Source organism: Strix uralensis, unplaced genomic scaffold, assembly GCF_047716275.1.
Source record: "Strix uralensis isolate ZFMK-TIS-50842 unplaced genomic scaffold, bStrUra1 scaffold_364, whole genome shotgun sequence".
NCBI classification, from domain to species: Eukaryota; Metazoa; Chordata; class Aves; order Strigiformes; family Strigidae; genus Strix; species Strix uralensis.
In genome coordinates, this window is record NW_027436958.1 from 10,001 (window position 1) to 65,722 (window position 55,722).

The 55,722-nt window shown below is 47.3% G+C and overlaps 1 long non-coding RNA gene across 1 annotated transcript; it reads right to left on the reverse strand.

Annotated features, from left to right (window-relative positions):
* Nucleotides 1–30,222: 30,222 nt before the first annotated feature.
* On the reverse strand, nt 30,223–44,093 carry LOC141938851 (uncharacterized). The gene is made up of 3 exons (XR_012627404.1): nt 44,041–44,093; nt 35,515–35,630; nt 30,223–30,536 (listed from the first exon to the last, which is right to left on the reverse strand). It is a non-coding gene; the product is annotated as an uncharacterized LOC141938851 (long non-coding RNA).
* Nucleotides 44,094–55,722: the final 11,629 nt, after the last annotated feature.

Here is a 55,722-nt window from a genome sequence, read left to right on the forward strand (position 1 = left end):
TTGTTTACATGAGACAGCACAACTACAAGAGGGTTTACATGGACACTTACCGGACGAAAACATACAAAACGCAAGGGTAAATACAGCAGTAGCCAACAAAGTAAGAGCCAGAAAATCAAGTATTAAAAGGGCATACATTCTGATTATTATCACAAGCTATAATGCCGAAGGATAACTGGTGGTCAGACTTGCCTGAGCCGGGAATCCGCCAAAATGGGTGCCCCCAGCCCAGAACGCATGTGCGGTTTAGGCCTGAAAGCGTCTATCCTAAGTTTACAAGTTAAATGATTGGTACAGCTACAGGCTTTGGTTGGCGAACAATACGAATCTGCTTTACACCATCAGATGAGACAGTAGATATAAATTGCATGTTAGAGACAACACGTTGGATTAACTGAATAAAGCAAGGAATAACACACGGCAAAAACATCAAAGCGGCAAATGCACATATGAGATAAAATAGAAGCTGCTTTACCCATGGTGCTCCGGGTAGCCAAGACCATAGATCACCGCTCCAACCATTCCATGTTTGAACGGGGACATGAGCTAGTTTCCTAATGTCTGTGGTTAGCTGAAGGACTACTTCACCTACATCGGCTATTTCCAGACAACAATTAGAAACATTTAGTTTTCCACATACTCCTCCCTCTTCAGCTAACAGGTAGTCTAAAACCATACGATGTTGAAGGATTGCAGTGCGCATCTGTTGAGATTGTTGAGTTAAAAGGTCTATAGCATTAGCAGTTTTATTAGTAATAATTTCTAGAACTGCTTGTAGTCGAATTATACGGTTCAAATTATAAATTGGCTCTCTTGCCCCTGATATCGGTTCATTGGGGTTCCAAGTGGCAGGCCCATAATGCTTAATAATTCTTTCAGGGGGCCACTCATTTTCCCCCCACTTTTGAGTTCCACCTATTTCAAACTCAACAGATCGCTTATTGCGGTCAATCTTTTTGTTCCCTAACTTGTCATATAGTCTTATTCCCAGTTGAGGGCCGTCTGCCTCAGGAAGGAGGAAAAACAGGGGTCGGATGATTCCTACATAGCAAATTCCCGACCAGTTTGCTGGCAGTTGTTTGTAGGCAGTATGTCCACATATCCAATAATGACCCTTTTTGGCTTCGGTACCTTTGGCAAAAGGTCCCTCTGCAGTCCTTGGGGTTTGAAAATAGGTTGTGTTTCTATCTCCCAGAGGGCTGAAAACCTCATTTAGATGATTGTTTATTCGGATGGTACAGTACCAAGACCCAGTGTCGTTTTTCCATTCACAAGTTTGATTGAAAAAGTTGTTTCCCGGCAATTAAGCATGGTCTGTTTCATTTTTGTTTGACCAAAACCCCTTGAATCCTTTGCTGCGTCCTTGTTCGTTGAGCCACAACCATACATAAATGCCCCTATCTTTGTTAATCAATTTGTGTGTGAGTGTCCATTGACACTTACTCTCCCCTACATCAACTCCTCCTTTCTGAGTGCGATTTAAACAAAATTTGCCCTTATTTGGGAATTGGACTGGCCAAGTTCCACTATCATCCCAGGTGGTATTTGCAATGTCGCTATAGTTACTTACAATCTGACATGGGGAGAGCGGTATAGAAACCCACGGCCAGCTTGATAATCCTAGGGGTCCTCCACAAACCCAACAGTGGCTTAGATTAAAGGTTTGACTTACAGTCTTTGCTAACGAAACAAATTCATTATCCTCAAGGGGGTCATGTGGGTTGGGTAAAGGTGGGGGAATTGGCTTCCCTTCAGCTTCATAGGTAAGTCCCCAATATAACGCAACAAAAATCAACATACACATCATAATCAGATTACACCAAAGTCTGCGCCTGCTTCACTCCCTCTGTAGCTGCGTCTGTGTCGCTTGCTTCCTCCTGAAAGTGAAACAAAAACAAATTCGCTTCTCGGGTTAGAAGGAGGGGACAATCCATCTCGTGTGAATCTTATGGATTTTCCCACAGGCATCTTTTGCCTTCCAGGTATATTTGTTAAGGGGCGCGTCCAACACCAGTGGCACTTTGCCCACTGTAGGGAGTTCGACTAGGACAGGTTGTCTTGGAAAGTGGGATGGGTTGCTAGGGTGATCAGGACCATGAGGGGCTGGTATAATTGTTGGAAGTTTTGGACAGAATGCCGTGATCTTCGGGCATCCATTTACTCCCCAGCGACTGTTGACGCTGGTCACTGCGTCCCACACGCGCTCAGCCCATCCTGGCTTATGCGGTTTGAGGAAGCGTTTTAGTAGACCATTTGTTCTTTCCACAATTCCGTTTGCTTGTGGATAGTAAGGAGTATGAAACACCCACGAAATTCCCTCCTGGGCTGCCCACTCTTGGACCACTTTGGCTGTAAAATGTGAGCCATTATCCGATTGGATTGAGTGTGGCTTGGGGAAGATTCCAAACCATTCTTTCAGTGCTTTTATTGTATTTTCTCCTGTTGCTTTGGCACATGCTTTAGCTTGCACTAGTCCGGATACTATCTCTACACCTACCGGTATATAATGCTTTCCTTCTGATTTTCGAAAGGGACCGATGTAATCAATCTGCCAGGCCTCCCATAGGCCTTTTCCCTCTCTTAAGTGCAGAGGGTCACTCTCCAGGGGATGTCTGTCCAACCGGACACGGCATTGCTCACAGGAAGATATACAAGTTTTACATTCTTCCCGGGTCACTGGCCACCCTCGGGCTTGTGCCTCACAATAGAGGTCCTTAATTCCTGAATGTTTCCGCTTTACATGTAGCCATTCCAACAGACTTTCCCAATCCTCTGCTATTTGGGAGCTTTGTAGGGGAGCCAGTCGGGCTAGCTCATCCGCCTCAGCATTCCAGCGGCTTACTGGGGTGTTATCCTGCTGGTGGGATGCTACCCATGCTACTGCAAATTTCCCTTGTCTGGCAATGGTAAGGATATCCTGCCATTTTTCCTTTTGCCACACAGGTATTCTGTTGACCTCCCATCCATTTTGTTCCCAGAAAGGAAGCCATTCAGTGCAACCTTTGAATACAGCATAAGAGTCAGTATAGATATAGACAGAAGAAGCGGATTGAGCCTCATGTTGGAAAACGCTCCACACAGCAATTAGTTCTCCTACTTGTGCGCTACCTTCTCCTTCAGTAATGATCTGTTCCTTGGTGTCTACCTGAAGTGCCACAGCTCGGTATTTCCAAATCTTCCCCTCCCGTTTTGATGAGGCATCTGTAAACCAGACGTTTTGCAATTGTCCAGAAAATGGAGGAGCTACTTGTATTACTGACAAAAGCTCGGATTTTTCCTTATCTGGGTTTACCTCATCTTGTATATTTAGCACTTTCGGGGCTCCTTCGGTTACAGAAAAGATTTCACAGTAGTGCTCTATTTGTGCATACCATTTTCGCACAGAGGCTCTCTGAGCCACCCCGTCAGGGGGTGGAGTTCCTGCCAAAACAGCTTTGATCACTTTAAATGGGCCTCTGAGAACTAAAGGTTGTTGCCGAATGGTACGTTCGGCTTCTCTCAGAGCTAGGCTAACCACAAATAAACCTTTTTCCCAAGTTGTATATCTTTTCTCAGCATCTTTAAAGCTACGAGAATAAAACCCAATGGGCCTAAATGGACCTTCTGGACCCTTTTGCCACAAATGGATGGACAATCCGGTCTTGGCGAACCCCCATTCAATCTGGACCGGGACTGTTGGGTGAATTGGACCCAGGGCCTGGTAGGCAGTCGCTTCAAACACCAACAACTGTAAAGCCTCATCGTGGACCTGAGTCCACTCCCACTGGGCTCTTCTTCTCAGTAAATCATACAAGGGCCTGGCAATAATTGAAAAATCAGGTATGTGTTTCCTCCAAAACACAAGCGACCCCAGTGCATGCTGTAAGTCTTTCTTTGACTCTGGTATCTTGATCTGATCGAGAGAGGAGAGAGTCTCCGGTGGGATGCACGTCATGCCTCCCTTCCACCAGATTCCTAAAAATTGTACCTCACTGGAGGGGGTCTGTATTTTCTCAGGTGGGATTGTCAATCCTATGTTTTCTAAATGGGCAATAATATCCTTTTGAGTTTCTTCAACTTCTTCTACTTGACTCCCTCCTATGAGTACATCATCTATGTACTGATAAATCTTTACCTCTGCTTTTCTGGGAATTGTTTCTAACTCTTGCGCTAGAGCATGGTGAGCCAGCGTGGGGGAGTGCTTGTATCCTTGAGGGAGTCGCGTAAAAGTATATTGTTGTCCCTCCCAGGTAAAGGCAAAGCGCTCCTGGTCCTCAGGTTGTAAGGGGACCATAAAAAACATATCTTTAACATCAATTGTTGCCATGACAGGGTGGGATTGTTCCTGAATGGTTGCTATCAATTCAGCAATGTTTGGTACAGCAGATGTGAGTGGACCTGTATTGGCATTCAGTCTCCTGTAATCTATTGTCAATCTCCATTTGCCGTTTGGCTTTTGGACCGGCCATGCTGGTGAATTGAAGGGAGAGTGAGTGGGGACCACAATACCTTGCTTTTTCAAATCCTCCAGAACTGGTGTGATTCCCTCCCTTGCTCCTAGAGGTAGTGGGTAGGGTTTCACATTTGTCAATTTGGAGGGTGGCAGGGTAGGTGCTGCTTGCAATAAACGCACTTCTGTGTCTGGTATTCCGGCCAACTGCCTGATCTGGGAGACACCAAATGACCATGAGTTTCCCTGGGTGTCTCGCCACTGCCTACCTTTCAAAACATCTATACATAGAAGATTCATCTGGAAAGCTCCTATGGCTACCATGGTGTTGACAGGGCTTTCTTCTCCTGGTAACCACAGCGTCACCGGAGTCATAGGTACTGACTGTGTTTTTCCCAGGGCATTTAGGACAATTAAATTTTTCGAGGGAATCGGAATTCCACATTGTTCTGCTTCGGTCCGCGTTAGCACGGTAATTTGTGCCCCAGTATCAATCAAAAAGGTTACTAGTCTTTTCCTTGGTCCTACAGCAACAGTTATGAGTAAGTCCCCTTTCGGGTTGCAGGTGAGTTGTCTAATAAACATCCATCCTCCGCCTCCCCCCTCACCTTGAGGGGGCGGAGGGTCTAGTTTCCCACCACCTTCTTTTCTCCAGTCGGTTCCTCCCCAAGGTCTATCAGGGGTGGATCGCTCACTATTGGTGGGGCACTTGGGGTTGGTCTGGAAGGGACCTTTTGTCCTGACCAGTTGTACACAAGTTGCTCTAATTTTTTCGTGGTAAGCCCATCCATCAAGTCACGGGGAACACCTTTCTGAAGCCCTAGTTGGCACAGTCCCTGTCGAGTTAGGGGTCTCTCTCTCCCAGAGTTCTGAAATCGGGGTGATCCCAGGCCTTGGCCCTTCTTCATAGATGATTGTCGACCGATAATTTTCTCTGCAGCCCGTAAAATCCTGGTTTCTATCCTTTGCGACGACCCGCTGACGGGGCCATACTTTCTCCCAAAATTAATTAGTTCTTGGGCCACCTCTCCCCATGTCCATACTTTCCTCCCTGGCTGTCGGTGGTCAGGAGTCACTATCCCCTCAAGACTGGCCCTCATTCTCTCTACATTGGAACTATTTTGAATTTTTCCTTGTAACTGAATGCCAATGGGTTTTAGGGAGTCAGGAAGTCCTCGTATCAGGGGAGTCATCCTCTCTGGGTCCACAGGCATCATCATCGGGGAGCCCTGATTAGGCTTGAGCTCCTGATCATACATCATCTGCAGACAGGCTGCCTTCTGCACACTTTCTACTAGCTGATCCACTGTACCTGTTATGGCAAGGGGATCCCCCCTCTCCAAGGGGTTCAGCCCTCCAGCCCAGTACGCGACTCTCTGAGTTAATGACCATGGGGCTCGGTGGTCACCGGTAGTTAAAAACACACCCGGACCCCAATATCCCTCTGCTTCCTTCTCTGACAATAAGATTCCATCCCCTCCTGACAAAGACACTCTCCACACATATTCCGTCTCTGATTCCTTTGCAGTCCTTGCAAAATCTTTTTTCAACTTTGCCAATTCGGTTGATGTAAATGGGACTTCTTTGGTAATTACTTGAGGACGATTATCACTATCGTCCTCATATATATATTCTGTTTTGACCAAAGGATACATATGGGGAAGACTTTCTACGGTTTCCTTTGCCTTCTGCAGATCCCCTTGTGGGTAAATTTGACGTATTCCTTTCTCTAAAAGCTTCACTTGTGCCTCCGCCAGTGTGTCTGTCTCTGCCAAAAGTTGTTCCCTCAACTCACTTTTCAGTATCATGATTTGCTCCTTTTGCTCCTCTATTACTTCTTTGGCTTCTCTCAATTGATTCTGCAGGCTTTGTATGGCCGACTGCAGGGAGTCTATGACAATGTCATCTTGGCGAGACTTCTCTTTTTTCTCTTCCATCGCAGCTACTAGACTCGCTCCTAGTACTGCACAAATTATAGATTTTCCTTTTCCCTTCTTAACTTTAGCTTCCTTTTGTAACACCCTGATTCTATCCACCAGACTCTGCACCTGGAACCAATGTTTTCTCGCCCAATCAAGTCCCTGGACCGAGGGACGAGACCGGTGCGCCTCCAAAAGATCATATAACTTATCTATTCCTTCGCCCCGCAAGAGCACCTCATCACAAACATCGACTGCCGGCAAGGTTCCCATCAATTTTCTCTTTCCAACTAAAAAGGGGATATGCGTCCTGAGAGGGTCACACTTTGACATAGAGACTTCCCCTGTCCAGTCTCAGGAGGTCTCACCTAATCCTAATCCAAATACAGCCTCTCTGTCCACAATTTCCCCTATTAAGCCTCAGGAGGTCACAACTTATTGTAACACAAAGTGGGTAAAGTCGTCCTGAGACGCTTAAATCCAACACAGTAAGAAAGTACAACACTCTCGCCTCAAGGGATCCTGTCCGTGACGCCAATTTAAAATGTCCCGATCCAATATCGGGGTGGGTTCTTAAACGATCCCAAGAGCGAGACTAAGACACAAACGAGGTCAGATGCTGTACAATCTTGTGAACTTTATTTTCTGTAACAACTGATAACAGCGATAGGACAGAGGGGAAAGGAAAGAGAAAGTCAGAATCCCTAAGCCAGAAAAACGGTAGAGGTGCAACTAGTTACCGCCACCACCAGGGATCCAGCGATGTTCCGTCGGCTCAGCCGTGATGTAGGTGGAGGAGCTTCAATCGCCGCCGGGGTCTCAGGTCCAAGTAACAGGTGCCGAAGACCAGGGTACCCTGGAGAGGAGTACGCGACCCTTTTATAGCCCCAGTTCTCGCTGTTTCCACGAAAGGTCCACCCGTTTCCACAGAACTCATTGTAATAGGTGCCACCCCGTGGTCTTGCCCAGGTGTCCATGGTGGTCGTGCTGGGGAGGGGGGTGTCAAGTCCTCCTTGTCTCGCACCTAGCTTGTTACAGCACGGCAGGCACGGCCGAGGCTGCTGTTGTTCTCGCTTCGGGCGGATGTCGTGGTTTTTTGTCGGGGCTCTGTGTCTCCTTCGTAGCGTACTCCTCTAGAACAACAGGATGTCAAGGCGGGAAGTGGTGGTCTCGGAGCAGCAATGTAGAGACAAACAATGTCTAATACAGTTCCTTACACCACCCCGTGGCTCGACATTGCTGTCTTCGTGGTGGCGTTAAAGATAACAGTACAGAAAGAGAGAGAGAGACCAGAAAAGCGCAAAAATGCAACAACTGATAACAAGATTTCCAGCAAATTTTCCTTTCCATAAACATGTCTTTAACAATATCCTTAACAGCTGTGAGCATTTTTACTAACAACTATATTAACAACAAATATAAACATTTTTTAGCTGACAGGCATATAACCGATAACGTCTTCCAACAGAAGCATCATGCTTACTACTAACCAATTTTGTAAAGCAAGCATTCTTAACTAACAGGCATATAACCAATAACATTCTATAACAGGTATATCATGCATACTATTAACCAGTTTGATAAAGCAAAAGCATCTTATATACTAACTTTAAGGTTCCAAAGAATTAACAGAAGAACGTAATGGCAGTTTACATAATTGACATTTACAGGGACAAAAAAGGAGAATAAGCATAACAATTAGGATAGCAATTAAAAAAGCAAAGATTACAACGTGAATCAAAATCAAATCCGACACATCTTCCATCTTTGCCCGCAGTTTTAACTAAAATACCACAAAAAGTTCGAGTCTCTGGCCGTCCACACCGTCCGCTGCAGTTGGGATCAGCATGCGCAGCAGGAAAAAATTCCTCTCCCTGCCCCCTTTTTCCCACTGCGCATGCGTCATTAGGGCCTAGAAACTTCTTTCTCAAACTTAAAAGTAAATACACAACACTATCTATAACAACATTAACAACCTCCTAAATAAACTTATAAAAAGATAACAATAATAATATTGACTAACAGGTTTTCAACTAAACAAAGTTAAAGCGCTGTCTCAGCCAGGACCGGGGAATGCGTCCTCGGTTCTATCCCAACCCGGACTGAGGAATGCGATCTTGGTTCCATTTCGAACTGGACCGAGGAATGAGCTCTCGGCTCTGTCTCAGACCGGACCGAGGAATGTGCCCTTGGTCCCGTCTTAGGGCGGACCGAGAAATGTGCTCTCGGTCCTTGGCGGCGGGGAGGGGAGGGAGATGGTTGTTTACATGAGACAGCACAACTACAAGAGGGTTTACATGGACACTTACCGGACGAAAACATACAAAACGCAAGGGTAAATACAGCAGTAGCCAACAAAGTAAGAGCCAGAAAATCAAGTATTAAAAGGGCATACATTCTGATTATTATCACAAGCTATAATGCCGAAGGATAACTGGTGGTCAGACTTGCCTGAGCCGGGAATCCGCCAAAATGGGTGCCCCCAGCCCAGAACGCATGTGCGGTTTAGGCCTGAAAGCGTCTATCCTAAGTTTACAAGTTAAATGATTGGTACAGCTACAGGCTTTGGTTGGCGAACAATACGAATCTGCTTTACACCATCAGATGAGACAGTAGATATAAATTGCATGTTAGAGACAACACGTTGGATTAACTGAATAAAGCAAGGAATAACACACGGCAAAAACATCAAAGCGGCAAATGCACATATGAGATAAAATAGAAGCTGCTTTACCCATGGTGCTCCGGGTAGCCAAGACCATAGATCACCGCTCCAACCATTCCATGTTTGAACGGGGACATGAGCTAGTTTCCTAATGTCTGTGGTTAGCTGAAGGACTACTTCACCTACATCGGCTATTTCCAGACAACAATTAGAAACATTTAGTTTTCCACATACTCCTCCCTCTTCAGCTAACAGGTAGTCTAAAACCATACGATGTTGAAGGATTGCAGTGCGCATCTGTTGAGATTGTTGAGTTAAAAGGTCTATAGCATTAGCAGTTTTATTAGTAATAATTTCTAGAACTGCTTGTAGTCGAATTATACGGTTCAAATTATAAATTGGCTCTCTTGCCCCTGATATCGGTTCATTGGGGTTCCAAGTGGCAGGCCCATAATGCTTAATAATTCTTTCAGGGGGCCACTCATTTTCCCCCCACTTTTGAGTTCCACCTATTTCAAACTCAACAGATCGCTTATTGCGGTCAATCTTTTTGTTCCCTAACTTGTCATATAGTCTTATTCCCAGTTGAGGGCCGTCTGCCTCAGGAAGGAGGAAAAACAGGGGTCGGATGATTCCTACATAGCAAATTCCCGACCAGTTTGCTGGCAGTTGTTTGTAGGCAGTATGTCCACATATCCAATAATGACCCTTTTTGGCTTCGGTACCTTTGGCAAAAGGTCCCTCTGCAGTCCTTGGGGTTTGAAAATAGGTTGTGTTTCTATCTCCCAGAGGGCTGAAAACCTCATTTAGATGATTGTTTATTCGGATGGTACAGTACCAAGACCCAGTGTCGTTTTTCCATTCACAAGTTTGATTGAAAAAGTTGTTTCCCGGCAATTAAGCATGGTCTGTTTCATTTTTGTTTGACCAAAACCCCTTGAATCCTTTGCTGCGTCCTTGTTCGTTGAGCCACAACCATACATAAATGCCCCTATCTTTGTTAATCAATTTGTGTGTGAGTGTCCATTGACACTTACTCTCCCCTACATCAACTCCTCCTTTCTGAGTGCGATTTAAACAAAATTTGCCCTTATTTGGGAATTGGACTGGCCAAGTTCCACTATCATCCCAGGTGGTATTTGCAATGTCGCTATAGTTACTTACAATCTGACATGGGGAGAGCGGTATAGAAACCCACGGCCAGCTTGATAATCCTAGGGGTCCTCCACAAACCCAACAGTGGCTTAGATTAAAGGTTTGACTTACAGTCTTTGCTAACGAAACAAATTCATTATCCTCAAGGGGGTCATGTGGGTTGGGTAAAGGTGGGGGAATTGGCTTCCCTTCAGCTTCATAGGTAAGTCCCCAATATAACGCAACAAAAATCAACATACACATCATAATCAGATTACACCAAAGTCTGCGCCTGCTTCACTCCCTCTGTAGCTGCGTCTGTGTCGCTTGCTTCCTCCTGAAAGTGAAACAAAAACAAATTCGCTTCTCGGGTTAGAAGGAGGGGACAATCCATCTCGTGTGAATCTTATGGATTTTCCCACAGGCATCTTTTGCCTTCCAGGTATATTTGTTAAGGGGCGCGTCCAACACCAGTGGCACTTTGCCCACTGTAGGGAGTTCGACTAGGACAGGTTGTCTTGGAAAGTGGGATGGGTTGCTAGGGTGATCAGGACCATGAGGGGCTGGTATAATTGTTGGAAGTTTTGGACAGAATGCCGTGATCTTCGGGCATCCATTTACTCCCCAGCGACTGTTGACGCTGGTCACTGCGTCCCACACGCGCTCAGCCCATCCTGGCTTATGCGGTTTGAGGAAGCGTTTTAGTAGACCATTTGTTCTTTCCACAATTCCGTTTGCTTGTGGATAGTAAGGAGTATGAAACACCCACGAAATTCCCTCCTGGGCTGCCCACTCTTGGACCACTTTGGCTGTAAAATGTGAGCCATTATCCGATTGGATTGAGTGTGGCTTGGGGAAGATTCCAAACCATTCTTTCAGTGCTTTTATTGTATTTTCTCCTGTTGCTTTGGCACATGCTTTAGCTTGCACTAGTCCGGATACTATCTCTACACCTACCGGTATATAATGCTTTCCTTCTGATTTTCGAAAGGGACCGATGTAATCAATCTGCCAGGCCTCCCATAGGCCTTTTCCCTCTCTTAAGTGCAGAGGGTCACTCTCCAGGGGATGTCTGTCCAACCGGACACGGCATTGCTCACAGGAAGATATACAAGTTTTACATTCTTCCCGGGTCACTGGCCACCCTCGGGCTTGTGCCTCACAATAGAGGTCCTTAATTCCTGAATGTTTCCGCTTTACATGTAGCCATTCCAACAGACTTTCCCAATCCTCTGCTATTTGGGAGCTTTGTAGGGGAGCCAGTCGGGCTAGCTCATCCGCCTCAGCATTCCAGCGGCTTACTGGGGTGTTATCCTGCTGGTGGGATGCTACCCATGCTACTGCAAATTTCCCTTGTCTGGCAATGGTAAGGATATCCTGCCATTTTTCCTTTTGCCACACAGGTATTCTGTTGACCTCCCATCCATTTTGTTCCCAGAAAGGAAGCCATTCAGTGCAACCTTTGAATACAGCATAAGATAAGAGTCAGTATAGATATAGACAGAAGAAGCGGATTGAGCCTCATGTTGGAAAACGCTCCACACAGCAATTAGTTCTCCTACTTGTGCGCTACCTTCTCCTTCAGTAATGATCTGTTCCTTGGTGTCTACCTGAAGTGCCACAGCTCGGTATTTCCAAATCTTCCCCTCCCGTTTTGATGAGGCATCTGTAAACCAGACGTTTTGCAATTGTCCAGAAAATGGAGGAGCTACTTGTATTACTGACAAAAGCTCGGATTTTTCCTTATCTGGGTTTACCTCATCTTGTATATTTAGCACTTTCGGGGCTCCTTCGGTTACAGAAAAGATTTCACAGTAGTGCTCTATTTGTGCATACCATTTTCGCACAGAGGCTCTCTGAGCCACCCCGTCAGGGGGTGGAGTTCCTGCCAAAACAGCTTTGATCACTTTAAATGGGCCTCTGAGAACTAAAGGTTGTTGCCGAATGGTACGTTCGGCTTCTCTCAGAGCTAGGCTAACCACAAATAAACCTTTTTCCCAAGTTGTATATCTTTTCTCAGCATCTTTAAAGCTACGAGAATAAAACCCAATGGGCCTAAATGGACCTTCTGGACCCTTTTGCCACAAATGGATGGACAATCCCGTCTTGGCGAACCCCCATTCAATCTGGACCGGGACTGTTGGGTGAATTGGACCCAGGGCCTGGTAGGCAGTCGCTTCAAACACCAACAACTGTAAAGCCTCATCGTGGACCTGAGTCCACTCCCACTGGGCTCTTCTTCTCAGTAAATCATACAAGGGCCTGGCAATAATTGAAAAATCAGGTATGTGTTTCCTCCAAAACACAAGCGACCCCAGTGCATGCTGTAAGTCTTTCTTTGACTCTGGTATCTTGATCTGATCGAGAGAGGAGAGAGTCTCCGGTGGGATGCACGTCATGCCTCCCTTCCACCAGATTCCTAAAAATTGTACCTCACTGGAGGGGGTCTGTATTTTCTCAGGTGGGATTGTCAATCCTATGTTTTCTAAATGGGCAATAATATCCTTTTGAGTTTCTTCAACTTCTTCTACTTGACTCCCTCCTATGAGTACATCATCTATGTACTGATAAATCTTTACCTCTGCTTTTCTGGGAATTGTTTCTAACTCTTGCGCTAGAGCATGGTGAGCCAGCGTGGGGGAGTGCTTGTATCCTTGAGGGAGTCGCGTAAAAGTATATTGTTGTCCCTCCCAGGTAAAGGCAAAGCGCTCCTGGTCCTCAGGTTGTAAGGGGACCATAAAAAACATATCTTTAACATCAATTGTTGCCATGACAGGGTGGGATTGTTCCTGAATGGTTGCTATCAATTCAGCAATGTTTGGTACAGCAGATGTGAGTGGACCTGTATTGGCATTCAGTCTCCTGTAATCTATTGTCAATCTCCATTTGCCGTTTGGCTTTTGGACCGGCCATGCTGGTGAATTGAAGGGAGAGTGAGTGGGGACCACAATACCTTGCTTTTTCAAATCCTCCAGAACTGGTGTGATTCCCTCCCTTGCTCCTAGAGGTAGTGGGTAGGGTTTCACATTTGTCAATTTGGAGGGTGGCAGGGTAGGTGCTGCTTGCAATAAACGCACTTCTGTGTCTGGTATTCCGGCCAACTGCCTGATCTGGGAGACACCAAATGACCATGAGTTTCCCTGGGTGTCTCGCCACTGCCTACCTTTCAAAACATCTATACATAGAAGATTCATCTGGAAAGCTCCTATGGCTACCATGGTGTTGACAGGGCTTTCTTCTCCTGGTAACCACAGCGTCACCGGAGTCATAGGTACTGACTGTGTTTTTCCCAGGGCATTTAGGACAATTAAATTTTTCGAGGGAATCGGAATTCCACATTGTTCTGCTTCGGTCCGCGTTAGCACGGTAATTTGTGCCCCAGTATCAATCAAAAAGGTTACTAGTCTTTTCCTTGGTCCTACAGCAACAGTTATGAGTAAGTCCCCTTTCGGGTTGCAGGTGAGTTGTCTAATAAACATCCATCCTCCGCCTCCCCCCTCACCTTGAGGGGGCGGAGGGTCTAGTTTCCCACCACCTTCTTTTCTCCAGTCGGTTCCTCCCCAAGGTCTATCAGGGGTGGATCGCTCACTATTGGTGGGGCACTTGGGGTTGGTCTGGAAGGGACCTTTTGTCCTGACCAGTTGTACACAAGTTGCTCTAATTTTTTCGTGGTAAGCCCATCCATCAAGTCACGGGGAACACCTTTCTGAAGCCCTAGTTGGCACAGTCCCTGTCGAGTTAGGGGTCTCTCTCTCCCAGAGTTCTGAAATCGGGGTGATCCCAGGCCTTGGCCCTTCTTCATAGATGATTGTCGACCGATAATTTTCTCTGCAGCCCGTAAAATCCTGGTTTCTATCCTTTGCGACGACCCGCTGACGGGGCCATACTTTCTCCCAAAATTAATTAGTTCTTGGGCCACCTCTCCCCATGTCCATACTTTCCTCCCTGGCTGTCGGTGGTCAGGAGTCACTATCCCCTCAAGACTGGCCCTCATTCTCTCTACATTGGAACTATTTTGAATTTTTCCTTGTAACTGAATGCCAATGGGTTTTAGGGAGTCAGGAAGTCCTCGTATCAGGGGAGTCATCCTCTCTGGGTCCACAGGCATCATCATCGGGGAGCCCTGATTAGGCTTGAGCTCCTGATCATACATCATCTGCAGACAGGCTGCCTTCTGCACACTTTCTACTAGCTGATCCACTGTACCTGTTATGGCAAGGGGATCCCCCCTCTCCAAGGGGTTCAGCCCTCCAGCCCAGTACGCGACTCTCTGAGTTAATGACCATGGGGCTCGGTGGTCACCGGTAGTTAAAAACACACCCGGACCCCAATATCCCTCTGCTTCCTTCTCTGACAATAAGATTCCATCCCCTCCTGACAAAGACACTCTCCACACATATTCCGTCTCTGATTCCTTTGCAGTCCTTGCAAAATCTTTTTTCAACTTTGCCAATTCGGTTGATGTAAATGGGACTTCTTTGGTAATTACTTGAGGACGATTATCACTATCGTCCTCATATATATATTCTGTTTTGACCAAAGGATACATATGGGGAAGACTTTCTACGGTTTCCTTTGCCTTCTGCAGATCCCCTTGTGGGTAAATTTGACGTATTCCTTTCTCTAAAAGCTTCACTTGTGCCTCCGCCAGTGTGTCTGTCTCTGCCAAAAGTTGTTCCCTCAACTCACTTTTCAGTATCATGATTTGCTCCTTTTGCTCCTCTATTACTTCTTTGGCTTCTCTCAATTGATTCTGCAGGCTTTGTATGGCCGACTGCAGGGAGTCTATGACAATGTCATCTTGGCGAGACTTCTCTTTTTTCTCTTCCATCGCAGCTACTAGACTCGCTCCTAGTACTGCACAAATTATAGATTTTCCTTTTCCCTTCTTAACTTTAGCTTCCTTTTGTAACACCCTGATTCTATCCACCAGACTCTGCACCTGGAACCAATGTTTTCTCGCCCAATCAAGTCCCTGGACCGAGGGACGAGACCGGTGCGCCTCCAAAAGATCATATAACTTATCTATTCCTTCGCCCCGCAAGAGCACCTCATCACAAACATCGACTGCCGGCAAGGTTCCCATCAATTTTCTCTTTCCAACTAAAAAGGGGATATGCGTCCTGAGAGGGTCACACTTTGACATAGAGACTTCCCCTGTCCAGTCTCAGGAGGTCTCACCTAATCCTAATCCAAATACAGCCTCTCTGTCCACAATTTCCCCTATTAAGCCTCAGGAGGTCACAACTTATTGTAACACAAAGTGGGTAAAGTCGTCCTGAGACGCTTAAATCCAACACAGTAAGAAAGTACAACACTCTCGCCTCAAGGGATCCTGTCCGTGACGCCAATTTAAAATGTCCCGATCCAATATCGGGGTGGGTTCTTAAACGATCCCAAGAGCGAGACTAAGACACAAACGAGGTCAGATGCTGTACAATCTTGTGAACTTTATTTTCTGTAACAACTGATAACAGCGATAGGACAGAGGGGAAAGGAAAGAGAAAGTCAGAATCCCTAAGCCAGAAAAACGGTAGAGGTGCAACTAGTTACCGCCACCACCAGGGATCCAGCGATGTTCCGTCGGCTCAGCCGTGATGTAGGTGGAGGAGCTTCAATCGCCGCCGGGGTCTCAGGTCCAAGTAACAGGTGCCGAAGACCAGGGTACCCTGGAGAGGAGTACGCGACCCTTTTATAGCCCCAGTTCTCGCTGTTTCCACGAAAGGTCCACCCGTTTCCACAGAACTCATTGTAATAGGTGCCACCCCGTGGTCTTGCCCAGGTGTCCATGGTGGTCGTGCTGGGGAGGGGGGTGTCAAGTCCTCCTTGTCTCGCACCTAGCTTGTTACAGCACGGCAGGCACGGCCGAGGCTGCTGTTGTTCTCGCTTCGGGCGGATGTCGTGGTTTTTTGTCGGGGCTCTGTGTCTCCTTCGTAGCGTACTCCTCTAGAACAACAGGATGTCAAGGCGGGAAGTGGTGGTCTCGGAGCAGCAATGTAGAGACAAACAATGTCTAATACAGTTCCTTACAACCCCTAACCCCTAACCCCCTAACCCTAACCCCTAAAGCCTAACTCTAACCCCAAGCCCTAACAATAACCCTAACACTACGTCCTAACCCTAACCCTAAACCCTAACCAAAAGAGATAACCCCTAACCCTAAGCGATAACCGATCACTAACCCAAACCCCTAACCCTAAGACCTAGCCCCTAACCCTAACCTCTAAGCCCTAACCCTAAGCGATACCCCATAAACCCTAACCATAACCCCAACCCAAACCCCTATCCCGAACCCTTAACCCTAAGCCCTAACCCTAAAACCCAACCCCCTAATCCCTAACCCTACCCCTAACCCTAAGGTCTAATCATAAACCTAACCATAAGACCTCACCCCTAACCACTACCCCCTAAGACCTGTCTCTAGGTTCAGGACATAACGCCAAGCCCTAACCTTAAACCCTAACACAAGCCCTATCCCTAAGCCCTAACCCTAATCCTTAACCCAAACCCCTAACCCCAACCCCCTAACCCTAACCCCTAACTTTAACACATAAATCCTAACCCCAACCCCTATCCCTAACCCGTAACCCCATGTCCTAACTACTAACCCTAACCCCTAACACATACACCTAACTACTAACCTTAACCCTAACCCCTAAACCTAACCCTAACCCCTAACACTTAACCCTAAAATCCAAGCATAACACATAACCCAAGACCTAACCTCTCAACCTAACCCTAACCCCTAACCCTAACCCTAAACATAACCCCTAAGCCCTAAATCAGCCCCTAACACTAACCCCTACCCCCAATCCCTAATCATGACCCTAACCCGTAACCCTAAGTCCCAACCCTTAAGCCCCAACACATAACCCTAACCCACAACACTAACCCCTAACCCTACCCCCAACCCATAACATGCAACACTAACACCTAAGCCTAACCCCTAACACAAGTCCTAACACCTAACATTAGCCATAACACTAGCCCCTAACCCTAACGCCTAACCCTAACCACTAACCCCAAGCCCTAACACTAAAACCTAACCATAACCCCTAACCCTAACCCCTAAGCCTAACCCATAACCCCTAACCCCAACACTAAACCTAACCCTAACCCTAAATTCTAAACTCTAACCACTTACACTAACCCATAACCCTAACCCTAAGCCCTAACCATAACCCACAACCCCTAACCCCAATCCCTAACACCAACAGCTAACCCTAACCCCTAACCATGGCCACTAACCTAAACCCCTAACCCTAATCCCTAACACCAACAGCTAACCCTAACCCCTAACCATAGCCACTAACCTAAACCCCTAACCCTAACCCCTTACCCTAACTGTAAGGAACTGTGTTAGACATTGTTTGTCTCAACATTGCTGCTCCGCGACCACCACTTCCCACCCCCAGCATCCTGTTGTTCTGAAGGAGTACGCTACAGAGTCCCCGAAAAAACCACGACATCCGCTCAAAGTGAGAACAATGACAGCCTTGGCAGTGCCTGCCAAGCTGTACCTGCGCGCGAGCTGGGTGCGGGACGAGGAAGACGTGCAAAGGCTGAAGGCACTGCAGGTCGACCCCCCCCGCCAGAACACCTGGGCATGCGCGTATGGAGGACCACGGGGCAGCACATATTACAATGAGCTCCGTGGAAATGGGCGGACTCTTCGGGGAAATCGTGGGGACTAAAGGACTGCGTACGCCTCTCTTGGTGCCACCGTCTTTGCAACCTGCTTCGACACCTGTTACCTGGAGCTGGGACCTCGGCGGAGCTTGGAGCACCACCACCTGCACCGAGGCCGAGTCTACGCAACATCGTTGGATCCCTGGTGGTGGCGGTAATTAGCTGCATCTCTACCGTTTTCTGGCTTAGGGATTCTGACTTTCTCTTTCCTTTTCTCTCTGTCCTATCGCTATTACTAATTGTTACGGGAAATAAAGCTCACAAGGTTATACAGCATTTGACCTCGTTTGTGTCTTAATCTCGCTCTTGGGATCGTTTAAGAACCCGCCCCGATATTGGATCGGGACATTTTAAATTGGCGTCACAGACAGGATCCCTTGAGACGAGAGTGCTGTACTATCTTGCTGTGTTAGATGCAAACTTCTCAGGATGAAATAACTCCCTTTGTGTTACAGTAAGTTGTGACCTCCTGAGACTGAACAGGGGGTACTTGCATACCCAGGTGTGGCCCTCTCAGGACGATAATCCCCTTTGCATTGCTTTTGTGTTAAATTCAGATTTGGCCTCCTGAGAGTGAACAGGGGAAATTTGACATTGTGTAATATTCTGTAACTGAGGAGTTGTTGTCTTGCTTTGAAGAAAAATGAGTACTGCTTTAGAAAACCCCTCAAAAGAGGAAGTACCCAAAACAGGGAAGGAAACTTTGTTTAAATTGTTAGAGAAACATAAATCAAGACCTTCGGTGCCTGGAATGGATTGGGCCCGAGGGAATTGGTACAACTTACAGGCTGTTACTGATAGGATTGTTGCCCTACAGAAAGATGCAAAAGTCAGGTCTGGCAAGGGCAAAGGTTTTATATGTGCAGTCCTGGGTGCCAGTCTGGCAGCTGCGGTGGAAGAGAAAAAGCAGAAGTCGTATCAAACTGATATGGTAATAGACTCCCTGCAGAGGGTCATACAGACCCTGCAGGAACAATTGAAAGAAACCAAAGAATTTCTAGAGAAGGAGAGGAAACAAAATATAATATTAAAGGATGAATTGAGGGAGCAACTTTTGAGGAAGACGGATACACTGGCGAAGGCAGAGGTGAAACTTCTGGAGAAGGGGATACGGCAAATTTGTCCCCAAGGGGATTTGCAAAAGGCAAAAGAAACTGTAAAAAGCCCCCCCCCATATGTATCCGCTGGTTAAAACAGAGTATGTGTACGAGGACGATAGAGATAACCGTCCTCAGGTTATCACCAAAGAAGTCCCATTTACATCAACCGAATTGGCAAAGTTGAAAAAAGATTTTGCAAGGACTGCAAAGGAATCAGAGACAGAGTATGTGTGGAGAGTGTCTTTGTCAGGAGGGGATAGAATATTGTTGTCAGAGAAAGAAGCAGAAGGATATTGGGGTCCGGGTGTGTTTTTAAGGACCGGCGACCGCCGAGCCCCATGGTCATTGACTCAGAGAGTTGCGTACTGGGCTGGAGGGCTGAACCCCTTGGAGAGGGGGGATCCCCTTGCCATAACAGGAACGGTGGATCAGTTAGTGGAAAGTGTGCAGAAGGCCGCCTGTCTGCAGATGATGTATGATCGGGAGCTCAAGCCTAACCAAGGCTCCCCGATGATGATGCCTGTGGACCCAGAGAGGATGACTCCCCTGATACGAGGACTTCCTGACTCCCTGAAACCCATTGGCATTCAGTTACAAGGAAAAATTCAAAATAGTTCTAATGTAGAAAGAATGATGGCCAGTCTTGAGGGGATAGTGACTCCTGACCACCGACAGCCAGGGAGGAAAGTATGGACATGGGGAGAGGTAGCCCAGGAATTGATTAATTTTGGGAGAAAATATGGCCCCGTTGGTGGATCGTCCCAAAGAACTGAAACCAGGGTCATACGGGCTGCAGAGCAAATTAGTGGGTGACAGTCATCCATGAGGAAGGGCCAAGGCTTGGGATCACCTCGATTTCAGAATTTTGGGAGAGAGAGGCCCCTAACTCGACAGGGACTGTGGCAACTAGGGCTTCAGAAAGGTGTTCCCCATGACTTGATGGATGGACTCACAACCCAAAAATTAGAACAACTTGTGCAGAACTGGCAGGTGTCACTGCACAAGGTCTCCAGGTCCCTAAAGAGGATGGCGAGGTCAGTTGCCTCCTGCCCGGCCTGGAGGACAGCTCGCAGGTGTTACACCTCCACCCCCAGCAATCCATCTCATTTTCCAGGACAACCTATCTTGGTCGCACTTCCTACAGTGGGCACAGTGCCACTGGTGTTGGACACACCCCTTAATAAGTACACCTGGAAGGCCAAAGATGCTTATAGAAAGGAGCACAAAATTAATACAAGGTGGATTATTCCATCTTTCTGATTATAACTCACTTCCGGTTCTCAAAACGAACCGAGAAGATTTTTCTTTTCTTTTCTCTTGCAGGTAAAACCTCCCCCGAAGAATGATATACTGAGTCACGACGGGGGATCCTTATGTGGATTTTGACTTTTTGTATAGTATTGATGTCTATTGCCTTATTAATATTTGTAGGATGTGTTGTGTACCATCATCAAAACTGCTTTGGGCGACCGTTCTCCTCTCCCTTGGTTCCGGAGGAAGCTCTGGCTCTCTAAGTGCTAACCGAGAATGGTGGGTCAGCAATTTCAATACAGTCCATACTGGACTGAGGATGCTGATCCCTGGCAACTCCACTTTCCTGGAAAAGGTATTTGCTGCCCTAACTGGACAAAAAGGAGAGGAGTATGAGTCGGGGAGAGTGTTTGTGAATGGGCTTTATCCCCAGGCTTTGATTATTATGACCCCTATTGTAGGCCACCACTCCAGCCACGGGGTGGTATAACAACCCACTACCTCAGTTGGGAATAAAATTGTATGATAAGTTAGGGAACAAAAGGATTGTCCACAACAAGCGATCTGTTGAGTTTAAAATAGGTGGAACTCAAAAGTGGGGGGAAAATGAGTGGCCCCCTGAAAGAATTATTGAGCATTATGGGCCTGCCACTTGGAATCCCAATGAACCGATATCAGGGGCAAGAGAACCAATTTATAATTTGAACGGTATAATTCGACTACAAGCAATTCTAGAAATTATTACTAATAAAACTGCTAATGCTATAGACCTTTTAACTCAACAATCTCAACAGATGCGCACTGCAATCCTTCAACATCGTATGGTTTTAGACTACCTATTAGCTGAAGAGGGAGGAGTATGTGGAAAACTTAATGTTTCTAATTGTTGTCTGGAAATAGCCGATGTAGGTGAAGCAGTCCTTCAGCTAACCACAGACATTAGGAAACTAGCTCATGTCCCCGTTCAAACATGGAATGGCTGGAGTGGTGATCTATGGTCTTGGCTACCCGGAGCACCATGGGTAAAGCAGCTTCTATTTTATCTCATATGTGCATTTGCCGCCTTGATGTTCTTGCCGTGTATTATTCCTTGCTTTATTCAGTTAATCCAACGTGTTGTTTCTAACATGCAATTTATATCTACTGTCGCACCTGATGGTGTAAAGCAGATTTGTATCGTTCGCCAACCAAAGCCTGTAGCTGTATCAATCATTTAAATTTTAAGCTTAGGATAGACATTTTTAGGCCTAAACCGCACATGCGTTCTGGGCTGGGGGCGTCCATTTTGGCAGATCCCCGGCTCAGGCAAGTCCGACCACCATCTATTTTCCGGCATTGCAGTTTGTGATAATAATCAGAATGTATGCCCTTTTAATACTTGATTTTCTGGCTCTTACTTTGTTGGCTATTGCTGTATTTACTCTTGCGTTTTGTATGTTTTCGTCCGGTAAGTGTCCATGTAAACTGTCTTGTAGTTGTGCTGTTTCATGTAAACAACCACCTCCTTCCCCTCCCCGCCAAGGACCGAGAGCACATTCCTCGGTCCGCCCTAAGACGGGACCAAGGGCACATTCCTCGGTCCGGTTTGAGACAGAGCCGAGAGCTCATTCCTCGGTCCAGTTTGAAATGGAACCAAGACCGCATTCCTCAGTCCGGGTTGAGATAGAACCGAGAGCACATTTCTCGGCCCTGGCTGAGACACAGCTTTAACTTTGTTTAGTTAAAAACCTGTTAGTCAATAGTGTTACTGTTATCTTTTTATATGTTTATTTAGAATGTTGTTAATGTTGTTATGGATAGTGTTGTTTATTTACCTTTAAGTTTGGAAAAGAAGTTTCTAGACCCTAATGACGCATGCGCATTAGGAAAAGGGGGCGAGGAAAGGGATTTTTTTTTCCTGCTGCGCATGCTGATCCCAACTGTAGCGGACGGCGTGGACGGCCAGAGACTCAAACATTTTGTGGTATTTTGGTTAAAACCACGGGCAAAGATGGAAGATGTGTCAGATTTGATTTTAATTCATGTTGTAGTCTTTGCTTTCTTAATCACTATCCTAATTGTTATGCTAATTCTCCTTTTTTGTCCCTGTAAATGTCAATCATGTAAACTGCCATTACGTTCTTCTGTCAATTCATCGGAGCCTTAAAATTAGTTCATAAGATGCTTTGGCTTTATAAAATTGGTTAGTTGTAAGCATGATATATCTGTTAAAAGATGTTATTGGTTATGTGTTTGTCAGTTAAAAATGTTTATATTTGTTATTGATGATATGTTTGTTAGTTAAAAAATGCTTATACCTGTTAAAGATATTGTTAAAGACATGTTTATGGAAAGAAAATTTGCTGGAAATCTCGTTTGTTATTGTATTTTGCGCTTTTCTGGTCTTTCTCTCTCTCTCTCTGTACTGTTATCTTTATCACCACCACGAAGACAGCAATGTTGAGCCATGGGGTGGTGTAAGGAACTGTGTCAGACATTGTTTGTCTCAACATTGCTGCTCCGCGACCACCACTTCCCACCCCCAGCATCCTGTTGTTCTGAAGGAGTACGCTACAGAGTCCCTGAAAAAACCACAACATCAGCTCAAAGTGAGAACAATGACAGCCTTGGCAGTGCCTGCCAAGCTGTACCTGCGCGCGAGCTGGGTGCGGGACGAGGAAGACGTGCAAAGGCTGAAGGCACTGCAGGTCGACCCCCCCCGCCAGAACACCTGGGCATGCGCATATGGAGGACTACGGGGCAGCACATATTACAATGAGCTCCGTGGAAATGGGCGGACTCTTCGGGGAAATCGTGGGGACTAAAGGACTGCGTATGCCTCTCTTGGTGCCACCGTCTTTGCAACCTGCTTCGACACCTGTTACCTGGAGCTGGGACCTCGGCGGAGCTTGGAGCACCACCACCTGCACCGAGGCCGAGTCTACGCAACATCGTTGGATCCCTGGTGGTGGCGGTAATTAGCTGCATCTCTACCGTTTTCTGGCTTAGGGATTCTGACTTTCTCTTTCCTTTTCTCTCTGTCCTATCGCTATTACTAATTGTTACGGGAAATAAAGCTCACAAGGTTATACAGCATTTGACCTCGTTTGTGTCTTAATCTCGCTCTTGGGATCGTTTAAGAACCCGCCCCGATATTGGATTGGGACACTAACCCATAAGCCTAACTCCTAACTCTAACCCCTAACACCTAACCCTAATCCCTAACCACTAACCCTTACCCCGAACCTTAATCCATAACCCTGAATCCTAAACCTAAACCCTAACATTTAGTGCCAAACCCTAACCCTAAAGCTAACCCATAACACAAGCCCTAAGCCTAACCCCTAAACCTAAGCACTAACCCTAAGCCCTAAACCCTAACACTATCCCCTAAACCTTAACACCTACCCCTAACCCCGAACTCTAACCCCTACACTAACCCTAACCATAACCCCTAACCCTAATCCCTAACCCCAAACCCTAAACCCTAACCCTTAATCCCAAACCCTAACCACTAACCCCTACCCATAACCCCTAACCCTAAGCCCTAAACCTAACCCTAAATCCTAACTCCTAACCCCTAAACACTAACCCATAACCCTAACTTCTAACCTCTAACACTAACCCCTAACCCTACCCCCGAAACCTAACACTTTACCCCAAGCCCTAACCCTAAATCTAACACTAACCTATAACTCAAACCCCTAAACCTAACACCTATCCCTAACCATATCCCTAAAGCTAACCACTAACCATAACCCTAACCCCTAACCCTAACCCCTAAACCTAACCCTTAAACCTAAACCCTAACCCTAAGCGCTAACCCATAACAATAACCCTAATCCTTAACCCCTAAAACTAAGCCCTAACCCTCAATCTAGTCCCTAACCACAAGCCCTAACCCTAAATCTAGTCCCTAACCACAAGTCCTAACTATAAGAACTAGCCCTAACCCCAAACCCTAACGCCCAACCCCCAAGCCCTAACCACTAAACCCCAAGCCCTAACCCCTAACCTCTAAACCCTAACACTAAGCCCTAAACCTAAGTCTAGTCCCTAACCATATGACCAAGCCCTAATCCCAAACCCTAACCCCCTAACCCCTCACTCCTAAACCCTAGCCCTAACGCCTCACTCCTAAACCCTAGCCCTAAGCCCTAACCCTAAACCCTAACCCCAAGTCCTAAACCTAACCGTTAACCCCAAACCCTAACCCCTAACCCTTAAACCATAACAGTAAATCCTAACCCTAAACCATAACCCTAACCACTAAACCCTAACCCCTAACATTAACCTCTAACGCCTAACCCTAACCGCTAACTCTGACCCCTAAGCCCTAAACCTAAGACCTAATCCTTACGCCTAACCCCAAATCCCTAACCCTAACCCCAGGTCGTAAACCTAAGACCTAACCCTAAACTCTAAACCCAAAGCCCTAACACTTAAGCCCTAACCAATAACCACTAACCATAACCCCTAACTCCAACCCCTAACCCCTAAACCTAACCCATAACCTGCAACAGTAACCCCTAACCCTTACCCCTAACTCAAATCCTACCCCCTAACACTAACCATAACACTAACCCTTAACCATAATGCCTAACCCTAACCACTAACCCCAAGCCCTAACACTAAACCCTAACCCCAACACTAAACCCTAACCCCAACACTAAACCCTAACCCCAACACTAAACCCTAACCCTAACCCAAAGACCTAACCACTAATCCTTAACCCTAACACCTAACTCCTAACCACTAAACACTAACTCATAACCCTAACCCCTAACCATAACCCATAATCCTAACCCCAATCCCTAACACCAACAACTAACCCAACCCCTAAGCCCTAACCCCTAATCACTAACCCTAACCCCAACCCCTAATCACTAACCCTAATCCCAACCCCCAACCCCTAAACCCCAACGTCCCAACCCTAACCCCAACCCCTAAGCCCCAACCCTAACCCCAAACCTTAACCCCAACCCCCAAGCCCTACCCCTAACCCCAACCCAAACCCCTAAGCCCTACCCCTAATCACTAACCCTAACCCCAACCCCTAATCACTAACCCTACCCCCCACCCCTAAGCCCTACCCCTAATCACTAACCCCAACCCCTAAGCCCTACCCCTAATCACTAACCCTAACCCCAACCTCTAATCACTAACCCTAACCCCAACCCCTAAATCCTAATGCCAACCCCTAAGACTTACCCCTAATCACTAACCCTAACCCCAGCCCCCAAACCCTACCCCCAACCCCTAAGCCCTACCCCCAATCACTAACCCCAACCCCTAAGCCCTACCCCTAATCACTAACCCCAACGCCTAACCCCCAACCCCAACCCCTAAAGCCTAACACTAATCCCTGAACCCAACCCCTAATCACTAACCCTAAACCCAACCGCTAATCACTAACCCTAAGCCCAAGCCCTAACCCCAACCCCCAACCGCTAACCCTAACCCCCAAGCCCTACAACCTTACCCTAACCTCTAACCCCTAACCCTAACACTGACTCTTAACCCCTTACCCTAACCCCAAACCCCTAATCGCTAACCCTAAACCCTAACCCCTCCCCTTAAACCCTAATCCTAAACTCTAAACCCAAAACCCTAACAACTCCTACCCCTAACCCGCTACCCCTAACCCCTAATGCGTACCCCTAAACCCTAACCCCTAACACTAACTCCTAACCCTACCCCCTAAACCTAATCCCTTACCCCCAGCCCTAACCCCTATCCCCAACCCCTAATCCCAATACCTAACCCCTAACAATAACCCTAACGCATAACCCTAACCCCTAAACCTAACCTCTAAGCCCAAACCCTAACCCCTAACTCTAATCCCTAACCCTTAACCCCCAGCCCTAACCCTAACACCCCTAACCCCAACCCTTAACCCCTAACCCAACCCCTAACACCAACCCTTAACCCCTAAAACCTAACCCTAACCCCTAACCCTAACCTCTAACCCCTAACCCTATCCCTAACCTCCAACACCTAGACCTAACCCCTAACCCCGTCCATAACACTGTCCCCTAACTCCTAACCCTAACCCCAAGACCTAACCCTAAACTCTAAAACCAAAGCCCTAACACCTAAACCCTACCCCTAACCACTAACCCTAACCTTAACTCTCACCCTAATCCCTAACCCTAACTCCTTCCCCTACCCTAACCCTAACCCTAATCCCTAACCTTCCCTTGACCCTAACCCTAACATGTAAATCTAACCCTAATCTGAAACCTAACCCAACCCTAACCCCTAAACCTACCCCTAACTCACCCTCACCCTCAATCCTAACCCAACCCCCAACCCCTAACACCTAAGCCCTACCCCTAAACAATAACCCAAACCCATAACCTTAACCCTAACCCCAACCCTTAACCCCCAACATTAAAACCTAACCCTAACCATAACCCCTAACCCTCACCCTAATCTTAACCACTAACCCTAACCCCTTCCCCTACCCTAACCCTAATCCTAACCCTAACCCTCCCCTAACCCTAACATGTAAATCTAACCCCAACCCTAACCCTCACCCTAACCCCTAACCTGACACCCTAGCCCTCATCCGACACACTAACCCTAACCCTAACTCAAACCCCTAACCCCAACCCTAATCACCATAATGCCTAACCCTTATTGCCCTAACCCTAACTGCCCTACCCCCAACTCGTAACCCCTAACCCCAACCCCTAATCCTGCTGCTGAGTCCACCCTCTAACCGTAACCACACCCCTCGCCCTGCCTAGTAACCCTAACCCCACCCCCAGCCCCACCTAGTAACCCTTCACCCAGCCCCCAGCCCCACCTAGTAACCCTTGACCCAGCCCCCAGCCAAATCTAGTGACTGTAGCCCCATCTCCAGCTCTGCCTAGTAACCCTAGTCCCACCCCTGGCCCTAACCCCAGTAATCCTAACCCTACCCCCAGCCCCACCTACTAACCATAGCCACACCTACTTGTTGTTATTGGTATAGGTTGTGATGGAGTGAGTGTAGGTGGAGGATGTTATGTTGTTGTGTGGTGGTGGGTGTTATGGGGGGGTAGGGGTTTATTCATTGGTGTCAGGTGTGTGGTGTAGTATTAATATTATACAGTAAAAGAATAAAAATAGTAAGTGTGGTGCAGCAGTAGAACATGGCCAAATTACCAGGGAGTAATGTAGTTTAAATTTTTTTTTTAATGATTACTCCCTGGCAACAGCCATGTTCTAGTACTGCTAATTACCAATTAACTAAAAGAGACAAAGAGAGAAATACAGACACAAAGTCCAAGTCCGAGAGAGACACAGAGAGACAAAATCAGAGAGACAAAGTCAGACACATGGCGAGAGAGACAGAGACAAACGGCAAACACAGAGAGACAAACTTACACATCCAGAGAAACCACACAAGAGCCAACCCCAACAAATACACCTTTGTTAGAACTGCATTACAGAACAGCTTTTACTTATTTAATAAAGTTAGAACCAAGAGCAAATACAGCTTCATTGAGCCTACCTTGCACAAAGCTTTTATTTACTTTGGAAACCTTACAAGCACTGCAAGTACACCTTCACTAAATCCACATTACAAACCACCTTTTACATCCTTATTAAACCTTGGAACCAACAGCAAATACACCGTTATTGAACCTACACTACACAAAAACTTATGGAATTCAAAAACCCCAAAACCATTACAAGTGCTTTACCTACCACTATTACCCCTCTCAGCATTTATGGTCATTTCACACATGCCCATTAGGATCATGTCTGTATGTAGGGCATACTAACTACATTCATAACTGTTTAGAGACTACTATGACATACGTGAGTCCAGGAACACCATTCCCAAGGACCTCAAAAATCACCCTGCCTGCCAAAAACTCCATCCCTAGACTGCTCCGCATCCAAACACTGGTAACAATCATCACCTTGCAGAGTGGCCAGGACCAGGGTGAAAAATAAATCCCCCAGTTGGGTTGTTTTTTTGGTTTTTTTCTGACTACTCAAAACACTCCACCTGCAACAACAGAAAAACCCCTACATTACATTAAACAGCCATGCACAGGCAAACACGTTTTAAACACACCACACATTCAGCTACCCCACTAACCACCCCCTGCTCTCAAAGCCATCCCAGTACAGGACCACCACGACATGTCCCTCACCCCATGGCTGCATGGCTCCTTGGGAACACTGTTCCCGGAGGCCTCCAAAATCGCCCTGCCTGCAAAAACCCCGGCCCTAGACCTCTCCGTGTCCAAACATTGGCGATGATTGTCGCCTCGCAGAGTGGCCAGGACCGGGGAAAAAAACCCAGCTGGGGGAAAAAAAAAAAGAATTCCCCGGCTGTTTTTGTTTTGTTTTTTTTTTTTTCCCCCTAACTACTCAAAAAATTCAACTCCACCTGCAAGAAAAAAAAAACATTAAACACTCATGCACAGGCAGACACATACTAAACACACCACTCATTCAGCTACCCCACTAACCACCCCCTGCTCTCAGGAAACCCACCCGGCCACCTGACCCCCACAACACTTCCTTGACCCACTGCTGTGGCACTCCTTGGAACGTGGTTCCTGAAGGCCTCTAAAAATCACCCTGCCTGCAAACGCCACGGCCTGAGCCTAACCTCCACCCAAACGCTGGCCATGAACATCACCTGACAGAGCGGCCAGGACTAAGCGACAATAAACCAGGTCAGGGAGATAAAGAAATCCCCCTGCTCAAGAGTTTCTTTATTTTTAAAAGACACATTAACTTTCTCTAAATTCAATATACCCTGAAATGAAAAACATCCTCACATACAAGGATAGATGCCTTCCAAAACTAACACTCATTCAGTATCTACTCTATCTAACCATCACCTCCCGGAGTGGCAGATCACCCCAACTGCATCATCATGCACCTCAAGCCATCACAACCACTTCATAAGATTCCACACCGCAGGCCCTCATAGTTGGAAGAAGAGGAATATGTTCCCCTCTGTGCACTGCTCCTGGTCCTTCTTTGCTTCATTTTGTACACTCTGGAAAACTTCATGGAAGCATTTGCTTCTGGATTCCCGGTGGCCCTATTGTACCTGCAAAAGACAAAAGAAGGAACTCTAGAGCCTGCTTACCGATAACTACTGCCTATCCCCAAAACCAACCTACACAATCTCCACCCGAACAGGCCACGCTCACCGACAAATCATCATCCCCTTCTGGGACCATTCCACCCCATCCAGAATGGCTACAAACACACAAAGCAGCTCCACCTCAAACACACACGTCTACATGCTCACAAACATGACCTAAGGATGCAAGAGTACCACACAGGGTAGAGTTAATGCCAGACCAAGAGACACAGCCTGACAGTACACACAACGATGCTGAGGTGATGTGACGCAGATGCCCAGGTGTGGCCTGCCATGTGAGAATGCCAGAACGGTGGATGATATATGGGCGATAACACCTCAGTGAGTAATGGAGACAAAACACTGTGAAAGACTAAAGACTACAATGACACAGGTGTGGGAGATACGGACATGCCGACAATCAACATGATTAAGCAATGTCAATTTTATTGCGGTGAAGCAAGCCTTTTATAATGCTAGTGAGAATCACATGGTATAATTCTTTCTGACTGGACAGTTAGCTTTGCACAAGCTCCTTAAGCTCTTTCTTCTGATTGGATGAAAACTGCCACATTGACATTGTACAAACTTCCTTCTCTGCCCAAACCCACACCCTGAAGTTGTTTAACTTCCTGTGTTCTTCTTCATTCTTTCTGGGTTATGTCCTTGCCGACGCTGAGGCTTTACCAGTCTTGCTCATATGCAGGATTGCTCACAGGTCCATTTTCTCGCAGGGACTCCTTTAGAATCCCCACATATCCCTCTTTTTGTTTTTAAGCAATCTAAACTCCTTGTAAGCCTTTTTGCAACGATTGTCCAATACAGGTAATTTAGCATGGCAAAATAATAGCAAACACAATAATCACAATAATTACAATGATTCCTCCTTTTAACAATTCTTTTAACAATCCTGTAATTCCCAGGGAGTCAAACCATTCAGATAAGGCATTCCTTCAAGATCTTCACATCCATGCCCTTGTGCTAAAAGCAAAAATCAATGGCAGCTCTATTTTGTAACATAGCATGTCTAACACTATCGGCATCAGTTAAAAGACCACTTAAAGCTAAAGAAGTAGCATTAGTTTGTTTGCTAAGCCAAAACTGCAGTGGATTCGGCCATGTATCCACAGGTATTTCTACCAAGCACGTAGAGAACGGATTTTCAGGGCTTCCGGTGGCGTTTGGTTGTGAGACCACCCATCCTTCACCCTGAGACAGGTTCCAACACAGGCCAAACACCGAGCAGGAACCCAGCGAGAGCTGGCATCTGTGAAAACACAAACATAACCCTCGCTCCAAGTTAATATCTCATTCGGTTTCTGTTTCATCTTTCTTAACTTCCTTTTTCCAGTATCAAAGATTGGGTAAAGACCAAGATCAAAGTGAGAGGAAGACTGAGAAGAAGGATACTTTCATATTGCCTTCTGAAGAAACCAACCTCACACCCAGCTGTTACCTAGACGTGATTTCTATCTTTGTCTCAGGCATTTTCCCCTTTTCGCATTTACCTGACCTTTGGTCATTCTCAGAACATCATCGGTTTGCGAGGAGAGCCCTTCAAACTTCTTTCTGTAGCTCTGGGATCCAGCACTTATCTGGGTGGCACCTGTAACTGTGAATGTAAAAGTGTTTTTCTTCCTTGGAGCTTTTTCTTCATTGTGACTGTCTAAAACACGGGGATGGATCAGACACCTTTCAGGGTGCCTTCGAGCTGAAATGATTCTATCGTTCTAGGAGAAATACAGTCATACAGCTCTCTACCCTACTTTATGGAGAGTATCTTGCATAAACCTCAGGTGGTCATGATGTAATTTTTTTTCTATTTGGAAACCTAATTTTTAATCATTTGAATGGGGACTCTTTAGTCCGAGGAGGAGAAGGCTAAGGGGACACCTCATCACTCTCTACAACTACGTCTTGTAGAGAGGTTGGTGCTGGTCTCTTCTCACAGGTCATTAGCGATAGAACAAGAGGGAATGGCTTTCAAGTGCAACAGGGGAGGTTCAGACTGGACATTAGGACAAAATTTTTCACAGAAAGAGTGGTCAGACGGTGGAATAGGCTGCCCAGGGAGGTGGTGGAGTCACCATCCCTGGATGTGTTTAAGGGTCGTTTGGATGCGATGTTGCGGGATGTGGTGTAGGGGAGAACTTTGCAGAGTAGGCTGAGGGTTGGACTCGATGATCCCAAGGGGTTTTTTCAACCTGAACGATTCTGGGATTCTGTGAAATTTATAGAGGCTATAGTGATTGTAAACATGCATGAAGTTAGGCCTCACTTTCCTTAACTGAGAGAAGAATAGAAAAATCTAGAGTATCTGGTTTAGCTGAGAGTTAGAAAATGTAAAAAAACAGACAAGAAACACCTTTTTGAAATCAAGGACTAAGCGTCTCGCCTCCCCTCTAACTAGACATCGCAGTTTCAAATTGTAGTACCCGATGCCTTGCGGCAACACGGTCTACGTTGTCTGCCTGAGACAATTTAAAATCGTACTCAGAGGGATACTGTGTCCAGTTAGATAAGGCCTGGCCTAGCCGCTACCTAAGAGCGCAGCGACAGGTTCTCAGGTGAACGTCCTTTTTGTCTGACAGTGGAAATGAGGAATAGAGTTGGCTTCTTTGGGAAAGTCCTGTAAGAGCTCCAATGACCAAAACGGGGTGACTTTTCCATGGACAGGAGGTGCAGGGTGTGCTTGGGCCATAGTCGCAGGCCCATTCAGTGCTGCACAACTTGGGGCTCCCAGCATCTGAATGGTTGTAGGATTATCTACACTGTCCTCCTTTCCTTTTAAATGCGATCTCAGAAAACCAGCACCTGAAGAGATGCTTTACACAATCCGAGTGCCTTTCCAAACTGGGATCATAAAGAACTAGCACCTCCCGATGCAATTTCACCCACCTCCCCACCCCAAAAAGCCACCCCAACAAGCCAAAGCTGAAAGAAAATAATCTTCTAGCATCTTGACATGCCGATATGCCCAGCACAGGATCGGGCTGAGTGAGAGGCCCAGCTCAAGGGAAAGACAGACAAAAGCAGGAGGAGAAGGACACGGCCATGGGGGCAACACTTGGCTGGTCCTGGATTGTTGTGGAACCACAACCTCAGTACATTATCTCCTCCCTCTTCACTGGAGCTTCCTGCAGAGAAATTACAAATCCTGTTCTCTTGAGTCATCAATTGCTCAGTCCAGAAAGTCATAGTTAGTAAGAAATACCTCATCACTGTACAATAAATACATGGGTCAATGAGATATTAGCAGTTCCTGTGAGGTGTGAACTGCTCTTGACTGAAATCAGAGGAACACACAGGGATCGGTGCTTTGTGTAATCAAATCCTTATCTAACATTTCCTTTTCACAGCCTCAACAGCACTAAGATCCATAAAAATATTAAAAACATACGTGTGCTTTATAGATCATGGGTGCATCCCCTACTATGTTTCTTAGTCATCTTCTGTCTGGTTGTCTCTGTCATTAGGGCCCCAAAGGGGAGTCAAAGAAAATTGAGGATATTCTACATTCATGCAGCGGGGCCCTAAAGACTGTATTTCTGTGTTTTCACATACTCCCTGCATGACAAATCCCCCACACTGGTTGAAACTAACACTACTTGAAAATAAGTCCTGAGATAACGAGCCAAAGATCCAAGGCAGAGGGCTACTGAAGGAGAGCTGAACTTGCCTTGGTATTACGTGTGCACATACATCGTCTGCTGCTGAATTGAAAGGCCCAAGGGAAAGAAAGGATTTGTTGCTTTCACCTTACACCTGTTAAAACATACTAATGTTTTTCCAGATGGTACTTCTCAAGATCATCAGACATCTCCTGTAGGTGCATCATATCAGATCTCGAACAGATTAACAGTGGTACCACCTGTATTGTATTAAAAGTTTGCAAAGCTTCCAGCCTGAGATCCAGCATTCCTGAACAAATTTATATGGCTAAATTTAAACCATCAACTCCCAACATCTTAGCAGCACTGATATTTTAATGAAGCTATTTACTAATTAAGGTAGCAAAATCCATCTCAAGTCAACACTCAAATGAGAAAGAAATTGGTTGTAAAATAAAAACTGAGCAAAACTTCTCTGGGAACTTAGAGATTGCTTAAAATAGAAGGATGTTGACAATTTCCTCCTAATGAAGACACTTGCTGATAAAAGCTCCCTTGTAAAGCAAGACGTTATGTAAAGATATATATTTTTTTAAAACAATTGAATCTGTTAATTATTTAACTGTTTCTGCAGTCACTAGGGGTCAGGGCAGTCACAGGAACGGGCTTGAACAAGGCCCTAGAGCAAACCTTCGCTAGCATGTGCTTTATTCCAGCTCTCCAGAGCCAAAGCCTCTCTGCAGTGCTCTGCAACGGCTTTAAATTAAGAAAAAAGGGTGCAGTAGGCTTGTTATGCTTCCTCATGGCCAACTCAGGGGAGAGGAACAACAACTTCTATTCAAAATCGCTAAATAGCTATTTTTTGTCTCTTAAAACACAGTGATGACACAACCCTACTTCTCCATCATCCTACACGGTTTCCAAAAGGCATTTCTGTTCCCTCCTGAACTGCAGAGCCCTCACCACACCTTCTCCTCAGGGAAACAGTCTTTGAAAAGAGGTGTTCCCAGGCAGGGAGTCTCATTTTACCTTTCCAGTCTGGAAATATTTTAGATCATTTTAACTGCCTTTGCTTTTCCCATTCTGTTTTTCTTACAGGTGAAAATAATGATAGAAACATGCTACTGTTGAATGTAGTATTTGAGGCACCTGAGAGTACAACTACTATGCTGCAGAGTAACAGTTCCAGATCTGTGTCTACGTTATCACTTTAGACCCAGCCTTTCTGAGGAACCTTCACTCAGAAGCGACATTCTACCTCAGACCATTACATGATAACAAGATTTGCACAGCACAGTTATGAACCAAGTATTTGGCCAGTAGGTTCTTCCTGCAGGCTTGACTAACTAGGGGTACAGATCACACACCACAGAAACATCTAAATGCCTAATCACATTATTTATGTTTCAAAAAATTAATTTTACTTCCTGGTTTTTTGCCTCAAGAAATTATGAGCAGTGAAAGAAACCCTAAAGCAAAAGCAGACAATTCATAGATACTGCTGCACACGTGGATGCCGCATCGAGGACAATTCTCACAGCAGCAAGATCACTGTAGTTTTGCTGCTAGAAAATCACAGCCCTGAGCTTCAGAACTGAGCTCTTCTCTTACTATGCTCCTCAGGCAGGTGACCTTGAAATACCATAGCCAGGAGGACACATGCAAAAGAAAGGTTAGAGAACGTAGAGCGACACAGCAGAGTCCACTTCATACAGTATGGCACATGTAGAAAGATCTCATGCCCGCTAGAAAGCCCTGCATAAGCCTCAAGTTTATACAAGAATCTGCATTTCAGCAGCATCACACTGAAGTGACAGTTACAGTATACCAACCACCAAAACCTAACTCAAGCTGATGATGATGATTCATGAACAAAAAGTTCTGCTCAACAATACCCACTGCTTTCTAGGATCATTGCAACAAATTGTATTTACCCAGACTGTAGAGCGCATTCAGTGTCATCATCCATATACTTTACGCAACAGTCCCCAGAAACATTAAGAACCTGCTGGTCATCCATCAAGGGAAGGAACCAGGAGTTTAACAAAAAGCATACTTGCACTTATGGGGCTACCTGGCAAATTTACAGGCACACGAAGACCACCATTCTTCCCTCCACTTCCCCCCAACAGTTGTAACTGAACATTTTTTTTTTCCCCACCTAGTTTTCTGTTATCTCAGTTATCTTAAAATGGCACACTATTTTCACAGCCATGTTGAAATGACCAGACTTCTTTTATTTCTCAAGATGTGCATGATTTTAGCTGTGTAACTCTTTCATCTCTTTAAGTGCTGGTCATTTGCTCAGGTGATACAGCAAATCATGTAACACTAAGCATTAAAGAATGACTTTTTGGGCTCACGCTTGTCCCTGGTTTCACACTAGGATTAAATATTCCTGAAGTTTGGCAGATGAGAGCATAATTAAAAGCAACCTTGCAGAAAGTAGTATTATTTCCTAAATACCTGAAATAATTAAATATTCCTGCACAAAATAGCAAAGAACACCGCCTAGAAACTTCTCTTTGAAGAGTAGACTGAGCCATCCCAGAAAGGGGTTACCATATCTAGTTATCATTGATTAAACAAGAGCTCCTCAGGGAAAAGAGTGTGCTTCAAAGATGGAAAACTTACCTGGCAACAAATTCCTACTGCACCAATTTTCAATCATCTCAGAAGACAGTAACACAGTACACATGTCAAATCTTCACAGCCATCTTCCCTCTGAGCACCTCCCTTTCATTACATTGCTGCAGACAGCAAGCAAAAGAAAGATCTTTCAGACTAAAATGAAATTTATTAATAGAAAAAGACTAAATATACATTATCTAAGAAGAACCTGGTAGGTGAAAGTACAATAAAGACATAAATGTGACTGCTAGATATACAGTAAGAATTGTGAGCTCCCACAGACTGTGGGCTTATTTGCACAATTGCCATTTTCTTCTTTTCTCACAGCATAAAGAAAACATAAAGAAAAAAAAAAAGAGTAAATTACATTTATACCACCTGGAAACCGTTTGTATTTTAGTAGACGATGTACCTGAGAATAAACCCTGTATTCAGCCGCTCAAAACCTGTCAGTGTTTCCCCACACCCTGGAACACCCATCCCAGGCCATATATTCCTGCAGGCAGCCCCTGAACTGCCTTATTTACAAGCAGTTGCATGAACACCACGCTCATCTTTTCCACTGTTCATTTTTGTTCCTCTCTCGCTCTTGCTTTCTATTCTCTCACTCAAGTTTTACCTGTAGCTGAGAGAATACGTAATAGGTGTGTTAGAACAATTTTAATGTCATTGGAAGCACTTTCATATTTGTATGGGATGTTGATTCTGTCCCATACATTTGTTTGCCAGTCATCAAGGCAAAAATGACTGACTATGCATAATCACATGTACAAACACTGATATGCGAGAAATCCTAAAGGATACTCACATAAACTACAGAATTGTAATAACTTTGTTCTGTAACGCTCCTCATCTTTTCCAAACTTCTCAGCCCATTACTTGTCATTCTCCTATGCTTCATCTTTTCTTTTTCAGGTTGTTATGATAAAGTCAGCATTACTTCCTTGCTTACCTTGCACATGCCAATTCCCTGACTGGGCAACTGTTCAAACAGAAAAGAACAATTATTTATAGTCTACTTTATCAACTACAACAAAGAAGCCCCATGAACAATGCACCAGGCTGAGTACAGGTGCCAAAAATCACAAAGCTCTCTAAAAGAAGATGAGATCTAGCTATGACTGTACTCTTCTTTTACAGCTCCTTTCCAACTACTCTAAATTACATTTTTGCTTCAGAATATGGTGGTAGGCTTTAGTTAATTTTAAGTATTTTTTTCCTCTAAATTTGAAGATATAAATACAGTGGAAAAGACAAAACAGTGTTTATGTCACGCTGTATCTTTCAAAGCTCTCATCCCCTTCTCCATTCTGTAACAGAGTTCATGTATCCCCTGTGAGTTGCCCCTTCATAATTACCCAGGAAGAACAGCACAAATATACAAATATCAGAAGGGAAGCCCAGAATGGAAGCAAGCATAGAGAGAACATCAGGAGAGTTTCTTTAGCTTTCAATTTTTCTCTCCCCATTTCAGTGTAAGGACTATGGGAACACACAGACTATGGGAAAATAGCGACTGTGAACAAACAGCAGCAGAACAAACAGCCTTGTCCTTGCTCAGCTCCCGGAGACAGCGGGTCTCCACAAGAGCACAGCTCCACCCAGACAGCTGTTATCCATGTCTGGATGCACTGCCTAGCCATGCTGCCATCAAAGGAGCAATTATTAAAAGGATCAATGTAATTTACTTGTGTTTTATGTTAGAGCAGAATTATTTATTTTTTGTTTCCCTTCAAACAATGGGCCCTATCAAGAACGGGTTAAAAACAAGCACACCTACACACCCTCCCTAGAGCCCTGCCAGCTAAAGGGGTGAGCCTCTGCCTCCTCAAGCACAGGAGACCAGCTAGATGAAGCTGGCCAGCTGAGGGTTCCCTGCCATGGGCTCAAGTTTACAATTCAAATTGACTATTTTCTGATGGATGTTAAGTTTCCGCATGAAGCTGAACATCATGCTATTGTGTAAAAAGGCGAGAAAAAACTTCAGCAAGGTCTTACTACAAAGCCAATGGATATGAACATTTCTCCCAGCTCTCACACAGAATTGAGGTGTTTCAGCAATTATCAGTATCCATTCCTCTCTTTCGAGTTTCCCTGCAAGCAATAGAACTAGATGCGATCTCTGCAAGAAATGAATGAATTAATGGCAAAGACTCCTCAGCATGATAAGAGATAGTGCATTGAAGGTATTAGGATCAGGCTTTAATGCCCAAAACCAGTCTCACAGCCATGTTCGAGCCATAATGGAACTAGAACAAATAACAGTGCTACACAACATCAACTGTGCAAGGAGTTGGGTCCCCACCCCCACCCAAAATAAAACTTAAGAACAATGCAAAGATTAAACAGGTTAATTCTCTTTCTCTATCAAGAGAAAAGTGTTTATGCTCTCTGTTTAAAGCTATTCATAACAAAGATACAACACATTCATCTGTAGAAGCTTCTATTCAGGTCAGAGAAAACCCTTTTTAAACATCAACAAGTTACACCTCTTCAGCACTTCCTATAAAATAAATATTACCTATAAAATGAAGGTAGTATTGTAAAGAAAAAAAAAAAAAAAGAACTACAGGAGGCATATCCCACTGAATTTGGGTAATACCTTCCTGGCAACTATTTCTGACCCAAGAGACTTCTGAACCAACACCTACCACAAAAGGTTTTTTCCTTCTTCAGGTGTTAGCTAGCAGAGATCACTGTTCTTTTAATTTAAGATTGTTTCTCTAGAACAAGTGCACTTTCCACTCAACTTTCTTCCCCAAAAGGAAACACCTTAATGGTAAACTGCTGTGCAAAGAATATTATGTGTGTAATACCTCTAGAGGGACCAGAGTTCAAATCAAATCTTTACAGAACCAAAATATCTAGGCTGTCTATAGGAGATCAACACTTCAGAGGGACACTCAAACTCACCACCTTAGCTTTCCCCTTGAAGAAACCTGCGATCCATACGCCAGCTGCTTATCCAAACACCAGCACACACAGACCTTGCTAAGCAGACCCTTTGCTTGTGCTTCGCTATCAAGCATCTAAGGTCCTGTCTGCACTTCCACATCAGTGACTATCCCCAACATACTGTCGCTGTGTCTGATGGCTGCTGGTGGAATCAAAGGAGGCTCCTCTTCTGGGGTCAGGGAAGATTGTGGTATGGGCAAAAATGGGTGAAGAGGAAAGGCCACTGGTGGATTTGGACATGGTTGCAACAAATACACAGCACAGTACTTACACAGTTGGAAAAGTAAAAAAGGTTTCAACACCCTCTGCTATCACCTCACTAGTTCCTAGACATTGAAGGCTGCACCCCACTCCCACATGGCAGAATAGCAGAGTCCTTCAGCTGATGGGCTCAGGTAAGCCAAGCAGAGAACAGCTAGAAATAACACTGCCAAGTGATGAGGACTGGTTGTAAATTCAAACACCATTTTGATTCATTAATCTCCAACAGCTAAAGACAAACCTAAAGCAAAATCAACATGACTGTAGACTAAGCACTCATACTGGGGCTATTTTTCAGCCTGCTGAGAGAAAATGAGCTGATCAGAGACACACTTCATTGAGAGCAGCCACATTAGTGCTGCTTCAGCAAGCCTGCAGTTAGTTCCCATTAACTGACCTGTTTCAGAAGCTGGTAACACCATAATTAACCTTTGCTTCAATTTGAGGTGAAACCTGTCCACCTCCTGATGATACCGCACCTGCCCTACAAGCCAGTGCAAGTTTATCTCTAGTCTTTTGGTGGCAGTGTCCTGGTGATGAGCTGTGACTCATTTCCCATTAAGGGGCACAAACATTCAAGACTTCCCTGGGAAAGCAGCAGAGCAGAAGTACTGTTTTGCTGGCTCAACGGACAGTGGCCAGTTGAAATCCTACCAGGTGATTGCAGGGAAGCCAGGAGCCCACTACAACTGGCAGCACCAGGAGCTAAGAGCCATCAGCAGCGAGCCAGCCGAGAAAGACACAGATCAACACCACAGTGCCAGAGTCATGCCCACCAAGGCAAGCTTAGTGCTTCAGCAGCAACAGTCTGGACCAACTGAAAATATGAATGGTTTATGCATTCACATTTCAGAGTAGCTTGTTAGGTTACAAATACCAACATTCTATAGAATTATGTCCCTTAAGTAAATCGATGAGATTCAGAGATAAAGGAAAAACACAAAACCACAAACAACCAACTAAAAAAACCCTTCAACCACTATTTGTTTAAATCCATCCATCTGAAATCTGTCTTCAGCAGCCCCACCTTCTACTGGTCACTGTTATCTCTTACCATATACCTGCCCACATAATGCGATGTATCAGTAAATCTTGAGAACATTTACTACAAAATGCAGCTTTCCAGTATTGAATTTCATGTTATTGTTAGCTGATATTCTTCAGGGCCTACATGCATATATACAACTTATTGCTGACAAAAATCTCTCTCTAGTGAAATAGTGTACATTACACAGATAAGATCCTCCACATTTGTAAGAAAATTCCAAAGTTTGATGAAAATAATTTTGATAAGTTTTTCTCTGTTCTGGGGATAATATTTGAGTATCACACCTATATTTTCTCTGTAGCAGTTTCACCTTTCAGTAGATTTTGTATGTTGATGCAGAAAGGTTCAGGTACAATAGTTGGTACATAACTTTTCATGCATATACAAAAAGTTCCTCAAAACTGCCTTCAAAAATCTGTTTAAAGTTTCACTCTCCTTTAATCATTACATTTTAATATTCTAACATTCTAACAAGAGTCATGAAGCACTTTGCCAAATAAAATACAATAAAAATCCTTCTGGATGAAGTTTTTAATAGCTTGCAAGACATAATTCATCTGAGAAAAAGCTACACGGTAAGAAAACGACAGACTAAAATATCACACTTTTTCCATTCACATAGGCACATTGCTTATTGTTAGCATTGTTGTATGACTCCAGCAACACACTTCCTCATAAATATCAGCCCCTCAGAGACACCCCACTTAGTAAAAGAACTCTCTCAAACAAACACAGACAGACAACCAACAGTGCCAGAAGGTCAGCCGACAGATGGGACAGGTGTTAAAGCCCAGATCTGAACGTATAATCTTCCCCATACCCCTAAGATACAGAGTTCAGCCTGTGACACAGATCATGAAAATATTTAACTGTGGTAATATTAATGTGCATCCCTCTATGGATAAGACCTGATCCTATAAAGCTGATAGTTGTATTCTCCCCATCAGAAAACCTCCAAGCTATCTCGCCAATATAGAAACTCGAAGTACTTCACTAGAATCCGCATTCATCTACGCGGTTACGGGTATGCCTGTGTACAACTCTGACAGGCAGACATGCACACCCAGCTGTACACATTTCACAATGCAGAAGGAGAATAAAAGCAGAGAAACTGTAGACAGATTGTAAACTTTCTTAAACCAACTGATATACTGGAAAAGGATGCAAGTTCTTGGGTACATTGTAAACCAGTCTAAATCCAGACTGCTGTCTGTCATCCCACCTCTCCCCTCCACAGCTGCGGCTCTGCTTCTCCCCTGCACCCCCAGCAGTGTTCAGGAGCCTGCACATATTCCAACAGTCAGGAAACCCATCTAGCTCAACACCAATTCAGCACAGACTCTGAGCGAAAGGAGAAAGTCACCTCAGCCTGGGTTAGACCGGTTTAATTGTCACAGAACTACTCTATGAAAATACAGTTTAAGTAAGCGAGAAGGATCTGATCTGTATAAGGTACAGGATTTACCTCGGGGATATTGAAAGAAACCATCTCATCCTCTTCTCTCCTCACAACATGTTCTTTCTTCTTCCCTTGGGTCAGTATTTCTGACCACAGCTACATGATCAGACACTTGAACTGACTTATCGAGCCAAAACTTGACACAGCAAAGAAATTTAAAAGATTAGCCTAAACAACTTACAGGAATTGTGCACTGAGCAGAAAGTTAGCCCACTTTGAATAGACAAGAAGAGTTTGTAAGGGGTGAAAAATAAGACAAGATTGTCACCTTCTACTGAAAAGGGACAGGCATTTACAAGCAAATATCCCCTGTGGAATACAGGGGCAGCAGCTGAAAAGGGGTAAAAAATGACAGCAAAGCCTACAGCGAGTACAAAAACAACTTTTTAGCCAAGAATAAGCATTCAGACTGTTGAATTTTGTAAGTTTATCAAACACAAGCTCTCCCAGAAGTGTTTTCTAAAACACATCACCCTACCATTAACTCTACAGACAAGATTAAAATACAAGATGCACAGACTATAACACAAGAAAACACACAGCCTATGTATTTATAAAGCCCATCTCCATAAAATCAGTGATACCCTCTAACAGACTAGAAGTACTCAGGTATCACCTCATTTATATTACAGAGAATATTTATTCCTTTAGAACATACCAGCAATTTATAAAGCTAAGCAAACAAACCCAAAACACCCCCCCCCCCATATGACTCTAAGAACACAGATTTCACTTTTTCAATATGCTATCCGGATAACACATATGCACATCAAAAAAAGAGCCCCAACTAACAATATTTAATTGGTTATTGGGCTTTTCTATAACCCAGGCACTACACAGAACTGTTTTAAAGTTAACAGAATACACACAGCAAAGGAAAGCATTACCTTGAAACAAACTCTTCTCACATTCTACACATTCTGAAACATAATCGGCTTTAATCACTGCTACACATAATACTATGGAAATGATGTAGGTGAAATGCAAGTCACATCTTAGAAAGAATTTTATGTAAATAGCTAGCAAAAACCAAAAGAACCTTGTTTTCTAGGAAAACATATTACTCACAGAGTGGCCATCCCAATCTGTCTTCTCAGTTCTCTCCTTCAAGAAACACTCTCAAATAAAGAAGGTAATGTGAAGAATATGGTGGTGATTCGTGTTAAAAATATGGTGACTTTGTTGGTGTTTGCCATGTACATAAGTTAAAGGAGATTTATCATGGCTTTATGGTTAAAAGGGGTTTGGAGGTTTTTTTTCCTCAGTGACTGTTGTTAAGCAGGTGGAAAATTACTGGCAGGACCCCCGTCAGAAGACCCCAGCAACACCGGACTGCGCAGGTGAAAAATGATTGGAGGAACCCCTGCCAGGATCCCCAGCAACATCAGAAAGCCCGGGAAAGTTTAGGGGGCTCTGCTGATTGGAGGAATCCCTGCCAGGAGCCCCAGCAACACCAGAAAGCCCGGGAAAGTTTAAGGGACCCTGCTGCGCATGTGAAGATGGGACTATGAAAGGGAGTGACGCAGCACTACCTGGTGCTCGTCGGTGGGGAGCAGAAAGCCCCCCCTGCCCCCCGGCGTGCCACACTTTTTTTTACTTGTTCTTATTGCAAATAAATTTATAAAAGATATTTGCAGCTCTGCCTCTGCATTTATAACAATAATATCGGAAACTAGAATTCATAAACTCGAGCAAAAGTTCAACAGTGTTTCTGCTGAACTACTGCTCTCATAGCACTTCAGAACTGTCTCTTCTCCAGACAAAAAATACTCTTTTTTTTCTATTTGAGCTCTAGTCACTATAAGAACTCACGACCTGACCATCTCGCTTCAACCATCAGTAACAGCCCTTGTTTCTCAGGCACCCCCACCCTTTTCAATAGTTTACGTGATTGAAGCAATCAAGATAAGCTTGATTACTCTTCATTTCCATTTAACATTAGAATTGCACCTGAGGAAAACCTTCCTGCTTGAAGAGCTGTTTTCTCCTGAAAGTTGTAGGTGATTTAAAGAAAGGTATCACCTCTCCATGAAAAAACTTTCATCCCATCTGTAGGCAAATACAGCTAGCCTTGCAATACCAAAGCATGCAGCAGAAACAGATTTTTTAAAAAATTGGCTAATTAGCCATCTAAACTTGGAAAAAAATAAAGGCCGGTATTTTCCTCACATCAAATAGATGGTTATCAACCTGAGAGAAAAGCACAGAAGCAGCATACAAACAACAGTTTTCCTGATTCTAGGATCACAGCAGTGCTGTGAGGATCATAAAGTGTTAAAAGCCACATGAACTTCTGCAAATAACAAGAGCATGACCAGAGGTTTAAAAAAAACTCTCAACAAATCTGCTTGAAAACTTTTTTTCTTCTTTTTTGGCTTTACCACCACAACCTCCTAGAGAAGCATCTGATTTTCAGACTTTGAAATGTTAGCACAAGTACTGTCACGCACATTCAACAAATAAATAAAGTCACTTTTAAACTTCCATAGTATGAAGGTATTTGATTAGGTTAGATAAGACTGTCCTGCTAAAAGTACCTTTGTGTCTGAACAGCAAACGTTGGTTTTCTGAGTTTGTTGAAGCTTCAGGACAAAAGTTCAGTTTGTGTTCCTTCAAAGTATCTTGCAAGAGAAAAATCTATTTTCCTTCAACAAAGGCAATACAGACAGACAACCCAGAAAAGTACAGAAATGATGTACGTGCTAATCTCAGAGAAAGGCTCTGATATTACAAGACATCAAGACAGTTGGGAAGCAAGCTTTTTTCCAAAGATGTATTCAACTTTACAAAAGCATTATGGTTTTACCTTAAACTTTCTGCATCTGGGATGTTAGCGGGGCACTGCCATCTAAACGCCACGGTGCAGAGTAGCCTCAGGGTCTTTCGGTAGCTTTAGGACCTGGCTTGTGATAGACTCTGTTGGCCCAAAATCCACATGGCAGTGAGCTGTGGTGAGTGCTCGAATCCATCTGCCGCCATTAACCGCGTGTGCGAAGGGCTCCCAGTACCAGCTGAAGTCACAGAATCGTCCAGGTTGGAAAAAACCTTGAAGATCACCCAGTCCCACCATTAGTCAAGCGACACTTGGCCGGCTCCTCAGCACTACCTGGGTGAGAACGAGCTGACAGGAGGGTGATGGGCTCTTCTCCTCGCCCTGTGCCCGGGAACGTCCCCCGGCTGGAGCAGGGACAGGGCTGCCGGTGGGGCCACCTTTGGCGGGCCCTGCCCACGGGCAGCTCGGCCCGGCCCCGCTGCAAGGGCTCCCTCAGCGCCGGGCTCCCCGCGCCGAGGGCCCGGCGGGGCAGCGGCCGCCCGAGGAGCGTTTCCCACAGCTCCCGAGCTGGCCCTGGGGGGAACCCGCCCCCCGCCGGGGAAAGCTCCTCTCCAGAACTGCCCGGCCTCTGCCAGGGGCAGGCAGGGAGCGGGCGCGGCTGGAGGCTCTGGGGCTCAGCCCCGGGGGTCGCAGCCCCTGGTTTTGGGGTGGTTCTGGGGGCGGCTCTGTGCTGGGCTCTGCGCTGGGGTGTCCCGGCACCCTCCCAGCGGCCTGGCTGGCTGCAGGCTGCCGCCGGCTGAGGCTCTACCCTGGGATGAGGGTGGGTATCCAGCTTAAATGGGGGGAGGGGGAAATGTGGCTTTCTCTGAATGTTCCTGATCAGGTTACTGTGCGAGGGATAATTTTGTAAGGTCTCTCTCAAAACCCCCAGTTTTTTTCCTGAGAAGTGAAGATTGGCAGTTGGAAATAGATGCTGAAAGACTTCTAAAAGTGGCTGAACTGCTGGGCCAGTTTTGCTGGGCTGTCTAAGCAAAGTGAAGTTCACATCCTTTCCCCCTTCCAGCCGGTGTATCCTGACCCTGCGGCAGTAAATCGATGGGCAGTCACACAAATGTTCTTCCCCAGTACCTGCTCTGCCCGTGCGGTGACACCGATGGGCAATCTTTAGTTTGTAGGTCAGGCGGCATTTGATTCCGTGTGCTTGTTTATCACTGCCCTGGAGTCGTTCAGGGGAGAGCTGGTGACTGAGTGTGAAGTGCTAGTTCGTACTTATTGTGGACCTTGAAATGTTTTTTCAGTAGCAGTCTAGCTGCTGTCTAGCAGTTCCTGTCTCCTTGGTGAATTCTGTTCCAGGTTCCTTGTTTTCATGATGCCTGGGTCAATCCCAGTGTTTCTCTATCCTGCTGCATTGAGACAGGGAATGCAAACAAATTGTAGTTAGACGGCACAAGACAGAGGGACTCGTGCAGAGGCAGGGAGGGCTACGTGCAGAGACATACCAGGTGCTGATAGTGTTGCTAGGCTACTATCTCCTGGTCCGGGCAGAAGCCTTGAAGATGTGTGGGTCAGCAGCAAGATTACCCCGGATTCCGGTGCAAACTGGCCTGGCAGTTTGGCCAGGGAACAGGGAATGACTGAGGCTGCGCAGAACGACTGGGTGAAAAGTTCACCAGCGAGGAAGAGGAGATACTTCATCTATACGACCCCCGCCCAGGAATTTACGACCACTGCCCAGGACTTGAGGAGCTCAATGCGCAGGCGCAAGGGGAGGAGACCTAATTACCATGAGAAGCAAGGGGAGGCGGTGATAGGCTATGAATATGTATAGGCGTCTTATGAATATACAATACTTTGTACCATAAAAGCAAGGGAATAACTACAGAAAGGCGCGCATGCTTGTGGAGGAGCGATCCCCCATGCGCCCAGCGCTGAATAAACATACCTGCTTTACAACCCCAAAGTTGTAAAGTTCTTTTTTCTGCAAGTCAGCATTAACTTCTATAGTCACTTTCTTTGGGTGGAAGAGTCAGGACGATTCCACTGTAAAAATATGCAGATGGGGTCAGAGTTGGGCTTTGCTAAGGTTTGCACAGAAAATGGGTTGTGTTGCCCATTCCTCTTAGTTCATTTGTATGGTTGAAGCATAATTCTTCATCGAAGCCAAAGCAGGAGATTGCTTTGAAATGTTTCTTATGCCAGCAGATCTTTGACCAACAAACCAAGAATCAACAGCTTGTATCGATATTAAAACCCTTCACAGCTGTATGGGGGGGGGGGGGGGGGGGGGTAGCAGGGGAGGGGCTCCTGTGAGTGACTCTTTATCAGGGAGTGTAGTGATAGGATGAGGGGTGAGAGTTTTAAACTGAAAGAGGGCAGATTTAGGTTAGATGTAAGAAAGAAATTCTTCCCTGTGAGGGTGGTGAGACACTGGCACAGGTTGCCCAGAGAAGCTGTGGCTGCCCCCTCCCTGGAAGGGTTCAAGGCCAGGTTGGACGGGGCTTTGGGCAACCTGGGCTAGTGCAAGGTGTCCGTGCCCATGGCAGGGGGTTGGAACTAGATGATCTTTAAGGTCCATTCCAGCCCAAACCATTCTATGATTCTGTGACTAACCCATCTAATATTTGAGGCTGGCTGACTGTGAAGTAGAAAAAGAGCCAGTTTGAATAATGGCATCATTAATCCCTTTAGCCTTAGGGTCTGACAAGCGTGATGAGTTGTACAGACCTTTTAATGCGTCTTCCCCCTTTTGCTACTGGTGTTTCTGTAGAGACCCTTGATCGTTAAGTACAGTGCTTCCCTCCTGTCCCGCTCCTTTCTCTCTCCTGGTTTCAGCTGGTAATGCAAAGTAGGGTTTCTTCTCCATTTTTCCCTTTCTAAAGCAAGGGTTCTGTGGCGTAAAGAAAATGTGAATGCTGCCTTTAATTTAATGTTGTCCTGCCATGTCAGCCCTGTGCTGCTTCTGATTGCAAATAAGTCTAAACACGCAGGGCAAGCAGAGGGTTGCAGGCACAAATTATGCCTTGCTATAATTGGAGTTACGGGGGCTCCAAACCCAGGTGCCTGGTGTCCTGCTCAGCCTAACTGGGCAGTGAGCTGGCTAAGCCAGGTTTGAGCACCCTCTGCATACGAAGCTTAACTTCTGCTGCTTTATATGCTGATGTACATCTCTTGGGTTTAGACCAAACAGATGTATGTACAGCTAAGCCTCTGAACTCTAAAAATTGAACACTGTGTTAAGTGCATGAGGCTCTCCTAGCAAAATTAGGTGCAGATTGGTTGATATTTTCATTCATACTCTCTTCCATAAACAAAAACAAGGCAATGCTGGATTTACTGCATCAGCTCTTTAACAGATCACTTTGTTCTATGTCCTTCCTCTACAACCAACTGCAATGCCCTTCCAGAATCAGAAGCACAGCAAATACATTTAACTAAAAGAAGCCAGCGTTAAATGGTCTTATTTAATGTTAGCAGGAAGCTGATGGGAATATCCTTAAATCAAAACTGATATGAAACCGAAATGTGTCCAAAACTTCTGCTGTGTGTAGCGTCACCCTTAGTGGATTTCAAACCTTTTCATTTCCTGGTGATCGGTTCTAACTGTCTAGAGCAATGCAAGTAAGTTGGTAGCAACTTAGATGTTTTCTTACATCCACAGATATTTTTGAAAAAGTAGTTGTGACTTCTAAGTTAGGTCAAGTTATCTAAAAATCATAAGCAGGACAATTTTTTTCTCATTTATATTAATGCTGGGTAAAAGAACAGACATTGATTTGGAAACCTGTAAACTGAAGGATGTTTTCCAGTAAGGTTGTGGGTTTTTTTCTTCTGTGAAGTCTTCAGTATTTTATTTTCTCCCACAGTAATTCTAAGCTGCAGAACCAGCCTCAAAGGCATTATGGAATTACTTCTCCGATTAGCTTGGCTCCTCCTAAGGCTATAGACTGCATCCATACTCAGAAGCTGGTTGAAGCGATGAAGCCATCTGGGGTATTGAAAGATGGGGAAGAACTGAATCACAGGTATAACAAGGCTGTCACATTTGTTAACCTCTTGGGTTTTTAGGGCAAGCTTAATATGAGTTTTCTTTACAAGCTGGTTGTTCTTGGTAAACTGAATAATTTAGTCAATGAATAGATTTCAGAACTTGGTGAGAGCAAGGTAAGGATTTTTTTCATATGTTCTTATCAAAACAGCTGAAGCCTTTTTATTTCTTTCAAAGGCCATACTACTAGGATTGATGAAGTTCAACTTTTAACTTCTTAAGTATTGAGTAGAGCTGTAGTAACTGCCATTGCAATAAGGTATAAAAGATACTTCAGTTCAAGATCTTGAAGTCTTTGGGGCACTGAATAGATGTGTGAAGTGGCTCTCTCAGTTGACTTGTAGCAGTTAACAAAGCTGAAACAACTTATTGTGGGGTGAGATAGATGGTCAGTGGCACTAATCTTGCCCCAAACAGCCTGCAGCCCCCAATCTAGTTAGAAATGATTACACTAGATTTGCCCTTTGTATAGCTCTTAGATTGTGTTAATTTATGTATGTCTGCTGTGGGGGAGACTAATAATGCGTCTTAATTTCTGTAAATTAATGAAAGGAGTGCTACATTACTCATCTCTTTTTTTTTTTTTTTTTTTTTTTCTGAGTTGCAAGCACTCCAGAAAAACAGTAGCAGTCTATTAGACTAACAATTCGGTAGGGAGTGAGAATACATTTTTTATGGAGGCTCTTGTAGTCTTTCTAAAAAACTTGTACGCTGCCTGAACTTGCACATAGATCAATGTGTATCTTATCTTCTAAAGTAAACTCTTCTACCCACAGAGTCTTCCCCCTTCAGCAGTAGCAAACGTTGGTGGCAAAATATTTACATTTGGATCTTACTGACTCAGAGTACACAGTAAAGGTGGAACTTTCATTGTCTGGTGATAGTTCTAATGTTTGAAAGTGACTTCCAGCAATAACAGAAGAAATGGAATCTCTTTGCAGGTGCTGACAGAGATGCTGTTTCTGTTGCTCCTAGACATGTAGAAAGATCAGATACTTTTCAGTCATTCTTTGAAAAACTAAAACATCAGGAGGAAATAAAAAATCTTAAGAGTGACTGAGCTCTCTCCTTGATAATTGTGCAACTTTTACAAAAAGAATATTCATGTTAAAGACTCATATTGGTAGTGGATGTCTTACAAGCCAAAATTTAAGAAGGAATTGTTTCTGAGCACCTTCTAAAATACTGTTTCCTGCAGCATGAGAAGTCAGGCTTTTGGTTCCTTTCTGCAGTGACTGTACATCACATAAGAATCTTTGTGGTACACTTCTCCCCTGCCCGTGGTTTGAGAATGAGTCAGCTGTATCAGAAAGCAAGGTTGTCCCTAGGAGCCTTGCCTTAATCTTAGGTCTAGTAAGGGGCAGGAAGAGGAAGGGGCAGCCTGAAAGCTAAGGCAGTTGAAGGGGATGTGGAAAGGCTTCTGTCAGCGCCTTTGCCGTGGTGTCCCTCTGGATGTGCTTTAGAACCTCTAGTTCATTCTGCCCTGGTCCTGTTCCTCTCTGGCCACTCAGCCCCAGACGTTGCGGAAGGGACGCACGCTGTCAGCTTGACATCAAGTGAGTAGGGGCTGCGCTGTGAACGTACAAAACTGCTTTGTAAAATCACCCCCAGGTGCATCTATTGTGCACCTCGTGTGTGAAACTAAGCTCCTGAGAAGTGTTCCTCTTAGCCTGGTCTTCCTCGTGCAGACATTTGGACAGACTTCATGTGCACAGAGAATGAGCCTTTGCTGAAATGACTGTCACCTGAGACCAGACTCTCAGTGGGCTGCGGCACCGTTCTGACAAGGGGTCTGCAGCACTGAAAACTGTCCCATAAGGTATCTGACAGCCCCTCGGGCACAGTAGAAAATCAAAATAAGGAAGACTAGTGCCCGCTGTCAGATGTGGACAGAACTTTTTCGATTTCTCTGGATGTTAACCAGTGGTAAGATAGCTACAGAAATCTCTTACTTTTCTTCCTCACGGCCAAGGGAAGTGCCTTACCAGCACTGATGGCTCGTTGTGCACCGCTGGTTCATTACAGCGCAGGATCAGCCTCTGAATCTCTTGGCTAAGGAACTCTTTAAAGCCAGTGTTAGCACCGTATTAGTGCCATACTGCTTGCAGCTTACTAACAATTTGTTTTGGTTCAGAAGCAACTCAGTGTTTATACTAAGTAGTTTAGCAGTGTAAAATCTGTAGTTTATCACAGTTTAGGAAGAACATGAAAGTAGCAAAAAACATTTTCTTACACAGTTATCTGTTCCTTTACAGCCAGTTGAAGATGCGTACGTACCAGTTGACAAGTTTGATGGCGTTGAGGTAAGCGTTTTACATTTTTTCTTTTAAGTGAGAAATATTTTTTTCTTCCTTTGGAATAGGATAACTTCTCCAGGGACCTGTGACCATGCTATTTCTCAAGGTTATTTGTACCTTATAGTGTATTTAGGAAGCTGTAATTAAACGGCCTGACCACAGCCTATCCCAGGAGAAGACGCTGCAGTAAAATGGGAGCTTACAGGAAAATAAGCCCCCAGGCAGCCTGGCAGGCATGGGAACGTCAGGGACACCCCTTTCTAAACCTGTGCTGTGGAGCAGGGTAGCCTGCTGGAACAGCACTTATCTCACAAGGACTGTGCAGAGGGGCAGTAAAGGCAGTGCCCTTGCTGACTCCTCCCAGCTCTGACCAGCTGGCTTTCTACAGAGGGATGGGTATGGGGTAGTTCACGGTGTGAATCATGTCAGCAGACTAAATGCCTTGTTGCAAACCAAAAATTAAGTGGGCATGAGACAAGCAATCTGGAAAATGGCAAGTAAAAGTACTCATGTGACTCCTGCCTGGGTTTGTCAGCTGCAGGAATCCTTGTATCTGAACACATCTTGTACAGTGACTGCAGACCTGCGTGCTGTAGTACCTAAGCAAGTCACTGCTTGGTACCGCTCTCATGAAGTCACTTGTTCCGTGACCGTCTTGTGGCCTTTGTCTGGTGCAGACATTCACAGAATAACTTTCTGCCCTCAGCCGAAGTCATCGTCTGTCTGGGGTGGGGGGGGCGAGGTCGTCGCCTGTCTTGCGGGGGGGGGGGGGGGCGATGTGGTTGCCTCTCTTGGGGGGGGGGCGATGACGTCGCCTGTGTTGGGGGGGGGGGTGTGCCGATGTCGTTTGTCTTTTGGGGGGGGGGGAGAGGTCATCGCCTGTCTTGGGGGGGGTGGGCGAGGTCATCACCTGTCTTGGGGGGGGGGACGAGGTCGTCGCTTGTCTTGGGGGGGGGGGGGGCGAGGTCGTCGTGTATCCTGGAGTGGGGGGGGGGCTGAAGTCATCGCCTGTCTTGGGGGGGGTGGGAGCGAATTCGTCGCCTGTCTTGGGGGGGGCGGCGCGAGGTCGTCGCCTGTCTTGGGGTGGGGGGGCGATGTCATCGTCTGTCTAGGGGGGGGCGGGGGGCGCCGATGTCGTCGTCTGTCTTGGGGGGGGGCGAGGTCATCGTCTGTCTTGGGGGGGGCGAGCTCGTCGCCTGTCTTGGGGCGGGGGCACGAGGTCGTCGCCTGTCTTGGGGGGGGGGGCAATGTCGTCGTCTGTCTTGGGTGGGGGGGTCGAGGTCGTCGTCTGTCCTTGGGGGGAGGGGGGCTGAAATCGTCGCCTATCCTGCGGGGGGGGGCTGAAATCGTCGCCTGTCTTGGGGGGGGTGGGGGGGCGAAGTCGTTGCCTGTCTTGGGGCGGGGGGGGCGATGTCGTCGTCTGTCTTGTGGGGGAGGGCGCCGATGTCTTTTATCTTTGGGGGGGGCGGGGGTGATGTCGTTGCATGTCTTGAGGGGGGGGGCGAGGTCGTCGCCTGTCTTGGGGGGGGTGTGTCCGAGGTCGTCGCCTGTCTTGGGGAGGGGGGGTCGAGGTCGTCGCCTGTCTTGAGGGGGGGGGCGAGGTCATCGTCTGTCTTGGGGGGGGGGTCGAGGTCGTCGTGTATCCTGGCGTGGGGGGGGGGCTGAAATCGTCGCCTGTCTTGGGGGGGGTGGGGGGGCGAAGTCGTCGCCTGTCTTGGGGGGGGGGGGGGCGAGGTCGTCGTCTGTCTTCGGGGGGGCGAGGTCATCGTCTGTCTTGGGGGGGGGGCGAGCTCCTCGCCTGTCTTGGGGGGGAGGGGGCGATATCGTCACCTGTCTTGGGGGGGGGTGGGGGGGCGAGGTCGTTGCCTGTCTTGGGGCGGGGGCGCGAGGTCGTCGCCTGTCTTGGGGGGGGGCGCCGATGTCGTCGTCTGTCTGGGGTGGGGGGGGGGGGCGATGTCGTTGCCTGTCTTGGTGGGGGGGGAGGGCGATGTCGCCTGTCTTGGGGGGCGGGCGATGTCGTATTCTGTCTTTGGGGAGGGACAAGGTCGTCGCCTGTCTTGGGGGGGGGGCGAGGTCATCGCCTTTCGGGGGTGGGCGGGGGGAGCGCGACGTCGTCGCCTGTCTTGGGGGGGGGCGTCGAGGTCGTCGTCTGTCGTGGGGGGGCGGATCGAAGTCATCGCCTGTCTTGGGGTGGGGGGGATGTCGTCGTCTGTCTTGTGGGGGGGGCAAGTTCGTCGCTTGTCTTTGGGGGGGGGCGAGGTCGTCGCCTGTCTTGGGGGGAGGGGTGGGGTGCGAGATCGTCGCTTGTCTTGGGGAGGGGGGGCGATGTCGTCGTCTGTCTGTGGTGGGGGGGGCGATGTCGTTGCATGTCTTGGGGGGGGAGGGGCGAGGTCGTCTTCTGTCTCGGGGGGGGACGAGGTCGTCGTCTGTCTTGGGGGGGGGGTCGAGGTCGTCGTCTGTCGTGGGGGGGCGGGTCGAGGTCGTCGCCTGTCTTGGGGGGCAGGGGCGAGGTCATCGTCTATCCTTGGGGGGGGGGGGCTGAAATTGTCGCCTGTCTTGGGGTGGGGGGGTGAAGTCGTCGCCTGTGTTGGGGGGGGGGGGGCGAGGTCGTCATCTATCCTGGGGGGCGGGGCGGGGGCTGAAGTCGTCGCCTGTCTTGGGGGGGGTGGGGGGGCGAAGTCCTCGCCTGTCTTAGAGGGGGGGGGCGACGTTGCTTGTCTTGGGTGGGGGGGGCGAGGTTGTTGTCTATCCTGGGGGGGGGGTGGGGGGTTGAAATCGTCGCCTGTCTTGGGGTGGGGGGGGCGAAGTCGCGCCTGTCTTGGGGGGGGGGGGGGTCGAGGTCGTCGCCTGTCTTGGGGGGGGGGCGAGCTCCTCGCCTGTCTTGGAGGGGGGTCGATGTCGTCGCCTGTCTTGGGGAGGGGGGGCAAGGTCGCCTGTCTTCGGGGGCGGGCGATGTGGTATTCTGTCTTTGGGGAGGGGCAAGGTCGTCGCCTGTCTTGGGGGGGGGGCGAGGTCATCGCCTTTCGGGGGTGGGCGGGGGGAGAGCGACATTGTCGCCTGTCTTGGGGGGGGGCATCGAGGTCGTCGTCTGTCGTGGGGGGGCGGATCGAAGTCATCGTCTGTCTTGGGGGGGGCGAGCTCGTCGCCTGTCTTGGGGGGGGTCGCCGATGTTGTCGTCTGTCTTGGGGCGGGGGTGAGGTCATCGTCTGTCTTGGGGGGGGGGGGGATGTCGTCGCCTGTCTAGGGGGAGGGGGGGGGGCGAGGTCGTCGCCTGTCTTGGGGGGGGGGGGGCGCGATGTCGTCGTCTGTCTTTGGCGGGGGGCGGGGGGCGCCGATGTCGTCGTCTGTCTTGGGGTGGGGGCGAGGTCGTCGCCTGTCTTGGGGGGGGTGGGGGGGCGAGGTCGTCGCCTGTCTTGGGGGGGTGGGGCGATGTAGTCGTCTGTCTTGGGGGTGGGGCGATGTCGCCTGTCTTGGGGGGGGGGGGTTGCCGAGGTCATCGCTTGTCTTGGGGGGGGGGGGGGGAGGTCGTCATGTATCCTGGCGTGGGGGGGGGGGCTGATATCGTCGCCTGTCTTGGGGGGGGTGGGGGGGCGATGTCGTCACCTGTCTTGGGGGGGGGTGCGAGGTCGTCGCCTGTCTTGGGTGGGAGCGTCGAGGTCGTCGTCTGTTGTGGGGGGGCGGATCGAAGTCGTCGCCTGTCTTGTGGGGGGGGCGCGAAGTCGTCGCCTGTCTTGGGGGCGGGGGGCGAGGTCGTCGTGTATCCTGGGGGGGGGGCGGGGCCTGAAGTCGTCGCCTGTCTTGGGGGGGGCGATGTCGTCGTCTGTCTTGGGGGGGGGGGGCGAGGTCGTCTTCTGTCTTGGGGGGGGACGAGGTCGTCGTCTGTCTTGGGGGGGGGGGGGCGAGGTCGTCGTCAGTCTTGGCGGGGGGCGAGTTCGTCGCTTGTTGTTGGGGGGGCCGCGAGGTCGTCGTCTGTCTTGGGGTGGGGGGCGAGGTCATCGTCTGTCTTGTGCGGGGGGGGGATGTCGTCGCCTGTCGTGGGGGGGGTGGGGGGCGAGGTCGTCGCCTGTCTTGGGGGGGGGCGAGGTCGTCGTCTGTCTTGGGGGGGGGGGGGCGCCGATGTCGTCGTCTGTCTGGGGGGGGGGGGGGCGAGGTCATCGTCTGTCTTGGGGGGGGTCGAGGTCTTCGTCTGTCTTGGGGGGGGGGGGGGGGCGATGTCGCCTGTCTTGGTGGGGGGGGGGTGGGGGGCGAGCTCGACGCCTGTCTTGGGGGGGGTGGGGGCGAGGTCGTCGTCTGTCTTGGGTGGGGGCGCCGATGTCGTTTGTCTTTTGGGGGGGCGGGGGCGATGTCGTCACCTGTCTTGGGGGGGGGAAGGCGATGTCGTCGCTTGTCTTTGGGGGGGGGGCAAAGTCGCCTCTCTTCCAGGGGGGTCAAGGTCGCCTGTCTTCGGGGGGGGGTGGGCGAGGTCGTCGCATTTCTTGGCGGGGGGGGGGCGCTGTCCTCTGTCTTGGGGGGGGGGGGTCGATGTCGCCTCTCTTGGGGGGGGGTCGAGGTCGTCGCTTGTCTTGGGGGGGGGCGAGTTCGTCGCTTGTCGTTGGGGGGGGCGCGAGGTCGTCGTCTGTCTTGTGCGGGGGGGGGATGTCGTCGCCTGTCTTGGGGGGCGGGGGCGAGGTCGTCGTCTATCATTGGGGGGGGGGCTGAAATCGTCGCCTGTCTTGGGGTGGGGGGGGCGAAGTCGTCACCTGTCTTGGGGGGGGGGGGGGGCAAGGTGGTCGCCTGTCTTGGGGGGGGTGGGGGGGCGAGGTCGTCGCCTGACTTGGGGGGCGGGGGCGAGGTCGTCGTCTGTCTGGGGTGGGGGGGGGGCGATATCGCCTGTCTTGGGGGGCGGGCGATGTTGTAGTCTGTCTTGGGGTGGGGGCGCCGATGTCGTCGCCTGTCTTGGGTGGGGTCTTCGAGGTCGTCGTCTGTTGTGTGGGGGCGGATCGATGTCATCGCCTGTCTTGGGGGGCGGGGGCGAGGTCATCGTCTATCCTGGTGGGGGGGGGGGGGTGCTGAAATCGACGCCTATCCTGCGGGGGGGGCCTGAAATCGTCGCCTGTCATGGGGTGGGGGGGGCAAAGTCATCGCCTGTCTTGGGGGGGGGGGGCGATGTCGTCGTCTGTCTTGGGGGGGAGGGCGCCGATGTCTTTTATCTTTGGGGGGGGCGGGGGCGATGTCGTTGCATGTCTTGGGGGGGGGCGAGGTCGTCTTCTGTCTTGGGGGGGGACGAGGTCGTCGTCTGTCTTGGGGGGGGGCGAGCTCCTCGCCTGTCTTGGGGGGTGGGGGCGATATCATCACCTGTCTTGGGGGGGGGGGGGGTCGATGTCGTCGTCTGTC